This window comes from Cupressus sempervirens, chromosome 6, assembly GCF_028749045.1.
Source record: "Cupressus sempervirens isolate cs-2001-9-10 chromosome 6, ASM2874904v1, whole genome shotgun sequence".
Taxonomy (NCBI): domain Eukaryota; kingdom Viridiplantae; phylum Streptophyta; class Pinopsida; order Cupressales; family Cupressaceae; genus Cupressus; species Cupressus sempervirens.
The window spans coordinates 147633226-147705314 of NC_143123.1; the positions used below are offsets into that span (position 1 = coordinate 147633226).

Below are 72089 nucleotides of genomic sequence, written 5' to 3' on the forward strand. Positions count from 1 at the left end.
AGGATTTGTGAATATGTCAGGAATTTGTTCCTTTGTATGGACATATTCCAATCTTATTTCCTTTTCTTGCACCAATTCTCTAACAAAGTGATACTTTATGGCAATATGCTTGGTTTTTGAATGCATCACTGGATTCTTGGAGATGCTAATTGCACTTGTGTTATCACAAAACATAACAATAGGATCTTTGATTTCTTGCTTCATACCTTCCAATAATTGTTTAAACCACACAATGTTTGAGCAATTTACTGCTGCTGCAACATATTCAGCCTCTGTTGTGGATTGAGATGTACAATTCTGCTTTTTGCTTATCCAAGAAACCAACCTTTTTCCAAGAAAGAAAGCTCCTCCACTTGTGCTCTTTCTGTCATCAATATTTCCTACCCAATCTACATCAGTAAACAGCTTTAAATCCATATTTCCTCCAAGTTTATACCATAATCCATATTCTTTAGTTCCTTTTAAGTATCTAATGATCCTTTTGATTGCCATCATCTGATTTTCTTTTGGTTTTGTTGAGAATCTTGCTACAATTCCTACTGCAAGGGCAATGTTTGGTCTTGTGTGCACTACATATTGCAACTTTCCAATCATAGATCTATACAATGTCTGATCTACTTCCTTTGATTCATCATCCTTGGTAAGTTTTAATCTAGTACACATAGAAGTCTCAACTAGTTTGCAGTCTTCCATACCAAAAAATTTCAGTATCTCCTTGATGTATTTAGATTAAGTGATGTAGATGTCATTCTTATTATGTTGAATTTGAAGACCAACAAAGAAATTGATTTCACCAAACATTGACATTTCAAATTCCTTGTTCATTTGTTCTAAAAATTCTTTGCAAAGATCATCATTTCCTATGAACAAAGTATCATCTACAAATATTTCTGCCAAAATAATCTTATTATCTAGTCCTTCCTTTATGTACAAACTACTATTGTCATTAATTCTTTGAAAACCAATCTGAACAAGATAGTTATGCAATCTTTCATACCATGCTCTAGGGGCTTGTTTCAAACCATATAATGCTTTATGCAATTTGCAGACCATGTCCTTCTTGTCTAGATCAACAAAATTTTCAAGTTGTTTAATGTAAACCTCTTCATCCAATATGCCATTGAGAAATTTCAACTTGACATCCATCTAATAAAATTTGAATCCTTTGAATGTAGCATATGCAAGTAAGGTTTTGACACCTTCCAATCTTGTAATAGGAGCAAAAGTTTCTCCATAGTCTACACCTTCTTCTTGAGAGTATCCTTTGAATACCAGTCTAGCTTTGTTCTTTGATACCTTACCATCTTCATTTAGTTTGTTTCTGAATACCAACTTTGTTCCAATCACATTTTTGTCTTTGGTTCTAGGTACATGAGTCCATGTTTTGTTTTTCTCTATATGTTCTATCTCTTCATTCATAGCTTCAATCCAACTTTCATTTTCTAGTGCATCTTTGACATTTCTAGGTTCAAAATCAGCAAGTAAACAAGTTCCTTTCAACTTACTTCTTGTCATTGTTCCTTTTGATTTATCTCCAATGATCTGATCTGGTGCATGATATTTTCTGACATATTTGGCTAACACGGGCTCCTTGCCTTTTGAATGACTTGCATTGTTATCCTTTTGTGTCTCAACTTCTGGTTCTGATTTTGGTTGCCTAGGCTCGGTAGGTGCTAACTCAATAGCTTCTATTTGCAACTTGGATTCTTGCAACTCGGTAGGTACTGACTCAGTCTAAACTTCTTGTGACTCGGTTAATGAAGACTCTGGAGTTGAGGATTCCTAATTAATAGGTATACCTGGCATTGTATCCGGTTCCATGTAAACAAATCTTATGTAGTCTTCAGGTTCCTTTTTGCTTTCTTCTTCTGTTCTTTTTGCAAACTCATCAACTTTCACATGTGCACTTTCTATGACTTTGTGAGTAGATAAGTTCAAACATCTATATGCTTTTCTTTTGCAAGAGTATCCCAAAAATATTCCTTCATCACTTTTTACATCAAATTTACCTTTTCTAGATTCTTACAAAATGTAACATTTGCTTCCAAATACTTTTAGATAACTTACATTGGGTTTGTAGCCATACCACAACTCATAGGGTGTTTTGAATGAGTCATTTTTCAGCTGTACTCAGTTCAAAGTATGAACTACAGTGTTGATAGCTTCCTTCCAGCATTTGATAGCAATGCCTTTCTCAATCATTAAGGTTCTTGCACAATCCATGATAGATCTATTCCTTCTTTCTGCTATTCCATTTTGTTCAAGAGTTCCAGGTGCTAAAACCTATCTTTTGATTCCCCTTTCAATGCAAAAGTTGTTGAACTCATGTAAAATGAATTCACCACCTCTGTCAGACCTTAAGCATTTCAGTCTTTCGCTTGTTTCATTTTCTACTCTGGCCAAATACCATTTGAACTTTTCAAATGCTTTTGATTTCTCTCTTAGGTACATGACAGTCATCATTCTTGAATAATCATCAACAAATAGAATGACGAATTTTTCACCAGTATAATTTTCAATGCGAATAGGTCCACACAAATCAATATGCACAATTTCTAGAACTTCTTCAATCTGATAGTTCTTTCTTTTAAAACTAGTCTTTCCCATTTTACCAATTTGACAATTCTTGCATAGACCAACCTCAAGTTTCTTTATGTTAGGAATACCTCTTACTTTCTTGAATTTACTGATCTTTATCAAGTTGTCAAGGTTTACATGACATAACCTTTTATGCCATAACCAACTTTTTTCAATTTGAGCAATAAAACATGAACATTCACCAAGTTCAAGATAAAATAAGTTACCTTTTGTTTGAGTGTCTGATCCAATCAGCTTTCCTTTGCCATCCAACAATATTGCTTTTCCATGCATAAATTATACTTTGAATCCATTATTGATTAGCTGTGCCACACTCAAAAAATTATGCTTTAGTCCTTCTACCCAATATGCATTATCACATACAAGTTTCTTGGTTAGTAAGATTCTTCCTTTTCCTCTTATACAACAAGGTTCATTGTTACCAAAACTTACACTGCCACCATCATAGTCTTCAAAGTATTCAAACTTAGTTTTATCGCCAGTCATGTGATGAGAACAACCACTATCTATGATCCATGTATCATTTCTGCTCATATGAAAAATGAGTGTCATTTCTTCATCATTATCAGATTCATCTTTTACAGCAATGTAGACAATTTCATCTTCTTCTTCATCATCAAAATCATTAGAATCTTTAGCCATGAAACATGTTTTCTTACCTTTATCCTTGAATGATTTGAAGTCTTTCTTATCATTGTACTTGTGACCTTTCTTTTCATCTTTGTTATGCTTATTTGAGCACCTAGCTACAATATGTCTAATTTCTTCACAAGAAAAGCATATTAGAGGAACCTTACCTTTTTATTTCCCTTTGCCTCTTGAATATTTTCTTGCTAGTAGAGGTTCAACCACCTCAATATCACTATCTGAACTTTGTTTTGATTCTTCATCACTATCTAATTGTGGATCCTTCATCTTTTTCCCTTTTTCTTTGAGTGAAAGTTTGGCTTCAAATGTTGATTCAATGTTCTTGACAACTCCAACATAATTGTCATAGTTGTCTAGTCAAATGTAGTCAATCTTCCAACTATGGCCTCTAAATTTATTTTATGATTTGCCTCACATCTTCTTTCTTGAATTTCAGAGACTCTGATTGTATAAATGGGAAGTAGAGTTCTAAAAACTTTACTTATAATTGTCTCATCATTAATATATCCTCTAGATGCCTTGATTGCACTAACACATGCTTTAACTGTCACCTTGTTAGAGGATTTACAAAATGGCTATTAAACCAACTTTGTTAAGAGATTTGAAATCACTGCTACAATGGTTAGAAAGCAACAATGAATTGACCTGGACAAGATGCAACTGAATTTGCTGACTACATGTCTCTATTCAACATCATTAGATCCTCCTTGATCAAGTATAGCTTTGTTGCTCCTCATCGATCTTTGATCATCCTTCAAATTTGCTTCCACAATAATCAGTCTTCATATTACATTTAATTCCACACACACTTCCACTTCACACTTAGAATTTGCAACTTGACCTCTTAATTATACCATTCAGATTGTTAAGTTGGCCTATTTACATGATACATTTACTAATAAACCATACATCATTCGGCTACAAATATTACTCTAAAAAAATAAACTTTATTTCATAAAATAATGAAATCCTTTATTGGCCGACCTTGCTCGATAAATACTGCTTTCAAAAATTTCCTAAGTTAACCTTCTTGACTCGGTTAACATTGCAATATTCGTAAAATCTTTTGGCTGTCAAGTTTACTCAGTAAGAACTGAATTCCTTTATGAGAGCTCAGTAAGAACTACTTCTGCCACATTTCTTTTGATGACCGAGTGAGCTCGATAAGAACTATTTCTACCACATTTCCTTTGATGACCGAGTTAGCTTGGTAAGAACTGTTTACTTGGTAGATACTGCAAGTTTTCTTTACTAACCTCCTAGGCTCGATAGATTTTGTCCTTTTGCCTTGCTGACCATCTGAGCTCGGTAGACTCTGTCATTTGCCTTGCTAACCTTTTGAGCTCGATAGACTCTATCCTTTGCCTTGCTGACCTTCTAAGCTTGGTAGACACTATCCTTTGCCTTGTTGACCTTCTAAGCTCGGTAGACTCCATCTAATAACTGATATGATATATGTGTGACATCAAAGACAACACACAATTGAACAATTGTATCCAACTGTGTATGTATATGTGTATCAGGGATAACTTTAAGGAACCGCCCCCCTCCCAAAATTTATAAAATTGTGGCAAATCACATGTCATTTGGGTGAAAAAAAATTTAATAGTGTTGGCGACTTATGTGTTAATTGATGGATATTTGGTGGCAAATTTTTTAATAGTTTAGACAATTTTTATAAAATAATGGCGATTATAATTTTATTTTTTAATAAAATTATTAATATTGATGGCGAATTATGTTTGGAAATATGTATATTGGTTGGCGAATATTTAAATAACTGATACCTTTTTTTAAAAAAAATGGCAAAATTATTTTCCAAATAATTGAATTAATTTATTTGTTATGTTCAATGGTTTTAAGAAAGTTATAGTTGGTATGGCTATTTTCAAAAGATGGAAAATAAGTAGCCTAACCTAACATACCAACTTACATAAATTATTGGCAACTGGCAACTGGCAACTGGCAACTGGCAACTAGCAAGTGATGGTTTAAAAATGTGATTGTTTGATCGTACATTATGGAAGCATAATCTTTGCCACTACCACTAAAATTATGTTAAATGTATTATTTGAGAACTCAGACCATCTGATGATCCAAGATCAATGGCTAAGGTTTAATTTTGGCCAACATTTCTTGAAGGAAGAAGAATTATCGTGGTAGTCACATGAATGTTGACATGTATCAAGGTAAGTTGTATGTGGAGTACAGTGTACCCAAAAAGAATTAAATGCCATGTAAGTGGTAGTAACATTCTCTCACTAGTATGCTACCACTAACCACACACCACTTTCCAAATTGTACAGCCAATTTCTGACAATTTTTTATCAATAGTTACCAATACCATTGCAATTTAGTTTATCTATAACTATATATAATAAGCCAAAAGATATCTTATTATTATTACCAATTCAAAAGGAACAAAGCTTGGATGATTGAAATGATAAACATTAATTACATGTAGATTATAGACAAAAATGAAAAATTAAAAATGAACAAAGCTCGGGTTATTTAAATGATAAACATTAATTACATATAAAATATTAATTACATAATTCAGACTATCATCCGATGATAATATATCAACGGTTGAAGGTTTATTTCGGGACCAAATGTCTGGAATGAAGCCTCGACCTTGTTCAAGTGTTCGAAATGGTGACATGTTTCTGTCTAGTGTGTATCACTTAAGTTGCAGGAGATAGTATATTGATGTCTTGTCACTTTTGATTACAATTTACAATTGGCCTTTTCTATCGGCTAAGCAGCTTCGCACGCATTATAGGACATGCCACAGTCCACTAGCAATAGTACTATTAATCTTAATTTCAATTGGCCTTTTTCATCGGTTAAGCAGATTCACACACATTATAAGACAATGGATGGTGTTAGTGTTTAATTACAATTGGCCTTTTCAACACGTACTTGCAATTATGTTCAAGATTTGAGAATATTTGCTAATTTAATGTAATTGAATTGGCAATCGGACGAAGAAAAAAAAAAATCCTTGGCATTCTGCCCACCAAGCTTATTTATAGGCAATTGAGCTACTTCTTTCATCATTGCTCATCTCATTTTTGGTAGTCGATAGGTCTATTTTTTTGGTGTTAGTCTGTTAGAACTTAGAGTTTGAACTTTGCAGTAAAGATGGACAACCCTATTCACCTGAGATGCACTTTGGAAGAGGAGCAGAAGGCCTTTCTAGGTCGCGTTCCTGAGGAAAACCTCTTGTCAATTTGCAATGAGGTTGTTCCATGCTCTGGTGTGAAGTTTGTTATTGTTGCTGTCAAAAATGTTCTGGGGCATGAGTTTTTGGAGAATGAGAATCAACATTGTGTCAACAGTGACATTACGTCACAATTTCTAGCCTCCCTCCTTGACCTCGAAGAAGTAAGGGCCAAAATTGTGTTGCTCCTAAGGAAGATTTTTAAAGTAGCATATTTGGGCGATGACATTGAAATTGTCGCTCATGCAGTTTTAGGAGTGGGGATCCCTTGGGCAGGTGAAGTCCAGAAGCTTCTAGAACCTGGCCAGAATGTGGTCCTACAATCATTTTTACTAGGCTTGACTGCTGGGCAGTTGAAGCACCATAGGAAATGGGCAAGAATTGGGTTGAATTTTTTTCAAAAATGGTTTTTCCTGAATGAAGTGGAAGATGGCAACCACTAGCTACAAGAATTTGCAACCATGGTCAATTCTGGTGGTTTCTATGATGAATAGTACAGTAATACTAGAGTCTAGGGTTTTTCCCTAATTTTGTAAATTTGTAAATTTCAAAAAATATCAATGAAATTTCTTGAGTTTCAGTTCCACATAAAATTGTATTTCATTGTTTTAACTTCTTATGCTTACTTATGCAACATTGCAATATTTTGCATTTTTGAATTTTCTATTGAATTGTTTATAAAAGCCTATGTGAATATAAAATATTATTTATAATGATAATCACTAATACATTTCCCCTACAAACAAGGTTGCAAAGAAATGTATTTCCTATCTCAAACTTTACCTAATAGCAAAATATGTTATTACTTATTATTAAAAAATTATGTGAAACTTGATTGGTTAAAGTTGTTTATTTCAAACATTGGTTAAAAAAGTTTTTTGCCTATAGTTCCTACGGCAGGCACTAATAACTAATGTCCAAATACTAAAGTTAAACTACCAAGATTAATTATGTAAATAATTGCATTTCTGCCTTCATTACAATTGTTAGGTATAATTTTATTATTTTATGTATTTTGTTGCTTGCGCAGAAGATCCATTTTCCACTTCTTTTGATTTTAAATAAAGTTTTGCCAAAAAAATAAAATAATAACAACTACAAGAGCTCTGTTGGAGCACGAGTCCTGACTCCCTACTTATTGTGAAAAGAAAGTAGAAATATTATAGCTATAGATAAATAATATTAGTTAGAGATATAATTTGTGAATATATAATATTAATATTTTAATACAAATGTTAGATATAAATCTGTGTCTTATGAAATATATTTAATTTTAGCTATATAGCAAATTTAATTTAATTTTTATAAATTAACAAATATATTAAATTGTAATTTTGATTTTAGGATTTGAGGCAGACTCATTGACCCATGTTAATTATATGATTAGCACTTATATATTAAATCTTGATACGATTAATAATATTAATATTAATTCAAAATATTAATGTATAGATAATGTCTTAAAAATCTATTAATATTAGTTTTGATTGTACTAGCTAGTTGTTTTCCCAAATATTTAGTTAAAATTAAATAGTAATATTATCTTAAATTACTCTGTATATGCAATTATGCAACTCGGTAGTCTCACGGGGCCACCACACCATTCATGAATCACCATTGTCGTTGGATGTTTATAGATCAACGACTGAAGTTGAGTTTCTGGCTAAAAGGAAAAAGAAACCCTGTCATTTCAAACGCGTCCCAAAATCATGACATGTGTCACTAAACTCCTCGATCGACCAAAAAATAATAATATCATTTCAATTTGGTGATGATGTGACACTAACACGTCTGACTCGTGATGTGAGTCATCCTGATACCTGGCTAGCTTAGTTAATGGGAGTGGGACCCACAACCCACGGGGCCACCACACCATTCATTGGTGTCGTTGGATGTTTATAGATCAACGACCAAAGTTGAGTTTTAGGCTGAAAGGAAAAAGAAACCCTGTCATTTCAAACGCATCCTAGAATCATGACACACTAGTAAATTTAGTGCTAAATTGCGATGCAAAAAGGTCTCAATTTCAACAAGAGTAGGTCGCTAAAGCCACCAAAGTTGTTGTCAGACAAATTTGGTCAATTTTTTGCCACATTCATTACGAGTCACAATTTTGACTTCATAAACGTGAACTTACTGACACAAATTTCATCGATTTCTCTAGCCAAATTGAACTGTTATTTTCTCATTTACGAGCGCAAGTCGTCTCAATTCCGATGTAAACCTACCCAATTTTGCGTCTAAATTCTGACCACAAACCCTTAGTTATCTACGCTGGTGCCATACTCGCAACGTAAAATTTTCCAGTTTGGTGTCGCAATTGAGATGCACTGTCCCTTTTTTTTTTGAAAGCTTTGCTCTCATAGGAGCGTTCAAAACTGCACAACACTTGATTATAAAGCGTAATTGCTTGATGCATGAGAGTCAAGGTATCATGCACATTTCTACCTCCACACCATTGTTTCGTTCATCAAATGATTTATTTTATACAAAACAATGGGAAGGAGGAAGAAATGTGCACGATATCTTGTTTCCACTGAGCAATTATGCTTTACAACTCAAATTTTGTGGAGTTTAGAAGGCTCCTATGAGAGCAAAGCCTTTGCAATAATTGGCACAGCGTCTAAATTTTGGTTCCTGCAGGGAAGAATAAAATTAGGAAATAATTATTTATCAAGAATGAAAGCCAATAATTTCATCTATTTTTTAAACAGATAAACATGACAAAAAAACTTACAGTCCCAATCACATCATCATAAGAGCGCATATATAACTATAACTATAACTGTCTAAAACCAACATAATTTACAAATATCCACAATTCAAATATTATCCCTTGATGTTTTCTTTAATAATGCTCCAATGCCTTAGGGCATTCAGTTAGAAACTTCAAAATTAATGATATCAAGTTAGATGTCGTTTCATAGCCACCAAGGATAAGGTCCATAATAAGATTCAATATCTCTTCATCCAAAAGATTCGTAGTTTTGATGAGTGAATCTAGAAAATCTCCACTCTCATCATCATTTTTGTTTCTCCTTTGGTTTATAATAACTCTTAGAGTAGCATGAATTCTAGACATTGACTATCATGAAACAAGAACATTCTAATCACAATCTGATCCAGAAATTTGAAAGTATTAGCATGGATTGTGGAAATCTAATAGATCTCACAAGAACATTCATTATAACACTTGACTAACCTTGCAAATTGAAAAACATTGATAATTTAATGCATTTAAATCCACACCAAGCTTGCTAATTGAAAAAAATTGATTTGACCTAATGCATTTAACACTCTAAAAAGAGAATTTGCACATTACCTTGAGAGCTTTTGTATAATCTGTACCAGGGATGTTGAGAGGAAATGCAACTAGCCCATTCATGAATGTCATTCAATCGCTAAAAATTTGAGATGATTGCAGACTCCCTGGCATTAAACTTACCAACTGCTTCAGCATTAGATTGAGTGTAAACTGCATTAAGAAACAAAGGTTACCTTTCTTAAAATTATAATATTAGAATTTAGAAATAAATATAAATATTCTACTTAATATTAAAGGTTAAAATGCTTATAAATTATAATCTTAACATCAGAATATAACTAGTAGTTTTTGAGAGAATTTTATTGATGCATGTTTTATTAGTATTCATTCATAAAAATTCATCTCTTATGAGAATAAATGGTACATTTAGTGGATGCATTATTCAGAAAGTTGATAGATTAGGTATTGGGTTTTTTTGGGGGAGATCACCAATATGAATACAACTCCAATAAAAGCATGTGTAACTATAGAGTTCCTTAAGATTAAGCCCACTAATTACATATAGGTCTATAGATGTTGATAGTGGAAGGGGTTAGTCCATGATTCAATAATCTTGCACTCCTTGTGTGAGGCCTTATTGGTACTAGGCAAGTAAAGACATTTGTGCTTGTGTATTGAGTGTATTGATAACAGTTGTTAGAAGAAAATGTATTGAATATTAGAAAAATATGTATTGTACACACCTTTAAGATAGTTATAATGAACTATTGTTGAGACAACCTAAAGTAATTATCTAATATTAGAAAAATATTTATTGTACAAACTTTTGAAATAGTTATAGTGAACTATTGTTGAGACCTATAGTGGTCTTTTGTTGACATTAATAAAATTATCTTATCTTATCTTATCTTATCTATGTAGTCACTTTTTTATTGGAACAAGATTAAGTAATTCTCCACTATAACTTGTATGCCCACTAATTACATAAAGATCCATAGATGTTGATAATGGAAAGAGATAGCCCATGTTTCATTAATCTTGCACTCCTTGCTCACCTAATCTAATTGAAAGAGTTACGAGGCTCTATTGAAACTATTGTTGAAACAACCTAAAGTAATTATCTAACATCACCTCTATGTAATCATTCTTTTATTAGAACAACAATATGTAATTCTCCAAGATAACTTCTAAATGACTATTTTTTAATCTTTGTACACATACAAATCATCCTACATTATTCCTCTAAATTCAATTTACCTATCGAACCTAAAGTAAGGTCTGTATATGAGCAATGTTAGTATGCTAATAGAAACCAAATTTAAATAAAGCTTCTACAAACTAAACAAAATTCATAAACTTCAAGATAGACTAAGATGAACTCTCAATTGAGAATATGAGCCATTAATGGACTCTCTCAATGAGAAGCTCTCTTGTTGAGTGGCTTTGTCTAAATAGATAGGATGTATGCTCAAGCTTAAGCTTCAAAAAGGGCTTCAAATGGAGTTGGAATTTGGATGTGAGTGTATGGTTTTGATGTAAAATGGCTTCTCAAAATGGCATTATGACTTTACTTCATGGATTGTGTTATTTTGCAAAGGGGAAGGATCCAATTTATAGGCAAGAGGCTTGAGGGATTGAGGGCTAAGATGCAAGGATGGAAAAAAGCTCATGGAGGGCTTAGATTGCATGAGAGGAGAGCACATGGATTTTGCTTCCTTACAACCAATCAAGGAATGACACATGTCACATGGTGAGAGGATGGAGGAAAGGGGAAGGATGAGTCAACAAAGGAGGCTCAAGGGATAAAATCTTCATAAAGACACTCATAATGACTTGTAAGAGCAATAAAAGGGCTTGTAAGAGTCATTTATGGCCTAGTGGGCTTCATAAAGTTTTGTGGTTGAGATATTTTGAGGGAGATGAGAGCAATTTCGACTTGGGCTTGATTAGGAGGGTTTTAAGCTTGCTTAGGGTTGTAAAAATGATTAGAGGAAGGGTTAGAGATGGTTTAGGACTAGGCAAGTGGATTTCAATTAATGAGGGTGGGTGAAGGAGGAGATATTTGTTAACTTTGGCTTGAGTTAGCAAGTCTTAACCCATTTTTAGGAAATGTGACAAGGTTAGGAGGGGATTAGGATTAGGTTTAAATACATCTTCTAGAAGAGTCTAGACTTTGGATGAGGATAAAGACTTTCTAGAATAGTCTAGAATTTCCTAGGATGAGGATGAAGACTTTCTAGAAGAGTCTAGAACTTCTTAGGATGAGGATAAATTAGATTTTTAGGAAATAAATAAAGTTTTATTTATTTCAAGGGTTTGGGTTGAGGAGATATTTATTAAAACTTTTTTAATAAACATGAGGATTAATATTTAATCTTAATTAAATATTTTGAGTTGGGATTAGGGGTAGGAAATGATGGGATTATCCTTTAATCAAAATTAAAGAAGGATTAGAAGATTTTGGAAGAGGTTAGTGGTCTTAAGGAAATTGGCCAAGTTTTGGGCAAAAAATAATTTTTTTATTTATTTTGGGTTTTTTGGTCAATTTATTAATTAAATAATTAATAAATAAGGAAATAATGTTTAAATAAGATTTAAACATTTTTGGGAGGGATTCCTTAATTAAATATTTTTAATTAAGATAAAGGGATTTAATGGCATAAAAATTAATTAATTAATTAATTAATTAATGATGATGTCATCAGAAATTTTTTAGAAAATAAAAATACTTTATTTTCTAAAGGTTTTTAGGTGTCTACAAGGTCAAGTTTATTTTCTAAGATAGTCAAATAATTGTTATATTCAAACATCACCCGATCAAAAACTCATTTTGATTAATAAAAAAAAAAGTGTATTCATCATATTTTCATGTGGTGGAGGTCAAGTTTTCAATTGCTATTGCTATTAATCCAGATGTTGTCTACGTAGGGCGTGGAAGAATTAGTATAAAATGTAGATAAGACCAACTGCCCCTAAAAGCGATGAATGAGATATTGTGAAATAAAGATAGCAACATGTGTAGAATACTATTGAAATAGTTAGGAAAAATCTCAACGAGAACAGCATTAATTGTCTATATTGTAATCTATGTTTGAAATAGTAAAAGCTTAAGCATAGCTTGTTTATTTATTTCTTCGCTCAAGCTAAGGCATTGAAGTGTCTGATTTGGCCATTCCAAAGCTTGGTGAATCAGTCATTTTTCTTGAACTCTAGTGTTGTTCATAATGTGGAAAATATTCAAGAGCACCAGTGACCTTTAAAGCACCTGATCAGATCAATGGGTCAGCAATTTTTTGATTTTCCATTCATACTCTCGCACAAATTCATATCATTGATCTTCTTTTGTTAAGGAATTGTGTTTTAGCTTCATTTTTCTCTTCCCCTGCAACCCACCAAATTTTGTTTTTCAATTCACTTCTACGAATGAAATGTACTCTATTTTGGTTTTTTTTTGTTAAGGAATTGTGTTTTAACTTCATTTCCTCCTCCCCTGCAACCCCACAAATTTTGTTCTTCAAATCACTTTGACCAATGAAATGGACTCTATTTTAGTTTTTTGTGTAAAGTTAGATACTTTTGGAAGATATGAGCAATTGTTATCCAATTTGTCTAATGCCTAGGATGCACCAATATACAATTAACTTTTATACACCAAATTTATACATTGGGTGTTTCTTATTTCAATAAATGACCCACTCTTCCTACCCATCTCAAATATTATAATGTGAGCAAATGCCGAAAACTCACCTTGGTTGAGCGACTTGTCCACCCTTTTGATTCCCTCCACTGCTGAAAGAACTAAAATATATCAACAAATTAAGTGTTAGTGAAACTACTTGAACAAATGAAAGGGAAAAGTTAACAAATTTTGTACAATCTAAGGGATTTATTGTGAATTAAGTAAACTTTGAGATCATTTGATTTCTAACATATGATAATAGATCACACTATTGAAACATTGATATAAAAAGCATACAATATATTGAAAAATAACAACAAAAAGCATTACATATTGTAAAAATAATAATATGTACCAGAGATGCAAGGGGTGAGGATGCCATCTCCTATAACCATGCATGTCCCCACAAGGGCTAGTATTAACAAACATCTCTTGGCAAAGTTACTTTGTTCAAGAGCTTCCTTTATCCTAATGGCTCTATTGGGCTGTCTACCTGCAACTTCAAGTGTAGATGATGAGAGTTTCCTGTCTTCTTCCTGGTGATTGGGTATCATGCTGACATTTGCATGGCAGCAAATCAAAGAATAAAGAGCAAACATTCCACCTAAAAAAGAAACCGTCCCTTTAAACTTAGAACACATGTTTTCACATGAAAAAGATCAAACTTTGACCTAAAAACAAAGTGAAACTAGAGATGTTATAATCTTACCATCTCCATTATCATTGGCCCACAATACAATGAAGACGTATTTGATGAGGGGCAAAAGAGTGAGAGAATATATGATCAAAGACAAAGCCCCAAGAATGTCATCAGGATGTTTGATGCCATTAGGAAAAGTACTCGCATACACATAAAGTGGTGATGTTCCTATGTCCCCATAAACCACACCAATACTCTGAAACACCAATTGCAGAACTGCAGCCCTGCTCAACATCTGAGAAACACCACAATCACAAACATCATCAGAAAATATCCAAAATCATGTTGCCCTAATGAATAATTTCCTTATGTGACAGTTATGATGAGGAGATACCCATTCAGTAGCATAGTCGGTGTTCTACCTGGTAACAACCATAATAGCACTATTTAATGGGAAAAGCTTCAAGATACAACTCTCTTCATCTAATCTTTGCTGCCTAAAATATGTACTGAGCTACTCTCTGCATTCAGTGTTACTGAAGAAACTAATTCATTTTTGTATAGCTGCAAGTTATTTGATTCCATTAGTCCTTGTTCAAAAAATGATTTATCCATTAATAGGGTGGGGGATTTACTTACTGGGTTCTCTATCCCTTCTTCTTGTCATGATGAACAAATTACATATCCCTGTTTTGGTTGTTATTACCGTCTGGATTGTAGTGTTTGGAGCACTACTTTTCATGGTGTTTCCTCTTTACAACGATGGAATAGTATGGGCAGTATCAGTGGCAGCCTATGCCTTCTTTTCTACTCCATTTTTGTGGCATTCACTGGTGAAGTTGATGAAATATTTAGTCACATGCTTTGAATACTACGCTTCATTATTCTTAAGATCTAATTACAAACAATCTCATCTTTCCAAACTGTCTTGAATGACAGAGCTTGAGGCATATCTTCGATTGTTTTGACTGGCAGAAGTCACCTCCCCTCTTTGGAGTCTAAACTTGTGATATAAAACATGGCAGCACATTTCGATGCACATCTGACCATGTTAATGTTTTATTTAGCATGGTTAGATGAGCAGTTGCACTTCAATCAATATATAAAAGGTAAAATATGTCAAGCCAATTTCAAACCAAAAAATTGTTATCCATACACTTTAAAATAGTTGAAACTGCAAACTTGTTTATGGAATCAACTGTGCGCATTTTACAACAAAACCTATTACATAGTACCAAATATGAGGTAAGTTTTACTTTTACAAAATTAAATACCTCTGATAGATTCCTATCTATCTGGCATCTATCAATGACTAGTCTCTGAGTAGTTGTAATTTTATTTTGATTAAACCCCTAATATTGGTTTGAAGGTGGTATTTTCATAGACCACTATATAAAAATAAATTGTGTACATCTGAGCATAATATTAGTTTTATTTTAAGTACACAATTCAACATACATCTTATGCCACCATTTTGTCTGAACAATCCATTTTGCTTATATGTCTTTTTGGTAGTTTCTAAGAGTTGAAATGTTGCAAATGATTCCTATGATAAAATTGGATTATCCTGGCTCTTTATTGGTAGCACTATTGTGAAGGTTACTGTCAATCCCAAGAGTTGCACTCTATAGCTCCCTATTCTTTTCTTCTTGGACTGATTTTAATGCCAGGCTCCATTGTACAAGATTGTACAATATTTACTCTATGAGTTTGCATTAAATGTAAGACTCCATTGTAGTCATAAACCATTATGTGCAATTCTAGTATAGCTATAAACTTGCCAAAAAAGCCATCTTTTTATCATCTTATTAGTCATGTGAATCCTTCCATAAAATATTCAGTTTTCAAATTTCAATTCTAAACTTCTAAATTTTTGTGAAATCTCTTGCCAAGATGTGCAGAGTTTGTTTTGGTAGTGGCCTATTACAAATCTTAATATAATCCTTTTGTGTGATGTGGAGATAGCTGACTTCCCCTTATCTTCACACCAAAATATCTTATGTCGGCGATGCCTCTTTGACAAGACTTGATGCACATTTTACCCTATTACCCTAAATAATTGATAATTAAGACAACCCACTTTGTTTCATGTAAAACAAACAGAAAATTTTGCTTTCCACAAGCGTTCCCAGCCACAAAATGAATATCCAAATAAGATGCAGTGCTTCAATTTGTCTCTCTCTCTCTCTATATATATTTCATAGAAATTATTTTATCAATGATCATTACAAGCTGAATATTCTGTTTAATTTTTTAAAGACTTATCCATCCATTACCTGCGATGAGATTGGGTTCTTAAATATAGTTTCACAAAAAAAGGAGACATGGTAGATAATGATCATAGCGACCCTGCTAGAAACAGGAGATGAACTTTCAAAACAGTTTTTTTAATTTTAAAAGACATTAGATCTTAGAGAACTATTTTGAACTTAAATGTTTTAATAAATGGCTTAATAACATTTTGATTGGTTATTTTAGAGATTAACCAGAGCTTTCCGGGAGGACTAAGAGAGCTAGTTCATGTCATACTATACTGCAGATAGTGAAGAGCATATTATTCCTTGTATGGCATAAGAAGTTATGATATTATTGATTTCAATAGAGTTCACCTATTAGAACATTAGGCTTAAACTTTCTACTACCACTTTATGTTATAATCCAACTCTTTCATGAGAACTAAGTTAAAGATGCATCTATTTTATAATCCTCCTCCTTCTATATGAGAACTAGGTCAAAAATGTTGCATCTATTTCAATGAACAAATCTCTTACTAAAATTATGGTTGCACAATTTAACTTTTGGTACAGGCTATCCTTCAAGAATCCTTGACTTTACTAGCCGTTGTGGGCTTTCAAAGGGATTCCCCCATGTAATAATGATAATATACATAATACAATGTAGTTCAATTCAAAGCAATTAATGAGAGGAAGTAATTTTACCAGTTAGCAAACTCTATAGTTCAAACCTACCATTACTACACTCCCTCTCCCTCTCCCTCTCCAGACATCCTTGCAATTACCATAACCGATTTTAGTAGAGAACAAGATTATAATATAGTAAAAATATAATGTATTAGAGTATTACTACTTCCAGCCTAACAACAGTACAACAAATATATGCATAAACTATGATTGACATGAGAAAGCTTATACCAATATTGATAAGTTAGAAAACCTAGTAGGATCTTACTTACCATAGAAACAAAAAGATCTGGGGTGAGTATTCTTTGGTAACTCATCCTCTAAAAGACCCCTCTAAAGGAAAGCACAAATTGGAAGTCTGAAAAACATACCTTTTTAGCCTCCTTAGAGAAAAGTATGTCCTGTTGATGGTTCCATTGATCAAAGACATAGAGTGCATGCCACTCAATATCTTCTAAAAAATTAGCACTTTTCTTAGCAGTATTGATCATATTAACTGCCAGAGATCACATTCTCTTGTGTGCATCACCCATAGTGATGAGCACAGAAAACTTGCCAAGAATGCTATTTACTGACTTGGGATAGCTACTCTAAAACAACCGATCCTCATTCTACAGAACATACAAACTGAAATCAAAATCACAAGATACAATTGTGGGCTGTCCAAACACATGCGATGTAAAAATCTTGCCAAACCTACCAAAAACACCACATTTTTAAAAACTCTATAACCCAAATCATCCTAGCATAGATAATCATTTATAATAAAACAGAGCATAATGAAATAATTTGTACAAATGAAGAAGATAAGAAGATGCTACCAAATATTAGCAGTGAGTAATAAGACATTTTAGGACAACAAACTTTTAATATCTCATACTTTTCAATATGTTGATCATATAAGCTTTACTATTTGAATTCAAGAGTTGTCTCTAAAAATATAATTTTGAAGCTTATAACTGAATGCCCTAAGGCATTGGATAAGTTAGTAAAGCAGACCCAATTTTTTGTTTTTTTTTATGACAAACAAGAGATCTTAAAATCTTTTTCCAATATTGAGTGTATACTTATAATCTTTCAAAACATCTGTTTGAGAAAAAATGTTCTTATGAAAGTTATAAAACGTACGAAATCATAAGTCTGGTTAATGTGTTGAATTCTGTAAAACTCTTCAAAACTTTTTTTCCTCTCACTTTCCTTTTCATAATCTCTGTAAGGATCAAAGATTATAGTGCAATATGAATAATATTTTTGATATTTATGATTAATCCAAAATGAAGTAGCCATGGAAATTGCAAAAAAATATATCACCTGAAAGCATGGCCAAATGTGTTTCTTTCTGGTGTCACAAAACCACCATCCAAAACCAAGTCATTAAGAGTGTCTTCAATAGCCAGCTTGTCATTATGAATGCTAGTTTCATCTCCAAGAAGGGGCTCTACAATATAATGTAAAGATTAAAGAAAGGAAGTAAAAACAAGGGAAAAAAACACCTTGGGTTTCAAGAACAAATCCAGAAAGAATGTTGTGAATGCACAAAGAGTTTGTCTGACCTGCTACAATTTATGTTTTTTAATACGTACACCCCTTATTGCTTGTCACGCCCTGCAAGACAACAACTTTGTTCATGGAGCAACATTTTAATTGTTTTCTCAACATTCCTATTAAAATTCAATTTTATGAGGAGGGCTATCATTTCTTATTTTTGAATTTGACTATTCTTAAACTATTGAATTTGACTAAGGAAAGTGCAATTTCACACCGTTTTCCATGTTGATGTTGAGATACAGACTTGTGCAATCCAATCTCCCAAGGAATAGACAGCACCACGTATCGCCATCTTTGCCAAAACAGGATTTTTCATAAAGCGATGTTAGAATAGTTACTAAAATGGTCATAAATTATGTTGTTATAGTAAAAGAATACTTTAACTTAAGAGAAAAAAACTATACAATATTAAAACATGATATCGTGCTTTAAAAACTAAAAAGGTACCTGTAACGAAGAACTTCATTTCGACTTGCTAATTGGTTGTCACTATTAACTATAAGCTTATCTTTAAAGTTTGAGCTACACTTGGTTTCGAGAATAGTTAAATATTCTCTACTTAACAGGGCCAACCACGTGAAGGTGGAAGCTCATTTGGCCCCTCCCCCCCCCCCCCTAACATCACTCTAAATTCCCCATTAACATTTAATAACATTCAATTCATCCATTTTTGAAATAGAACATTCAATCATTATAATCACATGATAACATTCATTAACACATAAAATTCATAAACACACAACATTCATGAATAAATCATTAACACCCAACATTAGTGAATAATATTCATTAACACAATATTCATTACCAATATTCAAGAGTAAGTCATTCATGAATAATCATATCTTTTTTGCTTTCTTGCCGTTTCTTTTTTTCATAAAATTTCTAAGAGGAATATCAATGTCCTTGTCATCCCCATTAACATTTAATAACATTCAATTCACCCATTTTTGAAATATAACATTCAATCATTATAATCACATGATAACATTCATTAACACATAAAATTCATAAACACACAACATTCACGAATAATTCATTAACACGCAACATTCAAGAGTAAGTCATTCATGAATAATCATGTCTTTTTTTCTTTCTTGTAGTTTCTTTTTTTCATATAATTTCTAAGAGGAATATCAATGTCCTTGTCAGGATCCCCCTCCTCTACTAGTTCTAACACATGTCTCCTCCTCATCCGTTCAGGAACATCATGAGGCCGCTGCACCAAAGGGGGGTCCGCTGCAATAACAAGTACTTCATGAGGTTAAATTCCCACCATTTTATATTAGTGAAATACGAGTTTTTATTTAAGTAAAAGAACTATAAATCAAAAAATTAATTTAAAAGAACAAAACATAGATTTTTTTTATTTAAGTAAAAGAACTATAAATCAAAAAATTAATTTAAAAGAACAAAACATAGATTTTCTTTACCTGAATGTGCCACATGATCTACCTGTTGATCAATCTGAACATCCTTCGGCACTCGTTCAGCACGACATGATTCTATATCCTCAACACAAAAATATTACACCAAGTTAAATTAAAGATGTTAAATTTTATTAATAATTACATAATTAGTTTTAAATAAAAAATGAGCACCTCCATCAACAGTACGATGCACATCGAGGGCTTCACGATGCTGCGTATGATCTGTGTCAAGATTAATAAGCTGCATTGCAATGTCATGCACATTATTATCAAATAAATTGTTGCTCAAGTATTCAATTTCTAATATATTTTTTGGCATATTTACCTATGCACATGATGCAGGAGACTGCTCAGTTGGGGCAATGGAAGCTTGCCGTAGGCATTCAACCACCGCTGCATAGCCTTGCTTGGAGGCAAATTTTTTGTGTTCTTCTGTGGCCTCCAAATTAAAATCAGTGCCCTGCATTTTTTTATTAATTAACAAAATTATTTGCATTTTATAAATAATTTTTCTTTGCAATTCATTTATTTCTACTTACAACACGTGCTTTGATTTTTGAATATCCCCCAGAGCCAAGTCTGTGCTGCCCAACCTTTTTCAGCCTCGCCTTTCTTGCCTTTGATGTGTCCTACAACCTATGAAAAGTTTGAAATATGTTAGATGATATAGATATAAAGATCAGTACTAAATAGTGGATTATTATATATTGGTATGAAGGTTTTAGCATAAAGTAGCATGTTCCACCAAAAATATGAAAAAGGGGAAGAAAGTATAGCATCATACCTTTAATTGACATGTGTAATCATGCTATTTATCGATGGAGTTCATGCTATTTATCATACTAGAGTCTAGACATGTTCTGCTTTGCATCGCCATTTATTGAAATTGTCTAAGTTTTAATGCATTTATTTTCTGTACTTTTGAAGGTATTCTCATTTGGTTACTAATGTTGTATATTGTGATGCAGATTGCAATTGAGACTTTATCGTTCTCCAAATATGTTGGCTTTACAGGTGTCCGTCTTGGATGGATAGTTGTTCCTGATGAGCTTCGATTCTCTGATGGATTCCCTGATGTAAATGATTTCAATCGTATCATGTGTACTTGTTTCAATGGTGCATCTAATATTGCACAAGCTGGTGGATTAGCTTGCCTTTCTCCAGAAGGGTTAAAGATAAGAAGTGATCTTCAAAATAGTTGTTTTGACAGATATGTAATATCTGGGTTTCTGTTGTGTCATATTTTATCATTTTCAAGTGATGTTTTTTGATAAGAGACATTGATAAGGTAGCAAAAGGAAAATAAAGCACTCGTTGATAATTTACCTTATCTATTCTTTATCAATGATTAATTAACTTACCTAATTTGTATGAATCATACTTGTTCTTGCTGATATGAAAAGAAAAAACAATATGTCAAAAAAGAGTCATTGATAAGGTAGTTGTTGTCAAATTTTCTTTGACCTTTCCTCTGTTGGATTGAGATTGCTTATTATAAGAAAGCATGGTTTTGGTCACAGAGATCTGCAAAGCCATAGGGAATTTTATTTGAGACTAAAATAATGATCGTTTACTTTAACTTGCATTAGTGCTAAAATCTTTCATATGATGATTATTAATGTGGGATGCTCAATTTTTTTGCAGGCCATGCATGGAGTTGTTGAATTTTATAAAGAGAATACTATAATCATTGTGGAAACATTTACTTCACTTGGGTTTGATGTCTTTGGAGGAAAAAATGCGCCATATGTATGGGTTCGATTTCTTGGTCAAAATTCATGGGATATTTTTACTGAGATCCTTGAGAAAGCACATATAGTTACAACTCCAAGAAGTGGGTTTGGACCTGCAGGTGAAGGTTTTATAAGGGTGAGTGCCTTTGGTCACAGAGAGAACATATTAGAAGCTTCATTTGTCAATATATCTTCATTTGTCAATATATCTTATGTAGGATTTATGCCCATATTGAGATTGAGATTTATAAGCAATTGTGTCAGCATATGAATTACATACCTTTCATATTTACAATAACAAAATTTAAATAGCAAAATTGAGGATTATGTGTGGTAGTATGTTGGAGAAATAACTCCTATTTTAGGGATTTTGACAAAACAACATAGCGAGAAATATTGAATTCAAAAGGATGAGAATGTGAAGGAACAAGAGGTGCAGGTGAAGGTTCAAATCACATGAAAAGTCATTTGTACACACTGTGAATTTTTTTGTACATTATGTTATATTTTAAGAGTGCTCCCCCAAAGTAGATGTGTTAGGCTTGGTACTTTTTCTCTTTACTTCACTGATATATGTGTTTGAATTAGTCTACACACAAATAGTTAACATGTTACCAAAGCTGATACACCTTTTGTGAGCTTGCAAGGAGCTAAGGAACGGGAGAGAAAGATTGGAAGCAGGGTGATATTAGGAAAAATCTCTTAATGAGTTTCCATCTTTAGAGTTTCCACAGGAGAAAAAGCAGGGATTCCCTAAAAATGATAATCTATTGGTTGGGTATAGACACATAATCCATGTGATCAAAGCTTCAGCAACAACAAAAAATACTAAAAAAGAAGAATGGATTTTAGATGTGGTGGAAACGCTCAGCTTTAAATTCTTTAAGATTCTCAGACTACATTGTTATTTGAAGATAGAGATTAGATTTTGTGATGCTTCACACTTAAATCTGATGTATAGTGTATATGCACTTCTTTTTTGATATGCAACAAAGCACAAAATGGAATTGATGATGGTATAAAATAACAATCACTAACGAAAACATTATATATTGTTATCATAGTTAATAGAATACTACAGAATATGGGATTTGATATCTTCAATGATGGATTTCATCAGGATTTACATGCAGATTAAGTGCAATTTTGATGCACATATGACCCAAAAGAAAACAGGGGATAGGAAACTTAAGATAGCGAGAAATTATTGTAAAAGAAAAGGAAAGTCAACAAGTATAGTGGTCAAGGCATTGCCTATTTTTATGACTCAAAATCTAACATTGTACATCATATCACAAGATTCGGTTGTCACAACTTTAAGTAGGAATTTCTTAGTTGAATTCAAGTTTGAGTTCAGCGAAGATAAAATTTGAGAAAAGAACCCATAGGAGACATAGGCTCTAAAATTTGTCACTAAATATGAATAAAGGGCTTCATTTTGTCAATATATCTTATGTAGGATTTATGCCCAGATTGAGATTGAGATTTATAAGCAATTGTGTCAGCATATGAATTACATACCTTTCATTAATAGATAGATTAAATTGAGCTAGTTGAAATTGTTGATACTGAAGTTGAACCCTAAATTTGCTCATTAATGTACTAGTATTTAATACTATTGCATACCTTTTTGGATTTGCCGGTGTACTTTCTTTTGGACGTTGCCCTTTCTCCTTTGCATCCAAAATGAACTCATTCCAGTCCCTCACTGAAACAAAGGGAGGACGCTCGTACTTCAAGTTTAGGACGAGGCTCTTTCTATATGTGTCCCTCACAACCTTAAGATGTCTGCCAGCTTTTTGTAACAATTTCTTATGATCAAAAATATTACTACCAAACTCATGCTCTATATCTTTGATGAGCTCATCTTTTAACTTTTGAGATTGGTAGTTCCACCTTTTAAGAAAAAACACAAAATTGTTAGATATAGCTAGTATAAGAAAAGACCCGAATGAAAGGAAAAATGTTGCACCAATTAATGATATGAAAAAAATAGTGGTATAAAATTAGTTTAGTTATGATGTACAACAACCTAGTACGTATGGTGGGCTCGAATCTTCATAGTGTGATGTCATAAAGCCTCCTATAAAATGTATCATTTCTTGCAAAAAATGTCATGGGATAATTAATAGTAAAAACCATTAAAATGAATCATATGAAAGAAGACTCCCACTTTTGGTTCTCTATAGAAAAATTGGTTAGTATCTTCTACTGAAAGCATGAAATTGCAATATACCAAATTACTAAACTAGAGAATTACTGGTATAGACAAAAGGTCATTGATAATTCAGATGATCCTACCAAACCCCTAATAAAAAGGAATTCTAGAATAATTAAACAACTTGCACAATACGAGACACTAAAGAAGGTCATGAGGCATCACTCCGCATCAAAAGCCCTTGCATTCACCACTTCCTCTCATGTTTACATCTTGCAAGAAAATCCTTATTACAATATAAAAAATAATTATTCAAATAAAGTACCTGGAATCTTAGGACATTTCAAAGGCATTAATTCATTATCGTCAATCAACAATGATGTCTCCATAGATCCCATGCTAGAAACACGGGTAGCTCCAAGAAATTACAGTGAATTATCACCAATAGATGCACTATGATCCGCATTTGGTGGCGTACCAGACGGTGCATCTCCTACCACAAAAAAAATAGTACACTATGTGATGCATCCCAAGATTAAAGTAAATATTATCAACTCATAATTAACACCAAACCAAATATAGAAAAATAAGGATTTACCAGCTAGATGTCCCCTTGTTGCCGACATTGCAGTCAGCAATCTCGTACGGGCATCCGTCAACCTCGTAGGAGTCTCCTGCACTAGATGACTTGAACAATAAATTGTTAGCAAAGACATTCTGAAATAATAAAAGTAAGAGTTAAGAAGTTTTGAATGTTCGAAATAAAAAATTCCTTCTAACTTTTCAACTAAAAGATTATTTTACCAGTGGCAGCCTGAGCTCTGCTACTACCGGCCTCACCGCGTTGTCCTTGACTAGGTTGCGGATCAATCGCCAAAAATTCCTGTATAACAAGAATTTGGTAGTTAAAGTTTCTTACAACTCTTTAAAAAAATTGCATCACATATTTTACTTCACAACATAAAATATTATAAAATATAAATCTTTATTGAACTTTTTTTATAACTAAATATTCATTGGAGCTTACTTCATAAAGCTGAGCTTGCGCTTTCAAATTTGATAGCTTCTTCATCATCTCCCCGAGTTCCATATTTGCCTCATCCAAAATTTTCATTGCTTTTATATTAATTTTTCTAATTTTTTTCTTCAACATTTTTATGAAATTGGGAGTATCAGCAATATCCTCATCAGAATGCATAGCTAGTGCCTCGGTGCTTACTATTGTTGCTTTACCCTTATCCTGAACATCAAATTGTGAGAGGAATATCAGTAAAACTATCATAAAAACTCAAAAATTGTAAATAAAATAATGTAATAATATAACATTTTTTAACTATCTAATTTGTACAATTTCAAAAAGGTTTACCCTTGCTGAAGAAGCGGTGGGAGTAGCATCCTGGTGACCTCTATCATCTGTCAGATCCATATCGTCCTATCACAAAGATTAAACATAAAAAAATTAGCTAACTAAAAGCAATAGACAGCAAAAAAAAACTTATTAACAAAATGGTAAATAGTACTTACAGCCCTCATGATAGTAACTTTGTTTGTATCTATGTGATTTAAATGGTAATCAATTAGCAGTTCTTTCCCTGCACTTATTGATTTTATTGCACAAACAAAAACTTCATTCCCCTCACATGCCTCAAATATGCAATTGGGTTACTTACTAGTTGAAGAAGGTCACGTACTATTTATAAAACCTACAATATTACCTATTGCTTTTGGTCTCCCATCAATGTACATAGAAAATCTTTTACTTTGACCATTTTCTTTTTGTTGTATATAATTAGCTGATACCCCATACCTAGGCATACTTTTTTTATATCGAACAATCCACATCCAATCATTGTAATTGTAACATGGACTGACATACTTGAACAATTTGACAACTTTGTTGTAACATACCTTTATCCCATCCATGGAAAATAGGCCCAAACCATGTAATGAGGATGGAGCAATGCGATATATCCTCTCATTAACACAAAAATATGTGTTAATTGGAGGTAGCTCATTGGGTATCCATTCTTTCTCAATGTGTGAGTATCGAAAGGGCACCTTGATGTCGCCTTTGGTCTCATCATCATAACAACATGACCCCTCATTAGCAAGGAAAAATTGCATACATTTATCAAATTTTTTATTATTCTTTTGACCTCTAGTTGATCTCCCTCTTTTAGCCGTACTACATGTAGAGCTTTCATCTACCATTTCCTCATTTCCCTCATTCGATGTAGATAGATCTGACAAGTACCTATTTGGTGGGTCCTGCAATCCATCAAATGGAAAGTGAAAGTGACATATATAAAATGTAGTAAGTTGAAAGTGATTATACAATTATATTTCTATACGGACCTTCTTTGTCTATATATACATTATATGATTATATAATATGTCTATTTATAACATACGTGTTCAATGATAAACAAGAAGAATATAAGAAAATTATGTCTATTTATTGACTTATACCTGCTGATCCATGTCACTATGCACAATCCACACCAAACGGGTCAAATCTCCTGTAGTCAATTGACTGATTGCAAAAAGGGTGACAACCAGACACAATATAAACATTGGTAATTATAAATAACATATGTTGTAATCATTAGAAATGAACACAATAAATATGTAATCAAATTTCCTGAATATGTTAATCATTTACCTTAAGTTAGCTAAAAATTACATGATACACGTTTTCTACAAATAACTTAGAAGACAACATGAACAATAGGCAACATCCCAAACATGAACAAATTTCCCTTATATATGGAATGCAATATCGTCAACAGAAGGGGTGGCGATGTACCTATAGTCAATTGACTATTTGCAAAAAGGGTCATAATCAGACACAACATAAACATTGGTAACTATAAATAACATATGTTGTAATCATTAGAAATGAACACAATAAATATGTAATCAAATTTCTTGCATATGTTAATCATTTATCTTAAGTTCGCTAAAAATTACATGATACGTGTATGCTACAAATAACTTAGAAGACGACATGAACAATATGCAACATCGTAAACATGAACAAATTTACCTTATATATGGAATGCAAGATTGTCAACAGAAGGGGTGACGACATTTTTAGTCATTAATTATCTTCTTCTTCTTCATCATCATCATCATCATCGCCATCATCACCATCATCATTACCATCATCATCGCCATCATCATCACCATCATCACCATCACCATCATCATCATCATCACCATCATCATCATCATCATCACCATCACCATCATCGTCATCACCATCATCGTCATCACCATCATCTTGATCTGCATCATCTGCTTCTTCATCATCTTCAATATCTTCTTCTTCCATAAAATTATACTTTATCGGCCTTCCTCTTGGATCATGTCTAACAAAAAATGACCAACCCTATTTATTTGGAACCTCTGAGTAAAACACTTTCTCACATTGGCTTGGAAGAACATAGGACTCATCTCCAACTGGCTCAAACGACCTTGTATTGATCATTGTAAATCTATTATCATGTTGAATAACCATTCTATCTGGATTATTTTGATTTAGTCATAACCTATACCATTTCACGACGAATAGAACTACTTTAAAGGTGTTAAATTCACACTCAATTATATCATCCAAGATGCCATAGTATTGATTTTGAGATTGTTGAGGATGTATGTCATTTCTAGATGATATATCGGTGAACTCAAAAACTACAGTTATCCCAGAATCACAAGTTTTCTTTGTGTCATCCAACCTTTTTATGCAAAATTTGTGGCCATGATAGTATATAGCTTTGTGGTGCTTGACCTGCAATTTTTGAAGTGTGTGTAAATTATTTGCATAGTGAGTTGATACGAAACATACGTCGAGTTATGATCATTAATAAATTTCTACATACCTCTCCACCTCTTAAACACTTTACTAGATCAACTACCATCGGCATAACATTGGAATCTCCATTACAATGAGCTTCTGTAACCAATGAAGCAACACCTTCCCATGTTAATGAGCAACCATTTTGTTGACATTGTTCAATCCATTCTGTCATCCAATCAAGATTATTCACAATATACAAATGTATTGCATCCCACTCACAACCACCTATTTCAAAAAAATACACCAATTAAAAATAATTTATATCGAAGATTTATATGAATTAATTAACTACAATAACATCTTAGATTTTCCTCTCACTTTCCTTGATCTACCTTTTTCCATCAAGTACTTCCCTTCAAATTTGTTAATTGAGTTGGGATCCCAAATACGATCTACATGGATGTTTGCTGCAAACTTAGGAAGATATTTAGTAATGTACACGATGGTCTGGTATACCATATATCCCTCCACCATAGAACCCTTGGGATGTGCTCTTTGTTGAACCAATCCTTTCAAAAATTTCAAGTGCCTCTCAACCATCCACATTGACCTGGTTGGTACAGGTCCACACAATTCAATCTCCTCAACTTGATGTATGAGGTAGTGTTCTTGTGCATTGAAAAAACTTGGAGGTAGACACTTTTGCATTTCACACATCAGAAGAGGAATTTTTCTCTTCCAATATTTTATATCTTCTTTATTGATTTCTTTAGATGACAACCACCTCATGTATTTTCCAAGATCATATATAACCTGTTTGACATTGTTGGCAAAGTGGTGTGGGAGAGATAGAGGTAGAACGTACTGCAATATTTGTAAAATGATCTTGTCAATATTTTATAAAAGAATACAATTGAAACTACATGCAGTATACAAATATATAGTGAATACAAAATAACATGAATTACCTTAATAAATGTATGCCAATCATGTGTTTTCAACCCTAGCCCAAATTCACTTTTATTTGATATGACATTGTTTATGTTCGCAGCAAATCTTGTGGGAAATCGTATTTTTTTATGACTTCTTTTATAGCATTGCTCTGCTGCTCTGACAATAACCAACTAAGGACACTTGTATCAATCTGGTCTCCATTGTTATTTGGTCGAATACCATTTTTCATTGCATGGTTGGATTCTTCAATGTCATTACAAGTTTTGACAATTTGATCTTTGTCACACCTTCCATCCAAGATTTTCCATAATGTCTCTGCTACATTCTTTCCAATATGCATAGGATCAAACAAATGCACAATTGGGATTTGCTCGTAGTACGGCAACCTAGTAAATTGCGTAAGATAAATTTTTAGTCCTTTTGGAAGTTGGGCATTGATGTCTTGACAACCTTCACAACCATCAATCACATCATCAGTAAACAAAACACAATATCGAAATATAAATTTGAAACAAAAAGCATCAAATGGAATGACATTACCTCGACGATTTATTTTATTGTATGCCAACTTCCATAGGCGAGGTTTCATTCTCTATGGCTTTGACATAGTCCCTTCTAGACCATTGAAAAGATATTTTTTGATAATTCGGTACTTATGATTTCTATGCAAAAAGTGTCTATTCTCATCAAACACCTACTTTCTTAAACTTTTTGAATGATGAGATTTTTTCTTTGGACCACAAAATGGACATGCAAATTTACCCTTTGTCTGAAGACCTACAAGATCATGTATAATTGGATTAAATGTGTTAACTTTGACATACCAGAAAAGAGGTGTCAAGAAGAGAACATACCACAAAAATGTGTTAGCCCAGGGGCATCATGTATTGTCCATACAAGCATTGCATGAAATTGAAATTATCTTTTTCCTATTGGTCTACAAATGTCATACATAGTAACCCCATTCCATAACACCACCAACTCGTCGATAACAGGTTCAATATATACGTTGATATCTTTGACTTGGTACTTACCTACTTGAATGAGCAAAAACATTACATAATTATTTTGACCATTTGATGGATTAGTAATAATAAATTAATTTAGATGACCACTAAATCAAAAAATACCTGGAACAATCAATGTCAACATTATGTGCTCTCTCTTTATGGACAACCAAGGAGGTATGTTATTGTTGATAACAAAAATAGGCCACACTGAGTAAGTAGATCTCATCTCTCCATAAGGATTGACACCGTCTGCTGCCAATGAAAGCTTGAGATTACGAGGTTCTTCTCTAAAGTGTGGCCATTTTTCCTCTATTTTCTTAAATTTCGAACCATCTGTAGGCATTCGCATAATGTCATCTTGACTTCTATTGTGTGCATGGTAATCCATAAATTGTGCCAAGCTATTGCACTTGAATAATCGTTGTAGACGTGGAATAATGGGAATATGCCGAAGAACCTTGCGAGGCACCTTTTTTGTTAATCGATCTGATTGATATCTACTGATATGACAAGTAGGGCATTGTGTCACAAATTCATGCTATTTATGATATATAATATGATCATTCGGACATGCATCTATTGTTTGATACTCCATTCCAATATCTTTCATGATGGAAAATAATTCTCGGTACGAGCAAGGTAGAATGTTTGATGGTGGTAACAAACACTCACCTATCAACCTACGACCAAAAATATAATTTCTTAATTTAAAGAATATTAATTGCTACACGAACCCAATGTTAATTGTAAGGGAACTACGAGTAAAATAATGAAAGAAGATGGCATACCTTAACATATGTGTCATTTCTACATTGGATAAACCATTCATAACCTTCAAGTTCACCAATAGCAATATAGCGGCAAGAAGAGTTGTTTTAGAGCCTTCATATAGGGACTGGTGTGCCTTCTCAAGTAAAGGTACATCAAACTCTGCATCATCATCACCATCATCATCATCATCATTATCATCTTGATCATCGTGATCATTTTGATCATCGTGATCTTCATCATCCTGATCTTCTTCCATGGTATCATTACCTTCTACTTCAATATTCACACCTCCATGTTCCCTCGTTTGGAAATCCGCATTCTCCAAATTGTCATGGTCCATAACATGAAACTCAGGGATATTGACCTATATGAAAATGATGACCTTATATTAACCATGACCATGTTGTCATCATCATGTTATGTAATTTATAAACTATTAAAATACAGACCAATGGGCGATACTCGTTTCCCCCTTCAATGTAACCATGTTTCCTACAATGTTGCTCAGCTGTTGTAATTAGATATCTTCGAGTCTTTATGCCCATACACATTTTTCAAGGACAATAAAATTTTCCATCACCTTTTCTTTTTAAGTTAGACCACAGTCTAGCAATTGTCTCTCTATTTTTTTGTGCATTGATATCGTCAGACATGGTCTTTCTTGAATGGAATGACTCATTGGTGGAAGAAGGATGATTTGTTTGCAACCTGCAGATGGAGTAGTAAGAGGAAGACACATATAAAAAGGAGTTAGGTCTCTAAAGCAAGTAGGAGTTAGGACATGTTGGAGTGGGGTCAGCCCAAGATATTTTGGAATCTTGAAGAACCTAGTAAAGGGTATCTGGAAAGGTGAAAATAAACAAGTATTTTTACAGCTACAAAGGAGGAATCGAGAGCATTATAAATAATGAAGAAGAAACTTAAATCCATACAACTTCACCTCTATTTACAATTTGACCTTTCTGCAAGTGAAATATGACAATATACAAAATTTCCAATCAAATTTTCACTTAAAAAAGAACACCAAATATACCTTTGCTACAATATCTTCTTCAAATTCTTCGCTATCAGATTCTTCAGAACTGCAAGCTCCTGTGCAGAAAAAATATGAGATGTACTAAGTAATTTTTGATGGGCAATATTTAAACAAATCAACTATCAAAAAAACAATTTATGAAATTCAGTTGCTTTATTATGTATTGAAGACTTGGCAAGATGTTCCCAAGTCTATCTATAGAATGCCTATCTGCATGGTTGTTTGCAAATAGTCTAGTATGGTACCGCTTTTGAACAACAACAAATGTCACTGGGGCTGGTAATTTGGCTCAAGAGATGCACAAGCCTATTGACACCACAAAACTTTTAGTTCATCATATAGCATTCAGTTGTCTTCTTTAACAAAATCCAAAGAGAATACAAACAAACTAATGAGCCGTGTCTATCTCAATTGAATAGCAAGTACTATAGTGAGTATTAGGAAACTAACCTTGCAAATAGCATCCAGTTCATAAAGTATTAGGAAAGTGACCTTGCTAATTAGTTTAACATAGATTGGTGAACAGAAAATTCATAATAAAAATCTGATTTTTTTCCACACTTGTTCAAACCATCTAATGAAACGACAAAAAATGAATTGTATACAAAGACCATATTGTGGGCTTTCCAAGTTGAAAGTGAATAGATGACCTTTGTGGGGTGTTGTACCAAGTGGAGCAAGTATGTGAGAGCTTGAAGATGAAGGGCTCCTATTTTGGGGCCAATATTTGGTGGTTTCGAGGTGCCTAGGGAGAACCTTTGATGCTAAGTCTTAGTTATGTAGACTTTGGAAAATCTGGTGAGCTTTCTACGAGTTTGTACCTGCTGTATTAGCAGCCACTATGGCCTATTCCAGACCTTCAGTATTCTAATTGACATCAATTATAAGTGTGCATCCAGATGTTAGCTACAATTGATTGGGGTGGCTTTTAGTTGTATCAGTCTAATTTGACATGTGTGATGGCAGTATCAACATGTTATCAGCATCTTACATTATTTAGAAGAGGTGTAGTTCAGTGGTTAAATGTTCGATCATTGTGGGAATGGTATTCTATGCTTTTTGTTAGGTTAATTTGTGTTGTTGCGGCAGTATGATTTTATAATATGAATGTTGTATCAGTTTGTTTCAATAATGTTCTTGTTATTTTGCTATATTGTAATGCATCTCACTATAATGTCCCCTTTTTGACATGACATTCAATAATAAAAATATAAAGTAAAAATATAAAAAATTAAAATAACATGTAATATAATTATAATTTAATTAAGTTTAGTGAATGATCAAAATGAATGCAATAAAGAGTTATGAGTATTGAAGGATTAAGATATAAAGGAGAGACCATTCTATGAGAAGATAACATGAAGGAAGCAAACAATCATTTGGAAATAAATTACTATTCTGTGAGGTAGCAATGAAGGGTGGCGACTCAATTCCTTTTGAAGGGTGGCAATTCTTTTATAAATAAAATATAAAGGGAAGATCAATAGAAATTCACCATCAAATGTCATTTCATTCAACTAGATACAAAATCAGAAATCCATTCAAGAATCAACTTATGAAATCATTACACACCAATATATCAAATCAGCATTCATTCAATCATCACTATCAATGTTTGTTAAATAATCAATCCTGAATCCATCAAAGTAGACCATTCAATTGTCCACCTATCATCAATTGGGAATCAAATATCAAAATAACCAAACAATCAGACCAGCAAGCAAACAATCAGTCACTTATACAGGCAAATATCAACTATTCAAGTATCAACCATTCTAGCATCCAATCATTTAAATATTTATAATTAAGACATAAATTGGTTAAGCATCCACCGATCAATCCTTCAAGAAATGATAATAAAGAGAAATCAGACAATTGACAATGATCTATCAAATACATCAAGATATCAATTTTGAATTCTAGTTAGTACTTGCAAACTGGACAGGTTTTGGGCCCATAGGGTAGGCTAAGGATTTGAGGCAATATTTATGATACATATTCCACAAAAATTAGCATAATTGGTATAAATACTAGGTTGTTACTGTAGAGCGTAAAAACTGGTTGATTAGGACATTTAGCAATTCTCGATTTGGGTACTCCATTTCAATTTGTTTAAATTGTTTTGTCCAATGTAGGTTGATGTTTTTTAGTTTCAACGTTGAAACCCAAAGTGTAATATTTGGTAGGCATGTTTGTTCTTATAGCCTTAAATTCATTGACTGTGATTTTAATAAAAATCTACGGCGAGACTTATTTTTCAGATGCATGATGAGAAACGATTTCCACATTGAAACGTTTTATGAGAATTCCTAGGTTCAACAGCTATGTCTTTTCTAGGGCTTATAGCATCTCTTCTTTTGAGCTTATGCAAGTGACAAAGTATGAGAAGGGTAGACTTTAGCAATGGCTATTGCTTTTGTTATTATTCCATTGTTTATTATTTTTCTTATCTCATATCTATGTTTATTTTACATTTTTTTATTTCCACGTAAATTGTGGCCTGAGGGGCCACACCTTTTTATATTGATTTTTAAAAAAAAGATCACACATAAGGGTGCATCTATAGCTAACTACTTAACATCTAGAATCATATTAACAAAAAGGTTCATATTCATTCTCAAACATATTAAATTATACATCAGCATAGCCAACAAGGCTAGCCTCCAAGAGCAATCTAGAAAATTTCTACTATTCAGAAGGGTGACAAGAATCATAGTCCATCTTGAAAAAATCATTTTCCAGACCGATACATAGGCTTTCTCAAGAGTATAGAGAATAGCCCAAGCTTCCATCTAATTTTTAGAATCAGTACTTAAGGAAGTAGAAAAGAAAAACTAAACAGAGGTTAAAGCTCCACTACTAGTACCACCCATTCCTGTTGGACGTGGATTACTCCTTGAAAACCCATCTATATTGATTTTGAGGAAATCATTTGGGAGGGGAGACACTAACCTAAATGGTTCACTTTCTTGATTTGCTAAACTCTGGGACCAAACCTATTTTGTGAAGAAAGAGAAAAGCATTGATCCAAGTGATTAGCAATGTGGAGATCCAAATGAACAGTTGACTGAGATAGCTCTTGTTTCGACAAACCACCCTCTCATGAAATCTCATTCATATTATAATCTTGCATGATCTTATCATAGAAAAGGTGATTATGAAATTGTTGGCCGTTACTACATGGCATCAGTCAAGAAAATCCAGAAGCCACAGGATTTTGTGTTGCCATACTTTGGGTTGGGACAGGTTAAATGAAATTGGGAGATCTTAAGAGTTCTCTCTCAAATTTTGAAAAGGTTCTAGAGGTTCACCCTGAGAACTATGAGAGCTTGAAAGCTGTAGGCCATATATATGCTCAACAAGGGCAGCGAGAGAAGGCTTTGGAAATTCTAAGAAAGGCAACTCGCATAGATCCACGTGATGCTCATTCCTTTATTAAGATGGGTGAGTTATTCATATCATCAGACCCCAGTGCAGCCTTAGATTCTCTTAACACAGAAAAGTCTCTTCTGAAGAAGAGTAGAGAAGATGTACCCATTGAATTGTTAAACAACATTGGGGTTCTTCATTTTGAGCGTGATGAACTAGAGTTGACTCAGCAAACTTTCATGGAGGCATTAGGAAATGGCATTTGGGTTGAATTCATCAATAAAAGCCCCAGTATCAATTCTGAAGTTTTTCCTGTGTGTTTAAAGGATATGGAATTCTTCCATCGACTAGAAGAAGAAGGTGTTTCACTTGAGTTGCCATGGGATAAAGTGACAACACTATTTAAATTGAGTTTCTTTTTAAATACTATTTAAATATAACTTAAAATATGAATTTATCCATGAGAAATCCAATGAATAGGTGCTCCTACATCATAGACAGAGATGCTGATGCAAGGTATGATGTTATTGACTTCCCTCTTAGTGCCCTAGTCCACCAACTCATACATGAAACTATGGGACAAAAAAGAAAAATGTTGGATTTAAAGCTTTTCCAATCAGTTATTAGGAGTATGAATGAGGTTTGCATGTCAGATTCGAATGAAGCCCTAAGATTCATTCAAAGACCCCACACCATTATCGGCATGGAGGCTTCAAGTGAAGCCCCTTGGGACCTTCATTCAAAGATTTGGCTTCATTTGAAGCCCCTAAAATTTAGCTTCCCCACTTTCCATCTGATTTCTTCATTATGGAAAGTGGGAACCATTATTGTGGCCCTACCCAAGAACAAAATTTTATCACCTAATTTTCCTTTTGTTGACTTCATGATCTTTCTATGAAGCAAATAAAATAATAATAACATTTTCTATGTTTAAAACTTCTATGTTGACTATAAAAAACATCTGCTGAAATAAATTTATTTGACAAATTCCATTAAAAAATTACAACCTTTTTCAACCTAGACTTATATTAGACATTTTATAAGTTACACTAGATTAACATGTTTAAAAGTAACTACACATATCTAAATGTGTGCACTACATAAGTGTGCAATAAAAATATATATGTATATTTCAATCTATCTTGACATATGTTCATAATCACTCGTATGAAAAGGAATGTATTCAAATATTTCAAGCTCATCTTTGTCATTTTCCTCCCCAAAAATGTGCATACAAGTAACAAAATATTATAGAAAGTCAAGTATTCAAACTATTTGCTAAATGTTACAAGAGAACGATAGATCGTTCATTGTTGAATATATAAAATATTTCATATACCACAGAATAACTATTTTATAAATGAAAACTTTCATACATGGGATGAAGCATTCTAGTTGTTTGAAAGTCTATTGGACATTGTGAGCTTCCATAAAAAATATCACAATAGTCCTTGAATACTTGAATGTTCTTTTTTCACCTATAAGTAGTGGTGAATATAGAAATAATGAGACATTTTATTTAATCTACTATATGGATTTGAAGCAGACAAAATTATTATAGCAACTCAATGCAAAGGAAAATCAATATATTTAATTTAAAATAGTCTAAATGTGTTCATACAAAAACTATATTTAATTGATCTTTATATATTCCTAGTTTTTCAGCTAATGACCAGCCAAATGAAGCCCATAAAGACAACAAGACACAATTTATACCCAAATTAGCATTTTAGAATATTATGAGTGAACCACTTTTCTTTCTTTGTAGCCTATTTTATCTTGGAAATAGGATACCAAATCATGTTGTTATCCTTGATTTATAATCTTATCCTAGTTGATATTTTCTAACAAAAAATTCAATAATCTATTTAGATAACTTGTCTTTTATAGTGTTAACCATTCTCCAAAAATACATTTTTTTTTCCTAAAAATATCTTCGAACTCAATGGAAAGCTCATGATTCAACTACCTCTTGTCTCATATTGAGGTATTTTGGGGATGATATAATAAATAATTCATTCCATCCTACATTGGTAATACTTCTTATTTGGTGAATACATCATTTCATCAAAAAGACTCTTTGTGTGGTGAACCTTTAGTATTTTACCTATATAGTAGATAGATCAAAAGCAACAACATATTTAAATAAACTAAATATCTCTAGAAACATATATGTATATATGTAATAACGTAAATCAAATCAATCTGGAATATTTTCAAGATATAAGTTAAATTCTCATGGATCATTTAGAAGTCATATGTCACAAAAACCTTCAAGTGGGTTACAATTTCTTATTTTTGAAAAATAAATCAAATATTGAATAAATTTGAACCTAAGATTTATTTAAAATAATTTTAAGATATATATTCAATAAAAAAATTTAAAAAAATAAAAGATAATAGAACTATATCATTGAACATAAGAGGAACAAAATTTCATCGCTTGATTTTCCTTTTGTTGACTTCAAAATATTTTTGTGAAACAAATAAAAAACAAATAACATTTTCTATGTTTCAAACTTCTATATTGACTACAAAACATCTTCTCAAATAACATTATTTGGTGAATTCAATTTAATAGATTAGAACCATTTTCAACATTAACTTATACTAGATTTTCAACAATTTTCAAACTTCTATTTTGACTACAAAAGATCTCTTGGAATATAGATCATCCATTGTTGAATATGTAAAATATTTCATATACCATACTATTTAATATTGCTAGGCTGTTTGAACAGCTACATGACACTGAAAAAGAAAATCTTTTATACAGGCTAATATTGTTCAAGTTTCCTGATTATGTGGATGCATATCTACAACTTGCAGCTATGGCCCAGGCTCAAAATGAGATCCAACTAAGCCTAGAATTGATTGGGCAGGCACTTAAGGTGGATAAAACCTCAGTAAATGTGATTACCATGCTTGGCAACCTAGAACTAAAAACAAGAATTTGGCTTCAAGCAAAAGAAACAATTAAAACTGCACAAAATGTATCAGATGGTAAGGATAGTTATGCTGACATTTCTCTTGGAAACTAGAATTATTTTGCAGCTTCACGCAATTGAGAAGAAGGATCTAAATGCAAAGGGAATACATCTTGTTAAGGCTAGGGAACTGTATTGTAAAGTGTTGGCTCAGAGACCTGGAAATGTCTATGTTGCAAATGGGGCAGGCATTGTGCTAGCCGAAAGGGGTCATTTTGATATTGCAAAGGAAATTTTCACACAGGTTCAAGAAGCTGCAACAGGAAATATCTTTGTTCAGATGCCTGATGTGTGGGTAAATCTAGCACATGTTTGCTTTGCACAAGGACAGTTTGGGCTTGCAGTGAAAATGTATTAAAATTGTTTGAGGAAATTTTATTTTGGCACTGACACCCAAATTTTATTATATTTAGCTCGATCACATTATGAAGCAGAACAATGGCAAGATTGTAAAAGAACATTATTAAGAGCAGTACATTTGACACCCTCAAATTACATGTTACGCTTTGATGTTGGTGTTTCCATGCAGAAGTTTTCAACTTCAACACTTCAAAAGAAAAAACGTACTACTGATGAGGTTCGTCAAGTAGTGTCTGAATTAAAGAATGTGCTCCGTGTGTTTAGTCAACTTTTAGTAGTGCCAAGCCCTCATACACATGGCAGGTTTCAAGGATTAATATAGGCCGCCCACGTTGTAGCCCTATATGATTGCTTTCACAACCTGCCATCTCCGTGCATTTTTTCTATATGTATGCTAATTTGATTTAAGGAACTATTAGGCTATGTAATTGTATGATTTGATCATGAGAAAAACTTTGTGGAATAATGAAATATGATACAAGAAACAAGGAATATGCACTATGTTTCAATGAATTTTTAAAAATGTCAAGGTTGATTTTGCAAGATGAGCATCATAGAACTTTACAAAATTATGAAGACAAGGCAGATTTTGTGTTGTTGAACAAGAAAGCATATTTCTAACTGAAGTATTGACATAAAAAGTTTAGTAACTATCCTAGAAAGTAATCTTGACGAAAGAGAGCATATTCTTAAAGTAGTGGCTTGGTAGAAATCCATTAAAAGTGTCCATTAAAAAACACAATACAGCCTGAATATGTCAGTATATGGCAGAGAGTTTTACATGGCATTCCTGGGATAAATAGAATAGTAGTCAAGCCCTATTCAAGAATGAAAAAGCTTGTTATTTTCCAAGGAAAGGACTTCTATCAAGATGAATCATTAAATGTGGAGTGCACTTTGTAACAGACACAAAAGATTTCATGAAAGTTGTGAAAGGGGTGTAGAAGATGCTCACTTTTTCCTTGCAGAGTAACAAGTAGTTGGTGTTGTTGTTTCTATTAGTGTGAATTATGCAAAGTAGCCAATTGTGTTTGATAAGAAACTCAGTGTCAATTCAGACGACATCCATTTCAAAGGAAGAAGACCTGATAAAGATAAGGCTCTTCAAGCCCTAAGGAGATCAAAAGCGTTCAAAATTCTAGAACCCTACACAGTCGAGAGAAGAGAGAGTGTGCAGAGTTTCCCCTAATAGTTGAGATCATGAACATAATCCAAATAGGTAGTTCATGGAAAGTCGCATAGTATGAGTGAAGAATCTAATGAGATGATACACTGCATATCATAAAAAGTGGAAAAAATAAACCCCAAAAAAAACTTTAAAATACCATGTGATCAGAGCATGAAGGAGGTGGCAAGAACAAGAGCTAAAACAAAATGGTGATGACATTCAAGAAAGGACAAATGGAAGTCTACAATCATAGCAATAAGTTGCAACAAAGTTTTATTACAATGTTCTACAATCAAACGCACCCATCAATGATCTATAGCAGACGTGCCCTTGTGCCCTTTTCGATGGAGACCGAACTTTTTTGCTTCCCTCACGCCAATGTTGATGGAGACAGAACTTTTTTGCTTCCCTCGTGCCAATATTGATGGAGATCAAACTCACAGCTTCCCTCGCACCAATGTTGATGGAGACCAGACTCGTAGCTTCGCCAAATGAAATGTAAATTACATTTTTGCCCTTTTTTTTTTGTTTTATGCTGTCGTGTGTGTCATAATTCTGACCAAAGTAATTTGTCACAATTGCAACCAACACGGGCATGTTATTAAAAAAACAAAAATTTGCTTTATAATGTGACCAACCAACCCATTTAAAAAACTTGGTCGCAATTTAGGGTGAAATGCACTAGTGACATGTGTCACTAAACTCCTCGGTCGATCAACAAATAACAATGTCATTTCAATTTGGTGATGACATGACACTGACACGTCTGACTCATGATGTGAGTCATCCTGATACCTGACTAACTTAGTTAATGGGAGTGGGACCCACAACCCACGGGGCCACCACACCATTCATCGGTGTTGTTCGATGTTTATAGATCAACGACCGAAGTTGAGTTTCGAGCTGAATGGAAAGAGAAACCCTTTCATTTCAAATGCATCCCGAAATCATGACACGTGTCACTTCTCAGTTAACACATTGACATAATCACATTCCACTTGCAGTTAACAGTGATGTTATGAATGACATTAATACATTATGATGGGTTAGTTAACACTTAGCGCGTGTCTAGTAACTAGTGGTCCACAATTTCACTCACATTTAAATTGAAAGTGTACTGTGTGACGACTATAGATTATAGAGTATAGATTGTACAATTTTGGCACGTTAAGTTTCTTTAATTTTGTAGTTATACACTGTCTACAGATTTAGAAATTAGAAAGGGGTTACAATTTACAAAGTTACAATGCAACAAAGTTACGGATTCTTAATTTCTAAGTTGAGGATTGTGGTCTGAGGAAAGAAACAAACTACAGTCTCTCAGCTCTCTGCAAAAATCAAAACTAAGGGCAACATGAATGTGAACGGATAAGTGTAACTACTAAAATCCTGAAAATTTACATCCTGCATTTTAAATTTTTCAAGCCTCTTGATTTACAACTTTACTGTTTATATTATATTAAAAAAATTAGTCTGTAAGGTTTTAATTTTGAATCACTCCTATAGGCTTGTAGCTGTGTTTAAATATATACCATGATGGGCAAAAAAATACCAAGAATAACATGGGCAAAATAACAAAATTCCACAATATGCTTAAAACACTAGGTTTCAATGATTTATTCCATGATATACATGATCATGTTATTCATGGAAATAAGGGTATAATGGAGATAAGATTTGCACTTGAAAACAAGTGGAACGATCCAAATAAGGCTTCAAAATTTTGTTCATTTAACCCTAGTGTAAATGCAATTGCAAATAAAATTGCACCATGGGTAGTTGTGTCGGCACACATGGCATTACCTCAAGTATTCCCTTGCCTAGAAATTGTTATGCTTTGCGCTAAAAATTATGATGAAAATAGAAAAGCAATTGTGAATAAAATTACTCAGGAGGAAATTTTGTCCATAACTGAGAGTGAATTTGCTAGTCTGTTGAACCTAGGGTTTTAACAACAGTGAAACATACATGTTGACTTGGGAAAGCTAGCAAATGATTATGAAAAATTAGATGCAAAATAGAGAGATTCTTATATTAGAGGAATAACAAGCGGTTGTAGGCTGAGTCCAAATCACATGCCTCCTTATGATTTTGAATTTTTTGTGCCATGGGCACAGGATAGTATTTCCTTGCTAGCATTTTGTTTGGGATTGGATAGCAACAAACAAGTGGATGCCAGCATTCTTGAAATGCTTTATCATATTCATTTTAAAAAAGAACCAGTAAGATATTGTTTTATTGAGCACATTGTTCATTGCATGCAAGATCAATTACTAATGATTCAAAGAGGTTCAGAGAAGACATTTAGATTCATAACCTACTTGTGCTATCTTCTCTTAGCAAAGCATCATGCATTATTTGAGGCAAACAAGCTTTGCAGTCAGACTCAAGGCCAAAATCTAATATATGAGTGGACACCTCAGATAAGGAAGATTGATAACAGAAAGAACTACAACAATTTTTTAGACTTCTTTTTGGCACCAATGTACCATAAAATTACAGGCACTCCAATGCCTAGATTGCTTGTTACTTGTAGAAATTGCATTCAACTCGAAAGTGAACTACAATTGGCTGACTGGTACTTAATGGAAGAGTACACTATGTTAAGGTTTTATGGTTCATGGGTAGAACCCTACAAACTTCCAATACATGTAATAGAGAGGGTATTTGCATTGGAATATGTATGACAAATGGAGAGCACAGATGTACTCTTTCATGGTTAGCAAAAGAAAATGATATTTCCCTCCTTGTCATTCTCCTTTGGAGGGTTTTCATTTGAGAGAAGAGGATTCAAAGTGGCAGAAGTCTTTTTTTCAATTTTTCGATTTGATGTTGACAGTCACTGATGGTATGATCCACTGAACATAATTGGAGCAAGGCTTAAGGGCATTGAGACTTCTGCAAGCAAATATCAACATGAAAGTATGCCTTTGATTGAAAATTTTAAAAACATGGGCTCCTGGGAGGAGGTCAAAAAATAGATGGAGAAATATGCTACTGAAAATAATATATCAATACAGGAATTGTCATCACAAATAATGGCATTGCACAAACAAAAAGGAAAAGTGCAGGGCATGACATCATTCAATTTCTACAAGAAAGCTGATAAACCATCTACAAAACCTATTCCAAAAGAGCTAATGAATGAATGTATAGATTTTGGATGGAGTCGAAGCAAAAATTTTCAATTTTGGGAAATGAGGAAGAATCTCAGTGAGCCAAAGATCTCTGCAGATTGTGATGAGGTTGAAGAAGATACAATGTTTGACGAATTGTGGAATAAGGAGCATCCACCTGAAGCAGGTTGCAGTAATACTGATGATGATTATGATGACTAGGATTCTTTGAATCCCTCATCCAATACACAAATTCAAAGAGGAGTTGATGCATCCACCAAACTTCTATATAGCAAAGGGGCAAAAATTGTAGAAAAAATGGGCTACCAAGGTTCTAGTGGTCTAGGTCCTAGTGGAGAAGGGGTTTGGTTACCACCTCAACCATAAGCTGTAGCACCAAAACATGGTCAGAAACTAGGCCTTGGGAATGGAGATCAATCATCAACTCAGTCAATTCCATCCACATTGGATTCATCTCAGTTAATTAAATTTGTTCCTGCTTCATTTACAGTTCCACTTCCAAGCACTCAGATTCAATTTGAATCAATTGTCACTCACACAGCTCTAGATATCATGGGTACAACTACAAGTAGTGGTCTAAAAAGGACATTGTATATAGATGCAAAAAAATTTGGTCCCAAAGACCAAGAAAGTGTAAAGAAGCAGAAGGTTATGACAAGTATTAGTAGTACTACTAGTACAACAATGCCAATGGTGACTGTGAGTCCAACAATTGCCCATCCTTCAGGACAAAACCCTCAGAACAGTTCTCAAACCCCACTAATGGGTCTAGGTGTTGGTTATCCTCATGGTATTGGTGGAAGCTCGTACATCAGAGCAAGTGCTACTGCTATTTCACCATTCAAACATTCAATTGTCTCACAAAATCCTAATTTTCATTACAATGAATTTGTAACTAACTATGAAAAATCAAAAAAAAAGAATAGACAATGAAGATGGAAGCAATTGTTGCAGCTCATGATGCAAAACCTACAACCAATAGGTTATTTCCCACATATGACCCAGATAAAGATATGATGGAATTCATGGTTGTTATGCCACCAGCTAGATATAACAATCCACCAGAGAGTCAGTTAGATCCATCTAATTTTCAAGTTAGCACCCTCCAAATGGATTTATCCAAAATTTAAAATGTGGACAAGATAAATGTGTCCAAAATGACCAACCAAGTGGTCTACAGTTCAGTAATGAAGTTGGAGAGAGAGAAAGGAAAGCTTCAGGGCACAATAGATAAGTTAAAGGCAGACCTGGCAAATGTAAAGGCAACTAAGAAAGCAACAATAAACAGGTGCAAAGAATTAGAGAAAAGGATAAAAAATTCATCCTCTAGCTCTAAAGAAGCAATTGAACAGCAAGAACAAATGGACATAGAACTAAAAACTCTAAGGGAAAATTTGGGGAAAATGGAAAAAAAAACTTCAAGATGAAAAAGACTCTTCAACAAAGTTATACAAAAACTTGGAGAATGTTTCAAATGTAAACAATAAGTTAAATAAAGAATTGGAAAATGAGAGGGTAAAAACAAAAGAGTGGGAAGAGAAAGCAAAAGGGTGGGAAAATAAAGCAGAGCAAATAAGAAAACATAGTGAACACTAGTACTCAGAAATGAAAGAAGACCTAAAGAAGGCAAATGATACTATTAAAAAATATGAAAACGGCTTGAATGACCAAGTAAATAATATAGTAAAGAAAATAAAAAATTACTTCTCGGGGCAAATAAAGACTTCTGCTAATAGGTTGTGTGATTGGTTCGAACTCTACAAAGCTCTTACAGATGTTTTTGGGAAGTTGAAAGAGCAATTTGAGGAGAACAAAATTATTGGTCAAAGACAAAAAACTGCAAAGTGGATTATGGAAGAAATCAACAGCACTGCTGACAAGCATTTGGCAAGCAAGGGAATTCAAGACCGCATTGGTTCAATAATAAAGTCGACCTCTGTATTTCATAAATGTCAAAAACTAATAGAAGCAGAAGTAGTTCTTTCTTTATTTGGGCCAAAGCTCACCAAGATGAACAATAAAACAGCAAAATTGATATCTCTTGGTTTACCGAGTCCTAGACCTAATTTCTCAACAATGGGTTTCATTGGAAGAGAAGTTTACAAACAAAATTTGGAGGACCAAATAACCTCTAATTTAGGCAACCTTCCTCAGGATAGAACTCATGAAGGCATTGCAAAGTGCATCAAAACATTCACAAATTTGCATGCACTACTGGAAGGAACATTGCTTGAAACTCACTCTTCCAAGTATGGAACGTTGACTAGAATGCAGGTCATTTACCATAACATCAAAAAAATTTCCCTTCCAACCGAAGAAGAATGGAGCATACTACAAAAACTTATAGTCTGTATGTGAAAGTACTTTTAGTTTCAATCATCTCTATATCTTTACTATATATGAATATCTTTCATATTATCCTACATACTATAGTCTAGACTCTAGAATTGAGTTTAAAGTAACAAGTTTGAACTTTGTTTTTTGAATAGGATCAATGTTGCAGTCTTGCAGATGCTATTGCATATGCTAAAATTGCTAATTTACTAAACTGACCTATCAAACGCAGAAATGTACAACTAAAGTTGTAGAGATGTTGTAGACTTGTAGATGTCTTACTGATTTAGATTTTGAGACTTCACATTAGGCAAATCGACTTGAAGCTGTTGTTGCTCCCTTGTTTCTATAAAAGGGAATTCAAGGTCATTGGCTTACAAGAATTGTACCATATTAGCTGAATATTGCAAATGAAAACCATTAATAATTATTAATTGTGGAATTGAATCTATGATTCTATCTAATTTTCATGTTTTCCAATTCAATGTATGTTGAATAAATGAATAAAATAGAAAAAAAAAATTCATTCAGGAATTTCAAATTCAAATATGAATGATCATTGATGATATGATATAAACTACACTCTACAGTAATAATACTCTTTGTTCTCAAATTTTAATGATGAAACATAATACATTCTAATTTCTTGCTTTTCTAAAATAAACATTGAATGATAAGATATCATATAGTAGTTAATAAGTTCAAAAAATACCTATCAGTTGCCATTGCTAATTTAGAAAAAATTTCCTAAATTTTCCAATTCATCTCTATGTCATCATCATCATCCAATTATGGTGGTCCAGTTGCTTCATTGTTCTCTTCATTTTCATTTGTGTCTTCTTCAACTTCAAGTTCACTCTAACCTCTGCTTCTATAACTCCCAATCCCATGGCCAATGCCGATGCCAATTGTACTTGTCCCACTTGGAGTCACTGTAGGAGATTGGTTAATGGTGTTGCCCAATCCCAACCCTCTTCTTTTGCATCTTTTCTTCCAGATTTCCATTGCTTTTTGAAAAGGAAAAGTATTGACATTATACCTAGATGTGTATACCCTCAAGCATGATTCCAAATTCTTGTCTAGTTTATTTCTTAGCTTTGATTTTAGGAAGCCCAAAGCACTAAAAACTCTCTCATCCTCCACTGAACCCAATATCATGGTTTGACCTAGATCAGCAAGCTTGAAGTACTCTAAAATTTCTTCACGCAACAATGTGCTCTATTTTAGTTTTGTCCAAAGCTTTGTTGTCGAGCCCTCTTCATGTGGGTTACGCATTAATTGATATTGATGTTTCATGGTCCTTACAAAGGTGCTTGATTGCTATCTAAGAAGACCCTCATCTAATATTTTGTTGATAGTCACTCCATTGAATTCTATAGATTTACAAAATTCCTTTATCAAAATCAACAGCCTTCTATGATAATCTTCCTTATTGTTGAAGGACCAATATTGAGGAAACACAATTGCCATGGCCTCAAGTAGTTGATCATATGGGAATCATGATATTATTTCAGAGGAAACTCTATAGGCTATGTCCCTTGTTGTAGATGCTATAGACTCAATGATCTTGGTAAACTCTTCCCTTGTAACTCTTGTAGCTTGCTTCTTTGGGGCACTGTAGTACATTAGTATCTGAAATCCCCTTACAAAAACACATAAATCTCCATTTTCAATGATCTTTAAATAATTATCAAGATCATCCAAATCTGTTAGTTTCTCCCAGTGATTAAATCTATCATCGAATAAATTTAGGTCAGTATGATAGAGACTATCGAGGGCTCGACATGACATTTTACGCAACTGAGCATATTTTGCAATATACATGGCTCTTTGCTAGGCTTTTTTCATAATTAACCTCATTTCTTCTAGCATGGGAAGAAGAGATGCCAAAGTCAAAAGTGTCTCTATATTTCTTAACCTCCGAAGCAGGTTGCCACATCTCTGATTTTTTGCATTGTCCCAATTTTTGTACATCAGTCCAATCAAAGATTGATATTTGGAAAATACTTGATGCGCTGGTCCATCCAAAGAGATCCATTTGGTATCAAAATCTTTTAGAAGCTTTTTTCCATCAGTAATTCCATCAGAAAAGTGTTAAAATTCCCTAAAATGCTTGGGACTTCGACAAAAATATGCATACAACTCTCCTACTAAATCTTCAACCTTGTTTACTGAAGGAAACTTCTTCACAACTCTAAAAGCAAGATTCATCCTATGGGCCATACAGTGAATGGAAACAACATATGGTGAACAAGAAGCCTGCATCTTTGTACAAAGACCATTCTTTTGACCTTGCATTACTGAAGCTCCATCCGCTCCAACACAAACCAACTTCTTCACTATTGTCAATTCATTCATAGCTCCATATTCAATTAAATTGCTCTTTACTAATTGAAATAAAGTTTTTGCTATCGCATTGTCTCTCAATTTAGCAACAGATAGTAGATGTGGTTGGCAGACATTATTTTGTATAGTATAAACATGCATGCATACCCACGACATATTATCTATTGTAGTTGACTCTTTTAATTTTCTTTGTACATCCTCTATTTCAACCTGTGCAATACAACTTGCCCATTCCCATCCACTATTTATTGACCAATGACTGACAAGATAGTTAGGAACTTTCAGAAAGCATAAAAAACCACTCATTTCTAGATAGTCTGTCATTGGACGCCCTCTGCTCAAAATATAGAAAACATTACTTAATTGAACAGCTTTTCCACATTCTTCTAATTTACTTGCTTTTGCAAAAATAGCATTAATAGAACCTTGAACTTCACCAGGCTTCGTCTGAAATTTTTGAAACATATAATATTCTTCAGCATTCCTTTTATGTTGACATTGCTCCTTTGTTTTATATCTTACCACTTTTATTTCCTTACCATCTACAGTTGAGGTTTCGTAAATCTTAACAACATGTTTCTCTATGGTGTCTAGTTTAAGATGCAACCACTTTTCCTTTTTATACTTCCAACTACAAATTGCACATTTGCATTCTACTGGTGGCTCACCTACAATTGGATTGTCCACGAGCTCAATGAATGGATACTTTTTTGCCCAATCAAATTTAAATCTCCTGGCCATCTCCCAGTGACGATCAGTTTTTTCTTTCGATTTTCCTCTCCCTTTAGTGTTACTGTTAATTGCACCATCACAATCACCGAAGTCAATTGATTCATCCTGGTACTGGTTATTTACGAGATATTCTTCTTCAAGGTCATCTTCATTAGAGATATCAGGCTCTGCAACTCCGTCACTAGATTTATTAGGCTCCCCAATTTGTTGAATGGACTCCTATGTAGGTTGAGATTGTACAGGCTCCTCTGATGATGTACCTTGTTTACTTTGACCAACATTTTTGCGTCTACCCCCGCAAACGTATGAAGATATATTTCTGCATTTTGTTGGCCTCTCTTGGACATCTCCACCTTCATTAGTCCTACTCCTCTTCCTATTTAAATTTGACTGTGACATCTCCATCAAATTAAGGATGCAATAAAATACTATGGACTCGTAATCGTAGTTGTTTTGGTTCTCTACTAATCGCAATACTATGAAGAAGGCTCCTTCTTTTGGCATGTTTCAATAATGAAACTCATATGTCTTAAATAGACAACTACAAATAAACCATTTTCATTTTGGCGAATGGGCCGCCCATTACATATGATAAGAACTAATATTTGGCGAAGCCAGTGTAATTTCAAGTAACCGAGTGGGAAAATAGGGTGGGAATTTGGGACCCCATTGTGTGTGATGCATGGTGAATTGGGTCCTAGGACAAATAAAAATTTCACATAGGAAAATGGAAATTTGGCGAATGATGATCGTCAAAAGAGACACTCAATTAATTCTGTGGCAAATAAGAGTAAACATTAAAGAGAAATATGGGTGAAGAACTTGACTACCAAACTAAAATTACGTAATAATAGTGGCGAAAGTTTCGACCACTATATGAGTATTTTATAAAATCTAGGGGAACCGGTCAACTAGTATACGATGTTTTTTTTTGCCAATTTCTATAGCCCGATCGGGACATATTCGCCAACTGGCAACTAATCACCACTAAAAAAATTCTTTATGTGTATGTCTATGTCTATGTCTATGTATATGTCTATGTCTATGTCTATGTCTATGTCTATGTCTATGTCTATGTCTATGTCTATACATATACATATACATATACATACATATACATATACATAAACATATATATGTATATATATCTTATACATATACATATACATACATATAGATATATGTATATGTATGTATGTGTCTGTATGTATGTATATGTATATTTATATGTAACTGTATATATGTGTGTGTATGTATATATGTATGTATGTATGTGTATATATTTACTATAGCAAAAATGGTTGTGATTTTCCTCAAAAAGCAAAGCGACAAGCTTTCAATAGTTACATTTTTTTAAATTCTCAATAATAAATTTAAAAAAACAAATCCTAACCTAAAAATTATTTGTGTAATGGTTCTTTTATCATTTAGAACATCCCAAAATCATTGAAGTTCCAATTTTCAACTACTTTTGCAATTTGTTCTTCAAAATTAGTAGGGTCAATACCCATTTCAATGAACATAGCTCAAAGCTCTACCTTTTCCCGCTCCTTTTCTAGCTCTTTCATGGTGTCTCCCAAATTAGCAAAGAGAACCTACGAAGTTGAGTAATAATATCGTTATGCTCTTCATCCGCGTCTAGAGTCAAATTCGAGTTGATAACATGGATTAGATTTTCATTCAATGATCCCTCTACCATAGGGAGTCCCATCTCTATGTAATGTCCCGGATTTGGACATTTGATTATAAATCCTAACTCTACATATATTTTTCTATATATTTTCTCTCTGATTGCAAATGATTCCCCCTTTTTATATTTTCCTTTATATTCTTCATACTTCTATTTATCTCAATATTAAATTTCTTTGTGTATATATAGTTTTCACTTCTAGGAGTCATGTCTTTCCATTATATTATTATAATAATATTATATTTATAATATAATTATATTATAATATAATATATAATACTATAGTATTTCTATTATTATATATAATATATAATACTATATTATTATATAATACTTTATAGTGTTTCTATATTAAAATATATCTTAATCATCATAATATCATTATTTATTTATAATTATATTAGATTATCATTTCATTCATTTCGTTGATTATTAAATATTATATTTATTATCATATGTACTAAGGGATTTATAGAGAGTAGTTTATATAAATTGTCTATAATTGATTATAATTATAATTATATTTTATGTTATAGTTTAAAATTTAGTTTTGTTAGTGATATTACTTATGAATATTTATTAAAAATGGGGACATGACAAGTCCACCCCTCTCAAATTTCCTTGTCCTCAAGCAACTGATGTGGTCCATAGCTCAAATTCATTCTTTTCCCTGCATATGAGTTAAAATACTTGCAAACATGTTAGTATATGATAGTCTATGAATGAAGACACAAAGTAGACACATTAATACATGAAGACACAATGCAAACACAAGGTGGACACAGGAATGCATGAAGACACAAAGAAGACACGAGGCAAACACATTGATGCATGAAGACATGATGTAGACACAAAGTATACTTGTTTAGAATCTTGCATACAAATTGAAATAAGAAAATGTAAGAAAATATTTTACCATTTTGATCGTGAATGTCATGCTCCTTTCCCTTGTCTCGAAATCAAAAGTTCTTGAAGATGTGTCTTTTAGAAACTTTTCTTTAAAGATAATACTATAATAGGGTGTCTAATTCCCTAGTGGATGGTAGATTTGCTACTGCTTGAATTTGGACACACTAAGCTTGGGGCTCCCTCAAATCTTTATCCATATTGGGATCCTTTTGCCCCAGCATGGTCGATTTACTTTTCCCCCTGTGCGCACTCCCTACCCACTACTTAGATGTTTAATTCTATTGTGGATGGTAGATTTACTGTTGCTCGAATTTGAACACGCTCAGCTCGGGGCTCCCTCGGATCTTGATCCATATTGGGATTCTCTTTCCCCAATGCCACTGATTTACTCATCCCCTTGTGCACACTCCCTACCCACTAGGAACATGATTAATTTCAATATGCATGGTAGATTTACTACTTCTCAAGGTTGAACATGCTTAGCTTGGGAATCCCTCATATCTTTATCCATATTGGTATTTTATTGCCTTAATGTGACCGATTTACTCCTCCCCTTGTGCACACTACCTATCCACTACATATCCAATATAATGGTTCATATAGATTTATCCCTATTTACTAATATTATGTTAGACTCCTTATGAAAGAGTAGAAGATGACCACATTATTAACATATGGTTAGACTCAATTCTATTCTTACAATTATGTTTATAAATTATTATAATAATTGAAATTAGTTATTTCCCCCTCTTGAGAGACAATATGAGTCTCCATAACATAGTATCATTTCGATATTAATCTTTTCTTAAAACATTGTTTTTGTGTTTGAAATTATAAATTATCATCACATATATCATAAACTCATAATATCCTATTATAAATATAAATAAAATAAGAAAGGAGAGTAAGGTATACCTTATACGTTGTCTCATATTTAGGAAATTACCTTGTATTTGGGCTTTGACCCCACCTTTTATGTTTAAGGAACCCTCACTGATCCTTTGTTAATATGGTTTGAGCCGATGACCCTCATAGCTTAGTAAACCTCCTCATCACTTGTAGATGATTATAGACTAGAAATCTTTGATTTAAATCATCATTAGTAGTGGGTCCATTATTCCCACAAGTTGATTATATTTGATGTTTTCTCCAATGTGCTTTGAATCAGATCATGAATAGATTAATAAGGTTCATAAACATATATAGTTATCAGATTCTCTGAGACGGGTTTAGTGATGTGATGTGAATGAAAATGATGTGATGTTTCCATTTGTATCATGTCAGGATCGTTGATCCAATCAAAGGAGGAATTTGGAATTCATGTATGGGAGCTTTAGTATGCTAATGAAGCTTGTGCCAAGAAACTCTTTAGGAACAATGACCACATTTTATGCGAGTTGAAAGAGTGATTTTATTTTATTTCTTGTTAGAGATGAGTGGATGTGATAGATGCATGTCTCAACAAAAAATAATGATTAAAGTGTAATTTCCATGCAAGTGAGCTCAAAGGGTGAGAATCATGATGAGATAGACATGGAATTTTTGGGAAATAAAATAGGAGAACCCTATGTGTTGTACACCAACATCTTTGGTGAAGGTCTTAGTCGAAGGTAGAAAAAATTTTACTTGTGGTTTGATCCTACTACTGACTTCCACACTACACCATCCTCTGGAACCAGATTTGTAACCCATTTCTTTCATCCACATCACAAATTCTTATTTTGCTTGATCTTCTTCTTTCCTTTGAACTTTACCTTGGTCATTCATTGATCACATAAGTGTTGAATTTCTATCGTTGTTCTTCTATAATGATTTAATGCTATTTGATTAATATTATTGTTATTCCATGAAGAAAGTCTCCATGTAATGTCCCTAGAATGTGAGTGTTGTTCTCAATACATGCAATGTCCACTTGTAAATGCATTCTCTTTGAATATAATATATGTACATTTCCAAACCCTAATTTTCTATTTTGGCTACTCAGCATAGTTTTTGTACACGAACATCCTCCAATATTGTACATTATAGGATAATGGTGGTCTCTTACCAATAGAGTAAACCCAACTTGCAATTGATATGTATTGGGTGCAATGTAATAAAGAATTACAATATCTGCTTAATGAGGATACAAGTGATAGCTTATGACATTCTAGTTTTTGTATATAAATATTTTGCATTCTCTCTATTTAAGACTAAACCCTTGTTTGTTAGTTCTGATCATCTGCATCTTATCTCTACCAAATTCATTCTGCATCTAAAAAATTAATTCTTTACTCGAGTATAATATATTAGTATAAATCCATATCTAATGAGACTTTTCATATATAGGGATATGTGCTTTTATATATCCCCAGACCCATATTGTACTCAGCGTATGCACATCTAACTTCATCCTCAAAGTGGATCAAATTGTGTTGCTTGATCTCCTCTCATCAAATGTTGACTAAAATAAGTTGATTCTTCCTTTTAAATATTTGCTAGTATGTGGTCCCCAAACTTTGAATGCTATGATCATAATCTTAGATTATCCATTTGAAATATGCATCATTTGATCCTCTACGTTTTGAATCTTATTTTTATTTCGTCTCATGTTTTCCTCATTCATTTTTATTATTTTCCTTTCTAAAATATATGTACATATTCATGTTCATGTTTTGCATTCTTCCCATCAGGATGGCAAGAACATGCTCTGATACCACTATAATATCTCCAATTCAGACATTTGATTATAAATCATGACTCTGCATATATTTTTCTATATTTTTTCTCTCTGATTGTGAATGATTCCCCTTTTTATTACTTTATATTCTCCATACTTCTCTATATCTCAATATTAAATTTATTTATTTATATATAGTTTTTACTTCTAGGAGTCATGTCTTTCCATTATATTATTATAATACTATTATATTTATAATATAATTATATTGATTATTAGATTATAATATAATATATAATACTATAGTGTTTCTATTATTATATATAATATATAATACTTTATAGTGTTTCTATATTAAAATATATCTTAATCATCGTAATATCATTATTTATTTATAATTATATTAGATTATTATTTCATTCATTTTGATGGAAATATTATATTTATTATCATATTACTAAGGGATTTATATAGAATAGTTTACATAAATTATCTATAATTGATTATAATTATAATTATATTTTATGTTATAGTTTAATATTTAGTTTTGTTAGTGATATTACTTATTAATATTTATTGAAAATGGGGACATGACACTCTAACAATTAACCATGTTTATTGTTAGATACAATTGTTCAATTGTGTGTTGTCTTTGATGTTACACAAATGTCATACCAGCTATCAGACAGAGTTTATCGAGCTCAAAAGGTTAGCAAAGTAAATTACAAAGTCTGTCGAGTGTTCTTGAATATTACACTGTGGAGACAGAGTCTATCGAGCTCACTCGAGCACTGAAGGCTTTTGTGACAGAAATCAATTTCTATCGAGCTAGCAAGGTCAGTGAAGGGAAATTAGTTTCTACCGAGCTCACAAGGTCAGCAAAGGAAAGTTAGTTTTTATCGAGTTGACTCGGCCTCCAAAAGATTTTACAGAGTTCGTAGTGTTTACCGAGCTTCACTTGGTCAACACTGGAAATCATTTTTGGAACAATGTTTACCGAGAAAGGTCGGCCAATGAAGGATTTCATTGTTTTGGGAAATAAATTTTATTTGTTTCATGTAATGTTTGTAGCCGACTAATGTATTTTTTACTAGTAAATGTAACTTGTAAATGAGCTGACTTGACAATTTTTAATGTATAAATAAAAGGTCAAGTTGTGGATTCTAATTGTAATGAACGAGCATGCAAGTGAGTTGATTGTTTGAAGAGGAAGTGTGAGAAAATTTTGAAGAAGGATCAGATATCCTTGAGGAGCAGCAAAGTTGTATCAAATCAATGAGGATCTATTGAAGCAGAACAGAGATCTATAATAGCAAAGTTCAATTGCATCTGATTCAGGTCACTTCATTGTTACTTTTTCATCATTGTAGCAATAATTTGTAAATCTCTTAACAGATTTGGTCTAACAGCCATTTTGTAAATCCTCTAACAAGGCGGACAGTTCTACTAAATTGTTCTAAAGTCCTCTAGCAAGGCCACTCCTAGCAGGGTGATTAAATCTTCTAATAGGGTCACACCTAATAGTGTGTTTTGTAACCTTTAACAAGGTTGGCTAGTAACAGGGCTCACTTCAGAAGAGTAAAAATTGGTAGCTAGTTACTTGGTGGTTTTTCCCATATTGGGTTTCCACGTTAAATCTGGTGTCTCTTGTGTTCATGTTATTTACTTTTGCATGTATTTTAATAATAGTGAATTCTTAAATATCAGTAATAAGTTAATACACAGTTCATCTATTGAGTTACATCATTTTTCTATGTGGCTACTGAGTGACAACAGTAACTAGTTATTTAAGACATCTAAGGGATCTGTGGATTTTTTTTGTGGTAACTGATTCACCACCCCCCCACCCCCTCTTAGTTACTCCATCTATATTTCCAACAATTGGTATCAGAGCTTTTGGTGCTTGCAAGAAGGATTTCAAAGATCTAAGCTAAAGATAAGGATGTCTTACAAGAGGGAAATTCCAAGGCTTAACAGTGATAACTTTTCAGCATGGCAAGGTATCATGAGACTCCATCTGGCTTCTATTGGAGATATAGGATTGAAATATCTAGATGAAGAAAATGTAACTCTTGCTGGTACATTATTTGCTAATGACATTACTGAGAAGAAGACTCATAACACCATGATGATAGACATTGCATTTGCCCTAAGCTATGAAGAATTTGATGATGTCAAGGAATGCAAAACTACCTTTGAAATGTGGAACAAGCTTAAAGATATCTATGGAGGAGATGATAATGTGAGAAGAGCCAAAGCAAAAATTCTGAGAGGACAATTTGATCAAATGAGGATGAGAGAGGATGAAAACATTGCTAAATATGTTGAAAGAGTCGAAGCAGTTGTCAGTGCAATCAAAGCTTCTAGAGGAGACATTAAGGAAGAAACAGTTGTAAGTAAAGTTCTTAGAACATTACTTCCTATTTATGCAATTAGAGTTTCTGCAATTCAAAAAAGAAAATGTGAAGCAAATCATAAGATAAATTTAGAGGCCATAGTAGGAAGATTGACTATATTTGAGCTAGATAACTATGACAACTATGTTCTAGCTACCAAAAACATTGAATCAACATTTGAAGTGAAGCTTTCACTCAAAGAAAAAGGCAAGAAGATAAAGGATTCTCAGTCAAAAAGTGAAGAATAATTAGAATAGAGTTTTGACAGTGATCTTGAGGTTGTTGAAGCTCTACTAGCTAGGAAATATTATAAAGGCAGAAGAAAATACAAAGGTAAGGTTCCTCTGATTTATTTTTCTTGTGAGAAAATTGGTCATATTGCTACTAGGTGCCCAAATAAGCAGAACAAGGATGAGAATAAAGGTCACAAGTGAAATGGAAAGAAAGACTTCAAATCATTCAAGGATAAAGGTAAGAAAACATGTTTCATGGCTAAAGATTTTAATGATTCTGATGATGATGAAGATGAGATTGTTTACATTGCTATGAAAGATGAATTTGATAATGATGAGGAAATGGCACTTATTTCTCATGTGATAAAAAATGATACATGGATTATAGATAGTGGTTGCTCTCATCATATGACTAGTGATAAAACTAAGTTTGAATATTTTGAAGACTATGATGGTGGTAATGTGAGGTTTGGTAATAATGAACCTTGTTGTATAAAAGCAAGAGGAATAATCTCACTAACCAAAGAGCTTGTATGTGATAATGCATATTGGGTAGAAGGACTAAAACACAATCTGTTGAGTGTAGCATAGCTACTCAATAATGGATTCAAAGCGAAATTCATGCATGGGAAAGCAAGATTGTTGGATGACAAAGGAAAGCTAATTGGATCTAGCATTCAAACAAAAATTAAATTTGATGTAAAGGGTGATGAAAGAATATTTTTGGGATATTCTTGAAAGAGTAAAGCATATAGATGTTTGAATTTGTCTACTCACAAATTCATGGAAAGTGCACATGTGAAAGTTGATGAGTTTGCAGAAAGAACTGAAGAAGAAAGAAAAAGGGAACCAAAAGACTACAGGAGATTCATTTTCATTGAACCTAATACAATACCAGATACACCTGTCAATCAGGAATCTTCTACTCTTGAGTCTTTAGTCATCGAGATGTAGGAAGTTCAAACCAAGTTGAAGGAAATTGAGTCACATTCAGATGCTACTAAGCCAATGCCTACCAAGTCTAAAGGACCCGAGCAATAGACAGAATAGCCAGAACCTAAAGTTGAAGTACAAGAGGATGAGAATGCAAATTTTTAAAAAGGAAAGGAACTTGTATTAGCTAAGTATGTCAAGAGACATCATACACTAGATCAGATCATTGGAGACAAATTTGAAGGTACTATGACAAGAAGTAAGTTGAAAGGTACTTGTTTTCTTGCTGATTTTGAACCAAGAATTGTCAAAGATGCATTAGAAAATGAAAGTTGGATTGAGGCTATGACTGAAGAGATAGAGCAGATAGAGAAAAACAAGACATGGACTCTTGTACCCAGGCCTAAAGATAAAAATGTGATTCGAACTAAGTGGGTATTCAAAAATAAGTTGAATGAAGATGGTAAGGTATCAAGGAACAAAGCTAGACTGGTATGCAAAGGAGACTCTCAAGAAGAAGGAATAGACTATGGAGAGATTTTTGCTCTTGTTGCAAGATTGGAAGGTGTTAGGACCCTACTTGCATATGCTACATACAAAGGATTTAAGGTTTATCAGATGGATGTCAAGTCAGCATTTCTCAATGGTATACTGGATGAAGAAGTTTACATTGAACAGCCTAAAGGTTTTGTTGATTCAGACAAGAAGGACATGGTCTACAAATTACACAAAGCATTGTATGGTCTAAAACAAACCCCTAGAGCATGGTATGAAAGATTGCATAACTATCTTATTCAAATTGGTTTTCAGAGGACTAATGATAATAGTAGCTTGTATATCAAGGAAGGAATAAATAATAAGATTTTTTTGGTAGAAATATTTGTAGATGATACTTTGTTCACAAGGAATGATGATCTTTGCAGAGAATTTTTAGAGCAAATGAACAAGGAATTTGATATGTCAATGTTTGGTGAGATCAAATTCTTTTTTGGTCTTCAAATTCAGTAGAGTAAGAATAGCATCTACATCAATCAATCTAAATACATCAAGGAGATACTAAAAAAGTTTGGTATGGAATATTGCAAACCAGTTGGGACTCCTATGTGTACTGGACTGAAACTTACCAAGGATGATGAATCAAAGGAGGTAGATCAGACATTGTAAAGATCTATGATTGGAAAATTGCAGTATGTAGTTCATATAAGGCCAGATATTGCCCATGCAGTTGATATTGTAGCAAGATTTTCAACAAAACCAAGAGAGAATCACATGATGGCAATCAAAAGGATCATAAGATATTTGAAAGGCACTAAAGATTATGGATTATGGTACAAATTTGGAGGTAATCTAGATTTGAAAGTGTTTACTAATGCAGATTGGGCAGGAAACATTGATGAAAAAAAGAGTACAAGTGGAGGAGCGTTCTTTCTTGGAAAAAAGTTGGTTTCATGGACAAGAAAAAAGCAAATACATCCCAATCCATAGCAAAAGTAGAGTATGTTGCAGCGGCAGTAAACTATTCTAATATTGTTTGGTTCAAGCAGTTATTGGAAGATATGAAAGAAGAAATTAAAAAACCTATTGTTATGTTTTGTGACAATACAAGTGCAATTAATATATCTAAAAATCTAATGATGCATTGAAAAACCAAGCACATTGGAATAAAGTATCACTTTGTCAGAAAATTGGTGCAGGATAAGGAGATCGTATTGGAATATGTCCATACAAAAGAACAAATTGCTAACATATTCACCAAGTCTTTACCTAAGGATGTATTCTTGTATCTAAGAGGTAAATTAGGGGTCATTCCCCTATCTAAAGCTCACTAAAATAAAATTTTAGTGATGCATCAACAGGTACCAAGTTGAAGATCTTTCAATTGATGCAGTACAGTCATAAGAATATTGCATATGAATCAGTACATAAGGTACATTGTTCTTTATTTGGTTTGTGTTGTCTTTGGCATGTGTTGTCAAAGAGGGAGAGTATACTGTCATATCTTTATGAAATTTGAATTTGTTTGAAGAAGTTTGATGTTTTTAAAGAAGCTATGTAATTCCTTCATAGAGGGAGATTACTGTATTTGAGAAGTTTTGTGGAATGAAATGTAAGAGAGAGAAACATTCTATCAGAAAAGACTTGTTCTCAAATTTCATTCTGCTATGACATGTTGTGTTGCCATCAATGCCAAAGAGGGAGATTGTTTGATACAATTGTTCAATTGTGTGTTGTCTTTAATGTTACACAAATGTCATACTAGTTATCAAACAGAGTTTACCGAGCTCAGAAGGTTAGCAAAGTAAATTACAGAGTCTGTTGAGAGTTCCTAAATATTACACTATGGAGACAAAGTCTACCGAGCTCACTCATGCGCTGAAGGCTTCTGTGACAAAAATTAGTTTCTATTGAGCTAGCAAGGTCAATGAAGGGAAATCAGTTTCTACCGAGCTCACAAGGTCAACAAAGGAAAGTTAGTTCTTACCAAGTTCACTCAATCTCCAAAAGATTTTGTAGAGTTCACAGTGTTTACCAAGCTTCACTTGGTCAACACTTGAAATCATTTCTAGAGCAATGTTTACCGAGCAGGGTTGGCCAATGAAGGATTTTAGTGTTTTGGGAAATAAAGTTTATTTGTTTCATGTAATGTTTGTAGCTGACTAATGTATTGTTTATTGGTAAATGTAACTTGTAAATGAGCTGACTTGACAATTTGTAATGTATAAATAAAAGGTCAAGTTGTGGATTCTAATTGTAATGAACGAGCATGCAAGTGAGTTGATTGTGTGAAGAGAAATTGTGAGTGAATTTTGAAGAAGGATCAGATATCCTTGAGGAGCAGCAGAGTTGTATCAGATTAGTGAGGATCTATTGAAGTAGAACAGAGATCTATAATAGAAAAGTTCAATTGCATCTCATTCAGGTCACTTCATTGTTACTTTTTCATCATCGTAGCAGTGATTTGTAAATCTCTTAACAAAGTTGGTCTAACAGCCATTTTGTAAATCCTCTAACAAGGTGGACAGTTCTATTAAATTGTTCTAAAGTCCTCTAGCAAGGCCACTCCTAGCAAGGTGATTAAATCCTCTAATAGGGTCACACCTAACAGTGTGTTTTGTAACCTTTAACAGGGTTGGATCCTAATAGGGCTCACTTCAGAAGAGTGAAAATTGGTAGCTATTTACTTGGTGGTTTTTCCCATATTGGGTTTCCACGTTAAATCTGGTGTCTCTTGTGTTCATGTTATTTACTTTTGCATGCATGTTAATAATACTGAATGCTTAAAGATCAGTAATAAGTTAATACATAGTTCATCTACTGAGTTACATCATTTTTCTATATGGCTACTGAGCGACAGTAGTAACTAGTTATTTAAGACATCTAAGGGATTTGTGGATTTTTTTTTGTGGTAACTGATTCACCCCCCCCCCCCCTCCCCAGTTACTCCATCTATATTTCCAACAGTTAATCATAATGTGAAGCAGAATGTCTTCATTTTAAAGATTTGTTTTTCCACTACTTGTCATTCTGCCATAAATGCAATAAGATATTCCAAAGGGAAATTTCCATTGAGAACAATACAATTGATCTGCCACCTTTATGTGTCATCCTTTTGATACCTCATTTTTTTATCAACAATTAATATTATTTGATTTAATACTAATCATAATCCTTTGATAATCTAACAACCGATTTGATAACCATACGATCAATTTCTATCCTTTTATTCATTTAGTAATCACATGCCATTTGCATATGATATGACCTTATTCATTATTCACAATACACATTTTTCAGTGCATTATATTATTTTTTCATTACAAGGGAAAATCTGCCTCATACAATATATAATTTTTCAATTAGAAGGGAAAATCCCACCTCATACAACATATACTTTTTTCTATTAAACAAGAAAAATCGCCTCATACATTATATAATTTTTCCATTTCAAGGGACAAGATTGCCTCTTACATTTTTTTTTTTTTTATTACAGTGGTCTCATTTTTATGAAATTTTACTATGGTTGGAATAAAATTGCCCATAAAATTAAATTTTTCCTGATGTTGAAAAAACATTTGCCAATAGAAATTAACTTTTTTCCCTAGAAATAATGTTAGATTTGCCATGATTTTTTTAAAACAATAGGAAGGGGTTTCTTAAAGTTATCCCTGCTATGGGCAATAATCTCAGAGAGAAGTTTGATAAAGGAAATACATGGAGAACTTAAAAAATTCTTCAACTAGTTTGTAATGATTTAGCAAGCCCATTTCTAGTGTCACAATTCAACAACACTCGATATGTCCTAACTTTCATTGACGACTTCTACTTTATATAGCTATATTTTATGGGTCACAAGAGTGAAGTGTTTGGCACTTTCTATCCCTCAGGGCTTATGTTGAGAATAAATAAAGAAAGCAAGATAAGATGATTCACATTGACAGTGGAAGAGGATGAGTGAACTCTATACTTGTTTACCTTTTTACACTAGAAGGTATTGATCTTTGCCTCTCGGTCACCTACACTCCACAACTAAATTGTGTTACAAAAATAATGAATAAATCCCTTAAGTTTATGGTTAGCTACATGATTCATGATAAGTCTCTTAGTCCACCTTTTTAGGAAAAATCTATAAGTTTTGTTGCAGACATCCAAAATCAATTTTACCACAAGACTTTGAATGGTATCACTCATTTTGAGGCTTGGTGTGGTATAAAATTGATAGAGAGACACTTCATAGTTTTTCGTTGTCCATTGGGGGAAAACATAACTCCACAAAAATGCAAGGCATTGTAACCTCAAAGTAAACCATGCGTATTTGTTGGATATCTCGATGGTGTTAGAGCATATATATTTGTGAATTTAGAGACACGTGAGATGCTCATTAAGAGGATTCTTCACTCTAAGGAAATATCTCCTATCTTGGCATATACTCATATTCCTTCCTCCATAGTAGAAGGTGATGATAGTGACTCGGATGATGATTCCACCTCAACCCCAACTTGAAGGATTGTGCCTATGTAGTGCCACTTACAATCAAGAATACTCCTTTGTTCCACTAGTTTTTTTTTTTTTTTTCCTTTCTCCACTTTGTAAGAGATTGCATTGCATATTGTACATGGGCGTACCTAACTTGGCCTAGTAGTTGAAACTCATCTTGTATTTTTATCTTAAGTCTACATTCCCCTAAGTTCATTTGAAAGGGGGTGTTGGTTTAATTAATTAGTTACCTATTTACACTTTACTTAAGCTTACTTAATATAATGCATACATAGTAGTTTTTATTTGAGAAATTGGGGTTTTCACATTAGTTGTACATGGTGTAGGAGAAATTCTACTTTAGGTGGTGATAGTTGTTATCATATTCTATTTTATGTGTTGTCTCCACCTTTAGTGTACTTATCACATTATCATACTCCACATGTTGGACATACTTCACTGCATAACTGAGGATGGTCCACCTTTGGTGGACATGTGATTCCACCTTGTGTAGGTGATAAGCAATTTTGTACTTATCACAGTCTCTTATGCCTTGCCTATATAAGTAGGTACATCTTCATTGTACTCATTGATCCATTATCTATTGTAGTTGTAGTGCATTTCAGATATTGAATCATTGATGACAATATAGTTTTTTCTTTGTCCATATTGTCAATATTTATTTTGTGCTATCATTGGCCTCTAGATCTTGAGTTGATGCTATTGGAAAAAATTTACAATTTTATAAACTCGTGTTCCATAAACTCATATTAAAGTTAGCGCAATTAGAGTAATGCATTCCAAGTGGAAAGGAAAAAAATTTACTTTAAAGTCTCTCTTCATTCATTGAACTTAGAGTATCTTGTCTTTTTTTTTTTAACTTTATCAAATGGAGACAATATGTCTATTTTAGACCTTTTGGATTTCTTCAAATATAAAACAATAGACATGCCTTTTTTAAATAAAAATTAATTATCCCCAAAAAAAATTTGACAAACACCTAAGGTATTTTAATTTTCTACTCAAAGCTAAGACATGTAAAGGCACCTATATTTCACGAGTGTGAAAATAGATAACATTCTAGTGACCTCTTAGGGTGTTTTCTTGTCAATTATTTGAGACTAGCAGTCTTGTGCATCCATTGGACATAGGAGTAAAAATATAGCTTTGGAACTTATATTTAAACCTTGACATTATTGTTACAAGCATTAAACAACATCAACAACTTATCAAATAGACTACAAACATGTGCATCAACACTTAGAGGAATAAGAAAGCTTAAAACAAAATTACTCTACCCTATTTAAACTATTCTTCCCTCTCTAACTAACAAGGAGCTAAGAAATAAATATATCCATCCAATGGTTGACTATAATAGATGCCCTTATTGTGTCCTAGATGGTACACAATAAAAATCAAACAAAGAGTTGCAATTATTCATAAATCCACTTATTTCTCTTTGATGTGAATGAACACTATTTTTTTGAAGTAAATCAGTAAGTTGGTTTTTATTTGTTTGTATTTTAATCTTATGTTGAACCACAATTTATGTATAACACTCATACTTATGTGCAAGCATGACTTGTATTACTTCACTACACTCTATTCTAGTTAGGTGTCTTATAAGACAACCTCTTGAATGCACAATAAATGGAATTTCAATGTTGACCCTTTGTTGGTTGACTTCTTTCTTGACCTTGTCTTCTTGATTTAGAACAAAAAAATTATATAATGATAGAAAAATAATCTTCATTAAGCTCTTCATTGGTCCTTTTATACAATATTTATTTGTCTAATAGGTGATGCACCAAATTGATAAACTTACTTTATGTCCTAACAACAAGGATCATTGAAATAAGATCTAAATAATTAAAAATCATATTAGCAAGGAATGTATAAAAGTTTCACAACAAAGGTTTGTTTCTTTGAAACAAAATTAGATTTTCACAACTTTAAACTACTTTTAGCAGTTTAACATGACTCGTTATTTCCATTTCCATGAATTTCCTATCCTTAATCATTGCGTAAATGAGACACATTTAGATGTCTCTTAAAAATAAAACATAGCAAAAACATCCATTTACAATGATTAAAACATAACATCTAAAAATAATATTACTCCTTTATTGATCCCGAAGGAATTTCCACATTAAAATTTGAATTTTGAGTACAATGAGCTCAAAACAATTTTTACTTTCTTGTTGATGCCAAAAAATATTAGAAAAAGAAAGAACTAGGAAAGAAAAGGAAATGAAATTTCCTTATAGAAAGGTCTTCAACAAACTATAAAAATAATTAAGAGAGATTGTGTATGAACTAGTGTTAACTCCCTTAAACTTATCTTCAACCCGCATGATATCTCTTTGGGTCGTACAAATGAGAAAGACCCCTAAAATAAAGGTCAGAATTTAACATATTTCTTATGTCCTCAAAACCTTTGACTAATGTGTAACTGCTGTAAATTCTCCCAAAACTCCTCCATTTTAGGCTCAAACTAAAATTCATTGATTGCTTGATCCTTTAACTCTTTCACTTCTTGTTGATCTGTGAACTATATTTCATTTTACATATTTTCTAGTCTTACTATTCATACCACATAACTCCAAATGTTCAGCATTATATTTACCATGTTCATCTCTTTAATCGTTGTTCATGTATTATTCTTCGTAACTTGGATTGTACTTGCTCATAATGATGAATTTTGTAAAGACTCCTTTTGGATTGCTCGAGGATCTCTGAAACCTAAGTCCTTATCTTTGCTGACCATATGATAGTGGATAACAATGCTCTATTTTTTTTAATAACTTTGGTGTTTTATAGCTCTATCATGTACCAATGTAACTTATGTATCTTAGTGAATTTGATTTCTACTATGGTGCATTATATGATATCTATTATTTTTTATTAAGTGGAAACAGGTCTTGAATGGACCCTAAAACCCGAGTACAAAGTAGGTTTTAAACTAAGGTACCTGCAACCCACACAAAAATATATACAATATGCTCCACAATAAGAACTGAGGCACAAGCAAAATAAGAAAGAGACAAAGAAAGGGTTTCCAAACAACTCAAAACCCCCACTAACACAAACTGGTGGTCAAGAAAAGAATATCCATTGTTATTGTCTTCAAAACATTCTCTATTTTTTGTGTCAATCTCTTCCCAAAAATTGCCTCGCAATTTTTTGTTGTTATAATACCTTTCATTGTTTTAATTGTCATATTTATTGTTTACTCATTGATTTGCACTAAAACATGTGTCATCTTCTCACTATGCATGATTATTCTGATATATTTCTTCATTTACGGTCTCTTTGCCCATTTCTTTGTCAAATGTATAATATGATTACGACCTTGCCCATTGTCATCACTAAAAGATTTCATTCACTATCCCAAGATTTCTTATTCATGTCACTACTACTTTGATGGTAAACTTACCTCATTGTGTCCTTTTTTTGACTCTATAAATAGTGATCATAACCTTCCATCTTATGCAGTGAAATCACCTTTTTTTACATCTATACAGTAATTTTTGAATGCTTTAATGATCATGGGTTCTCTTGTTCATGCATCCATTGTGGTTGTGCCTTATTTGTTGATTTTGAGTCCAGTTTGGTATTGTTGTTATTAGTCTGAAAATGGTTTTGACACTTGAGTGCCAACACACTTAAATACTTTCTACATTAAAGCCGAGTACACTATGTATGTTGAGTCACAGGTTGTGTTGAGTCAGGAAAGTCATCAGGTGCCGAGTGATCTTCAGGTGTCGAGCAGCCTTTAGGTGCCAAGTGAAGATCAAGTGTCGAGTGACTACAGGTGCCGAGTATGATCCAAGTGTTGAGCAATATTCAGTTGCTGAGTCATAAACAATGTCGATCAAGATAGGAACGATACAGGAATCGAGTTATAGAAGGTGTCGAGCATCAGGAAGCAGTAAGTGCCGAGTAACTCAAAATCTGCATATGAGTTTGTAACTTCACAAACTCAGATGTAAACCATTTTCATGGCCGACAGATGACGAATCTCCAAGGATTTAAGTGATAAGATCAAATCATTTAAATTTCCTATGCAATCTACATGCAGCCAATAAGAAAAAATGAAGAAGGCATGCAACCAATGATAGAAGTATAAGGAATAAGCAAAAATAGAGATTCAATATGGATCGTAGATCCACATCTAACCCTAAGTCTTTGAATGTCTTTATAAGGAAGACTAAGTCTCATTGTATGGAGAGGGATGAAGGTGTGGAAAGAAAACTATTTTCAGAGTGAAGTATAAAAAGACTTAGAGGAAGAGATCAGCAGAAGAATATTCAGTTAATCAAAACAAAAGCAGAGGATACAAATGAATATCAGATCTCAGAGGATTAAGATCAGAAGAAATTAGATCAAGTGCCTGTATTCAACAATCAAGGATTGTAAGCTATCAGGTTTATTATACCTACTACTCTTTAGTCATTGTATTAGAAAGGAAATCCTATGATGATAGGTTAGCTTAACAGCTATTTTGTAGATCCTTTAAACAGGTGATTAAATCCTTTAACAAGGTAGCACTTCATGTAAAGTGTTTGTAATTCCTCTAACTAGGTCACTATTGATACAATGTAAAGCCTTTAACAGGGCAGACCATCAGAAGTGGTTAAACATTATTGCTGCAGTAATTTTTGTGGGTATCATCCCCACCCCAGTTTTACCTTCTTATTCCTGGAGGGTTTCTGGGTTACCAAAATCTCAAGTGTTATGTGGTGATGCATATTTGTTTCTCATGATTTCTTAATGTTTATATGCATGCATTTTCATTTCAAAGATATGTTATTAAGGATTTAAAATAGGTCAAAAGCTAGTACTTCTGATTCACACAACCCCCCCCCCCCCCTCTCAGAAGCATTCTTTCCAATAATATATTACAACAATTGGTATCAGAGCATGGTTTCTCTCAAAAAAGGAGCCTAACAACTTGGAGGAAAAGATCTAAAGATGGAAGTTTTCAAACTTGGAAAGATCATTGAGAACCAGGTGATAGATGTGCATCTCGCTCTACAAAAAGTAGAAGAAGCTAGAGTGGAATTAAGAAAATCTTTGAAAAGAAGAAAGGAGATAGCCATAGCTGAAAATGATATACACTACAAGGAGATTGATACCACACAAGTGTTTGCCAATGGAGACACTAAAGAATTTGATGTAGCAATAGCATAACTGATGGAGAAAAACAAAGTTCAAGCAGAAGAGATAAGATCTCTCAAGATGGAACATGAATCACAGCCCATAATGTTATGTGAAATCACTGAACAAAAGAAAAGAGCAGTCAAGGATAGAGCCATGATGGAAGATGACAAAAGGAATCTTGCAAACAGACTGGAAGAAAAATGTACTAAATTAACAAGGATCTCAAACATGCAGATGAATACACTTGCCCAAATAATGAACCCTCATCATGAACTTAATATGAAAGATATTGAGATCTCTACTTTGAGGATGCAAAATGAACAATTGCAAAATGAATTGAATAGAGAAAAAGAAATGGCAGAGAATCTCAACAAGTCAAGCGAAGCCATAAAGTACTTTGAACAGCTACTGAAATCCCCAAGATCCGCCTATGATACATTAGGACTTGGATACAACAGCACTGAAGTTGGTGAATCATCAAAGAGTGTTGAGCAAAGAAGTGACACAGGTAAGGATTCTAAACCCATTTGTCATTACTGTAATAAAAAGGGGCATACTGCTAATGTTTGCAGGAGTAGAAGAATCAATCAGCAAAACACACCCAAGAGCAAGAGTTCCTGTCACAAGTGCAACATGCAAGAACATATGACACAAGATTGCAGATCCAAAGTCCCAAGGACACAAAGATTTAATGGACATTGTCATAATTGCAATAAATATGGATATAGGGCATTTGAATGTAGATCAAAGCCTATGTGGACAGCAAATCAACCAACAAAAGAGAATGAAGGTCACTATCATTGGGATTATAACACCAGATACAATTGTCATTATTGTCAAGAGTATGGACATATACCCCAGAATTGCATAAGAACATATTTCAAGGGGAACTATAAAAGATGGTTGAACCAGACTACTTGCTTCAGTTGCTTGAAAACTGGACATGTCAGTAGAAATTTTCCAACAAAGGCCAAGGCACCCAAGATTGAAGTAAATAAGGGAAAAGAAAATATTGATGTGGAACACATAAGAACAAACATGAAGAAGACATGGCAAAAAAAGGATGGATCAAGTACATTCTATGAAAGGGTCACTTCACCCATGAGGTCAAGTGATCATTTCTCATCTAACTAATCACAAGATAAGCCTATAGGGCTAATACATAAGAAAGTATCAAACATCAGCCCTAAACCATGAAGAAGCACTGCAAAGTATAAATTTGCATGAGAAAAGATGCTAAGACTAAACTTGAAAAATGATGTTGAGTTGTCTTTGGATGCTGAGCGAAACTGCTTTGGATGCCAATTTATTAACAAAATGAGTAGATGTCGAGTAAGTATAGCTGTCGAGTTGAAAAACATTTGTAAGCCAAGTGATAGGTGTAGGTACTAAAATGCATTTAATGCAAAGTTTCTTTTGTCGCTTAAAAGTAAAAATCAATTCATTCTTGAGTCATTCAAACGAAGAGCGATTACTTTGAGCACGTCTGAGCGATTTTCAAGCTTTCAAACCAATGTTTTATAGCGATTCAGCATCTACCCAAGCGATCTAAGCACTTATCCAGGTATTTCCTTCAAGTGCCAAGTTTTATAGTTTGAGAAGTTTGCTTTAATCGTTAAAACCCTAGTTTAGATATAAATGGCGTCTAGTTCAAAAATGACCCAAGGGAAAATGAGCCATGAGATTCAACTTGTCAGCAACGAAGTTAAGCAACCTGAGTTTAGACCTATACCAGAAGTTGCATACAAAAATGATCCCGTTGGTGCCCTATCTGCCATCCCTGAAAAAGTTGTTATGGTTCAAGATGTGTGAAAGTGCTATAATTGTAAAATAGGAGCCATAGGAGATTTGGAAATCTTTAATGCCTATGAAAAACTCTGTGAAAATGGTATTCTGAAAGATGAGTTTTCTATTATAGAAAAGAAGGGTTTAACCAAAGTCCTAGTTTTTTCAATCATATTCAAAAATAAGTGGATACGTATAATACTCAGCAGAATCCATGATGGATCATTCTGGCTAGAACAAGGATAAGTCAAAATTACTAAAAAAATGGTTCATAGGGTTACAGGTTTTCCAACCCTAGATCGGCCAAAGACATTGAGAAGTGAAAATAAGGAAACAATTGAGAAAAAAACAGGTGCAAAATGGAACAATAAAGGAATGACCATAGATACCATTGTTGATCCCCTTCTAGACTTTGTTGTAAGGATCATATCACATAAGTTTTACCAATCCAATAGCTTAAATAGTGTACCCTGCATAGCAGTGGATGTGGCACATAAGCTTGTAAAGAAAGACCACACTTGTGACCTTGCAGAGCTCTTATTGCAACAGATCAATGAAAATCTTGGAGCTATTAGAAATTCCAAGGGATCACAGTGTAAATTTGGTTCAGTGTTGGTTTGTATGTTCTTCTATGTAATGAAGGAATTCCCTTCATTTGGCAAAATCAACTGGAGTCAGAATAAAACCATTGTTGATCAAATTAATGATTTCATTACACAAATGTGAGATAGCTTTGATGATCAAATGTCTATCTATTTTGAGGATTTCAAAATGCAATGAAGAAAAGAATGAGGATATCAGTTTCATTGGTAGAAAAGCATATAAATAACATATGTTTTCTTGTTGATATTGATTATACTTACATTCAAGTAGTCCTTCCAAGAACAAGATGGCTTAGACCATTGGGATATGAGGTTGATGTTGACTAAGCTTTTGCAGCCATCACAGCATTACTTGCCAAGGAAATAGACAAATCTGCAAAGGCATTTGGGACATATGACACTGTCAAATCAAGAGTTGTTACAGAACTCAAGACAACCATAGCAGTCAAGAAGAAGGACAAGCTGGTAAAGCAGATAAAGAAGAAATTTGGTGTTGGAGAATCAAGTGCAGCAGGTGAAGCAGAAGAGATTAGTGAATGATAAGAAGAAGATGAGCCAGAACAAGAGCCACTTGAATTGCCTAAAAGTCAAAGTGAAGAGAAAGATGAAAGTGTCAAGGAAGCACAAACCAAGGAAGCACCCATCAAGGGTAAAATCATCAAAAGAAAGACAAAGACACCTCCTGCTTCTTAGCCTTCACCAAAGAAAACTGTCGTGCAAACGCCTAAGAAGCCAACAACCAAAGCTACAACAAAGGCCTCTACCCAAAAGGCCAAAGAGGAAGCCACAAAGGAGAAGAACACAAAGGCACAAGAAGAGCCAAAGAAAAGGAAAAGATATGTGGCCCAACCTGATACTAATGAAGAAGATCAGACTGAAAGGGTAAGTCATCCTCCTAAATCTTCAGTTGATATATTATATGAGAAAATTAGGAATGGAGACTTAAGTGAAATGAAAAAGATTGATTTCAATAAGTTTAGTAAAGAGGAACAAAATAGTATAGAAGAATCAGTCTATGCATTAATTTCATAGTTCAAGTATACACCTCTTGAACTAGATGGACAATTACCAAAGGAATTGTCTAAAATTATAGAAGACAGATGGCATTTCTGTCTAATGATGGAGAAAGAGATGACAGAATCAACCCTAGCAAACCTACTGCCTGATTTAACAAAAGAATAGGTAACTCAAGCAGTCAAAAGGCATAGTAAAAGGTTTGCACCTAAATATAGGGCATTCTCCATCCTGCAAAACAAAACTGAAGAAGTTCTGCAGAGAACTACAAGAGTTTGGAAAAACTAGTACAAAACAACTGAAGATGTCCTTGAAGAGGTATACAAAGAGGAAGCTGCTGCTAAACCTGAAGAAAGAAGGAAGAGGAGAGAAGAGAAAATAGAAGAAGAGAAAAAGGTTGAAGAAGAGGAAAACAAGAAAGAAAGAGAGGAGGAAGGAAAAGATGAAGACAAAGGAACTGATGAACAGAAAAGTGTGCAAGACATACAACTTTCACCTCCTAGTCTGCCTCACTCTACAACCAAACCTACAAAAATCATAAAAATTAAAGATTTTGTTGACACCACATGTCAAAACATCAATCCATTAACTGTAGCGGATCTTACTAAGATCCTTGACCAAACAACTCTACAAGCACAATTGTGTACAAGTCCTATATTGGTCAGTGTGGATAATCTTCAAAAGTTAGTAGATAAACTCAAAGAAGCCAAGGTGTTACCACAAGAACCACCTCAAACCATTCAAACTATTGGGCTTACATTTCTACCACCGCCGTCACCACCAAGATTAGCCACTCAAACTCATCAGGAGCCAAGTGCAACAACAGAGGTAGTCATAGGGTTAACACTTCAGACAGCGAGTACACCTCCAACAGCAGTAACACAAGAAGAAGCCAAGCAAGAAGAAGAGGACAAAGAAGAAACACAAGATAAAGAGGAGTCTACAATACAAACTTTGGTTGAATTACCAAAAACAGGAACTCCCACCAAACCCAGTCATAATTTGAGTACTGAAACAATGACCTTACATGTTAGTACACCAAGTTCAAGTTCTACTAGGGTAGCCAGACCATTATGGTATTCCTGAGCTTGATGAAGAAATTAAAATACCCTATTATGATTCAAGTACTCTAAATGAGGAAAAGATGAATGAAATACAGAGTGCATTGGATAAGAGAAGGAGGCAAGAGGCAATGAGGAAAGAGTACAAATACAAGCAGGCAATGAATGAGATAAAAGATATATTCATGGATGCTTTTAGTCTTCAACCTCCAGATGTAAACAGGCCAATACTTGAGCAATTATCTGATAGAGTTGACCAAGTGAATAATGAAGACCATGATACTAATGTAAAACTAATGGAATGGTTAGAAAAGAAGTTTGTAGGAAAAGTCAACCAGAAAATAGCTAATAACATAATTTTGGGATAGGTTGACCTAGCCAAGAAATTGGAAAATGTAAAGAGTGTATTAGGGAACATATTTTCCCTTTATAGCAAATTGTGTGATTTTTCCAGGTTCACACAAGAAATAAATCCAAAAATTTTGAACCTTGAGAATAAATTAAAGCTCTCCAGCATGCAACTACCCTCAGATCCTACACAAAGTGAAAAGCAATTTTCTCAAACACTTCACACTCAGAGGGAATTAGCTGCATTATCAGTAGAAGAGGCCACTATCAAAGAAAAGCTTATGCAAATATAAGCCTCCATCACTCCTCACTTAGAAGTATTACATAAGGAGCAAATAAATGTAGAAACAGTCCTGAAGAAGGATCCAAATATTTCTACACATGAAGGACTAGTTGATCTAGCAGCGGAGCTTGCAATCCAACAAAAGTCATTGGATATTGCCTTAAATAACTGGGATGCGGCTCTCCAAATACTT

At 33.4% G+C, this 72089-nt stretch overlaps 1 pseudogene; it reads left to right on the forward strand.

Annotated features, from left to right (window-relative positions):
• The first annotated feature begins 20770 nt into the window (after positions 1-20770).
• Positions 20771-38451, forward strand: LOC149551659 (protein CTR9 homolog; annotated as a pseudogene).
• The last annotated feature ends 33638 nt before the right edge of the window (positions 38452-72089 follow it).